At 40.6% G+C, this 72,089-nt stretch overlaps 1 protein-coding gene and 1 pseudogene across 2 annotated transcripts; one reads left to right on the plus strand and one right to left on the minus strand.

The window, feature by feature from the left end:
* Window positions 1–9,327: 9,327 nt before the first annotated feature.
* On the plus strand, window positions 9,328–9,968 carry LOC309628360 (large ribosomal subunit protein eL20 pseudogene; annotated as a pseudogene). Its single transcript has one exon. The product of its transcript is annotated as a large ribosomal subunit protein eL20 pseudogene (transcript).
* Window positions 9,969–9,981: 13 nt separating this feature from the next.
* ASIC5 (acid sensing ion channel subunit family member 5) lies at window positions 9,982–60,126 on the minus strand (the record flags this gene model as incomplete). Its single annotated transcript, XM_082389958.1, is given in 18 exon segments — window positions 9,982–10,430; window positions 10,433–10,465; window positions 11,819–11,910; window positions 17,768–17,910; window positions 17,914–17,936; window positions 20,274–20,330; window positions 22,581–22,728; window positions 23,982–24,131; window positions 25,892–26,011; window positions 26,637–26,723; window positions 26,725–26,875; window positions 45,332–45,415; window positions 45,417–45,474; window positions 45,477–45,530; window positions 45,533–45,586; window positions 45,589–45,623; window positions 59,537–59,630; window positions 59,973–60,126. Coding segments are annotated over 18 exon segments (1,692 nt in total). The 3' UTR covers window positions 9,982–10,275.
* Window positions 60,127–72,089: the final 11,963 nt, after the last annotated feature.

Genomic DNA, 72,089 nt, shown 5'->3' on the forward strand with positions numbered 1-72,089 from the left:
GATTTCTCTTCCTTGTCTTGTAGACATTATGACAATCTCTGACCGTGTAGAGAGTCGTATATCTGTGTAGCAGAAGTATTTTATGTGGAGTTTTTTGTCTCCGGAATGCCCAGATCAGAGAGACTGAATTCTTTTACAGTTACCTGCATCATGCTTATAAGATCAGGCATCCCTCAGTGCAGCAAAACTGTGTATCCTTTCCTTCCCTAAATCATGTTTAAAAATGAGTGCTGTAGACATCTTTAAAAGAATCATGCATGAGATGAGACTCATGCAGTTCCCATGTTGTAGGAGTAGGTACCTCCTTTCCTTTCCTTCCTTCCTTCCCTCCTTCCTTCCCCTCATTCTCTCTCTCTCTGTCTCTGACTCTCACTCTCACTCATTGTCTCTCTCTCTCTCTCCCCCTCTCTCACTCCTGCTCAAAACAAAAATAATATAGGGCTGTTTACTGTAAGAAAGCTCCTTTTTGGCCTCAAGAGGATACAGGAATAGCTCCAAGGTGATTTTGATTTGCTCTTAATAGAGATAGAAATTTGCCAGCACTTTAGAAAGATGTACTAATTTATTCAGAACATCCGAATGGTCACTGACAGAAGTCACATTTAATTGGTGATATACTGTGGTTTGTTAGCATATGAAAAATTGAATGTCATTTAAAGTTGATATTTGAGTCATCTGAGCTACTCCTTCCTCTTTCCACAGGTACTTACTTATTGCAGATGTTAAGAACATGGAATAATGGATTTGCATAAAAGCTGCCAGATATTATTGTGTGGGTAATAACTGACCATAATGTAGAAATTGTTGAGCAACTTTTGCAGTAATTCATCTTCTTTCTTATTTTCTCAAAACCCCTAAATTTGGAAAAATCTGTGTCAATTGATTCTAAATTGGATTTGTAGATCGAAATCCTTTTTCATGTGACTTGTATTCCTGCCAGTCCCCATTCTTTATTCTGATTTTGGATATAGGCATTCCAATGAGATCATTTTTATTCTGGCTAAGCCCTAGAAGAAAACTTTCTATCACCTTAAATCTAAAAGTAATTACTCACATGCCAACATTCATTTTGCCTTCAGATGAAGAGTGATGCTCCAATAGGCTTTCAGAATTTTAGTAATGAGATGATTTAACAAAATAAGTAACAGAGTCCCTACATTAGATATATTTTTTCCAAAGTCAACCATTCATTTCTTGCTGAATAAATGAATTTATTTGTTTTCTGAATGATTTAAAATAACTGTTCTTACCCACAAGGACCTACCGTGTAGCACAGGGAACTATACTCAATATCTTGTAATAACCTACAATGGAAGTGAATATTAAAAAAGAAAAAAATATATATGTATAACTGAATCATTTTGCCATACACCTGAAACTAACAACATGGTAAATCAACTATATTTCAATGAAAATTAAAAAAATAAATAAATAAAAGAAAAAATATTCACCATAAAAATGCTCATTAAAAAGTAAAACTAAAATGTATTATGGAGCTTAAAATAAATAAATAAAATAAAGTAACTGTTCCTCTTTCTAAACATTGTTTCTCGTTTTTTTCTTCATGACAAGGAAAATTGCAATAAATCTTGGGTGATGACTACTCGCAAAGGAATAGTCAGAACAGAATACATTGACCGGCAATTTTCGGGGGTAAATTCTCAGTCAGAAGAGTTTTTCTTCCAGTAACTACCACACTCACCCGGATCACTTGCCTTACATCACGCCAAAACAACCCGACAATTCGGCCGATGCCTATACTGATGTTAGCCTAAGAGCCGTGCAATACCTGCTCCCTCGTGTTAAAGGGGACAGAGATTACGCAGGACCCTCTGCCCGTCCCACTGACGCTCTGGGCATCACCGTCTCCCTAGCAGGTTACCATCCTCTGAATCCAATCGGAGCTACACAGATCGTGGCCATGGTTCTGCCGCAGCAGCTCCTTACTCTCCGGTAATTTCTTGTTCGCTAGAGAATCTCAACTTCCATCCTGCCTCTTAATGTCCACTGAATATTTACAGCAAAAATAAGATGCATACACATCAGAATGGACAAAAAGGACACTTAAAAGGCTCACATTATAATCTGATGGGAAACACAGTCTGTGTGAATTAAGACAGCAAAGTCAGAGACTGACGTGGCAGTAGACAGTCACGGGGGAGAAGCACATTCCAGAAAATCCCAGCAATTTTGCTTCCAATAACATAACCAAAAGGAAATGTGCAGTTTCATTGCAAGATCTTTGCTATAGTAAAATACTGAAATAATGTAAATATGAATTAGGGAAAAGTCAGTAAATAAATCATGGTATATTTATTGATGCAATTTTGTGCAACAAATAAACTAGATCTTCATGTGTTAACATGAATACACAGTAAACATGTAAAATAAAAAAGTAGGTTTTAGACTGACATATATAGCACTGACTCAATCCATGTAAAATCTGAGGGAGATAGGGCAAACTATAATATTAGTTAAATATGAATGGTAGGCATGTGACTGTTTATTTTATTACTTAAATTTTTCAATTTTTCATTATATTTAATAATCACAAAAGTGTCAATTGCATATATCTCATTTTCTATGTTAATTTCTATATAAAGTGTTCAATTATCTTATTTAACTACCGATTTATTATAACCTTTAAGTAATTTTAAAATGAGTGCTGATTAAATGTCATACTGTATTTAGACAAAAAGGAACTAAGTAGAGATTGAAGAATCTGGGAGAACGTAAACAGCGAAGTCAGAACCTTGAAGAGTGCGGAAGATTTCAGAACTTCCATGAAAAGGAAGGATATTGCTGAAAAACAGGAGCAGATGAGGAGAGTTACTGAGGAACAAATCATCCTGGTGACCTTGTGGGACAGAGAAAGAACTGCCCTGGGTTAGTGTGACCAGAAAGAAGTCAAAAACGATGCTGCCTACATAAGATGGACAGCCTGCAAGGGGCGATGGGAAATTGGAAACTGTAAAGTCATTTGGGATGAGAGAAGGCCACGATAAGAGAAATATAATACCTGAGACATGTTCTCATGTAGTATATTGTTGAGAGGGGATGTTGAATTCTGGGAGGCTATTTATCGTCCAGTTTCAGGAATGAAAGCCTGCGTTAGGATAGTGGCCACGGAGCATGAGAGAAAATGAGAAAGGAGAGAACGTGTCCCAGGAGAAAGGACAGGATTTTGTGATTAGACGTGGAACACACGCTCTGCAGGAGCCGAGCATTGTCAACAATCCGGAAACAGCAAAATTAAAACCACCAGCTCAATACACAGTACTTAGGAAGGGTTTAGTGGGCACAGAACAGCTGGAGAAGTGGGAGCTTTGCAGTGGCTTCAGTGGTTTTGCCTGCTCTGGGAATCCTCAAGCTTGGTTTCTGTTTTGTACTGAATTTTCTTTTTTTAACATCGTTATTGGAGTATAACTGCTTTACAATGGTGTGTTAGTTTCTGCTTTATAACAAAGTGAATTAGCTCTACATATACATATATCCCCATATCTCCTCATATATACACTACCAAATGTAAAATAGACAGCTAGTGGGAAGCAGCCGCATAGCACAGGGAGATCAGCTCAGTGCTTTGTGACCACCTAGAGGGGTGGGATAGGGAGGGGGGGAGGGAGGCTCAGTATGTATTGAATTTTAACCGAGTTCATGCTCACAGCATTGAAGAGGTCTCGTGACGGCAGGAAGAGCTTGCAGTGTGCCCCAGACACTGTGCTCTCGGGACGTGCACCGTCGTGCAAGACGGGCGCTGGGCCCTCAGCCCTGCGGCTCCTCCAGTTTCTACTCGTCACCGGTCGTGAGGGGGTTCTCGGGGTGTGTGGCAGCTCTTGGGTCCCGTGCAGCTCAATGAACAACCCCAAATGCAGGCGCAGCTGCTTCCCATGACCCTCAGTCCTTGGCCGAATGCTCAGTTATCGTGGATCTGAGCCAAGTTTACTTCCATAAACTCCTTGAGTTTCAAGGTAATTCCTCCTTGTGGCTGGAGGAGAGGCCACAGAAGCAAGTCCTCCTCCTCAGCCCCGTTTCTCCAGGCACCACCTCTAATTCTCACTGCAGCAGTTTCTACAATATTTGACCCATAGCGACAGACCCACTAAAACACCGACGACAATCAGGACTTGCAGCTTCCGGTGAAGTGTGGGAATTTCCTCTCCGAAACATGCTAACGATGACAAGTCTCACCAGTTTTCTGAGAGTCCTTAACTGCTTGGATGACTCAATACCCTCCTTACTCCATTATTTTTTGCACCTTTTAGTAGAGTTTGATAGAGGAATTCAACTCCATATGTTACTTTTCCAAACTTAGATTTACTTTTTCCTCTGGCCAATCAAGCTCATGAGTTATGACATCAACGGGGAGTTTTAGGTTAACTCCTGAAAACATACCTTTATCCTGAGATTATAGTTTACTCAAGTTTCATTTACATTTAGGTTTATAAGTAAAACTGTGAATCTTTCATTATGACATATAGCTGCTGTGGAGAGCATAAAAATATGCTTTACATAACACATCTCAGTTAATATTACCTCTCAAACTTTCCCCCAAAGATCTCTTTCTATGTGAAATGCACTGCCGGTTAGCACAGGACTCCCTGGAGGCCAGTGGTCACTCAACTTCAGGTCCATCTGGGCTGGTGGAACATCCCGTATCCTAACCTTTAAGAAACAAATTTGCAGCGACACAGGATTCCGGGGATTATTTTGAAGCACGGACATTCTACTTCCCGACCCATTCGCCGTCCTGTGGGGAAAGTTCTTTGTTAATTCGTGGCACTCTGGCCAGAAAAGAGCAATGATTCATAAGTGTTCTTATTTACCAGAAACAGATTGTCGCATTTTAGCCTGTATATAGTGTTCTTACAAATGTATCCCTCTATTCTGAGCCTTCCTCAGCCCTCACCACTGCCCTTTAAACAAAAAGAATTAATACACTTTATTTTTTCGAGCAGTTTTAGGTTGACAGAAAAACTGAGTGGAAACTACAGAATTCCCATGTACCCCTTACTCCACCACCCCCTAGATTCCCCTATTATTGATGTTTTGCGTTAATACGCACGTGTTACAATTGATGTTCCAATATTGATATATTATAATTAGCTAAAGTCCATAGTTTACATTAGGGCTCACTCTCTGTTTCATACACTCTACGGATTTTGACGAATGTCTAATAGCATGTGTCCACCACTACAGTGTCATGCAGAAAAATTTCACTGCTCCCCAAATCTCCTGCGTATTACCTACTTATCCTTCCCTTCCCTGAGTCCTGTAAACCGCTGATTTTTCTTCTTTCTGTTTCTGTAGTTTTGCCTTTTTCCAGAATCCCACATAGTTAGAATCATACAATATGCTGTCTTTTCAGACTGGCTTCTTTCCCTTAGCAGCATGCATTTAAGGTTCTGCCATGTCTTCTTCATGGCTTGATGGCTCCTTTCTTTGTATGCCATTGCACTGTTAACACAATAGATTTTATTACAATCAAGATATCAGTAAATCCGCCCTGATGGAAGATATAAACCCGTTTCCGGAATGGTTGGCAAGTGTGATGCCCCATCAGTCTGCAAATACAATAGTGCTTCGTGTCTACACGTTACCCTTCCGGGTAGCCTCCAACAATGCCAGGACCACTTGGTTCAACGCCCCAAGTCCCGTTTCCCAGGTACCGACTCTCTCAGGACATTGAGACCAATACTACTTAAGCCTAAGTGTGGTAGCCACTGTCTACTTGTTACATTTTATGCACGTTCATGAATAGTGTCCCCCAGAGATCATGAGTTCAAATATTCAGCTTCTGGGTGTGCCTCTTTCTGAAGGTTCTTTGGGTTCATCAGTAACATATGGGCATACGGAAGTATGAATATGATAAGCATAACCTGAGAAACAAAACCCAGTGATGATTTCAACCTGCTCTTCGTTCAGGCAGGTCATCAAGGGATGCTGATTGATACCTTTTCTGCAATGACGTCAAGGAGTTACTTGGGTTAACTTTATAGCTTGGCTTCAGGTCACTCTTCCATCTTAGAGGAAAAGCCAATCCAGGGGTCTTCTCAGCATGAATCCTGACCTGCAGCCACTCGTGAGAGAATTAAGGGGATTCATTGTCTCATGACGAAGCCCTCTCTCAGGAGAAGCACGACCGCATCCTCTCCCGATGGTATCTGCATTCATGTGCCGCTCCCCCCCCCCTTCCCCAGCCTCTCCCTGTCCACCGTTCACCTGTCTCCACTCAGACCTGGCCTTTCGGATTCAGCCATCCTACCCACTAACAGACAAGTAGCAGAAATCGCCTTCCTGGAATGGCCCCGATTGTCCATTCCCGAGAGGAAGCACCTTCCAGAGGCAAAGGCTCTGGGACCATCGTGGCCATGGGCAGGGGCCAGCTCTTCCGGTCAGTCCTAGGTGAGCCACGTAATGGGCGACCTCAGTCAGCCCGTCTGTTCCCCTAGGAACATTTACACTTCCAGACGAACTGATGTCGTGGTGTCCATCGCTCGCACGGTGAGTTTCCCCTCCTTCGGGACACACAGGTGCAACCCTCGACCTGGGAGAGCTAGATCCAGGAAAACAAGAAGCGTGGTTTGGGGAAGAGAAAGTCATTGTGTGATTGCAGCGCCCTCCGGCCTTCATTCTCATCCCCATCTCCTTTCTTCGGAAAGGACCCTTTTCAAAGACGTTCCTGCTCTACCATTCCTCATAGAGTCAGGTCAGCTCTTCATGACTCCATCACAGTCTCTCCATCTTTTAGGAAAAGCGTTCTGAGTCCAGCTCGAAGGTGGTAGGAGACATGCTAAGACCAGACAACATTAAACTGCGCACCATTTTGGTACATTGACAGCAGTGACCTGTCACCTGGGTCCATGAAATGTAGTTGGTAGAATCAAACAAACACAATCTGTTGCTTCAAGCCCTTAAAGGGACTGGATTCAGCCAAAGGGTAATAAAGCCCAGAGTAGAAATCATGCCTATTCCAGTCAGAACCACTTTGAAGCCACTGGGGTTCCTGGCAAGGGTTCTAACAACCTACCTGCCGACCCTTGTTCTTGAGCACCTTACCCAAAGCCTTTTAAGGCAGTCCCTTTTCTCTCAGCATTCACAACTGTGCCTGACCACATGGGAAAGCAATACGCCATCTTTGCACCCATCATGACGAGGCTTGGACACCTCTGTGCTCATTTACACTCATCTACCGACTAGCCAGCTCTGGGGCCAGAATCAGCGAGCCTCAGCCTTCACGTTCCAGGTTCCTTTTGAGTCAGCGGCAGGGTCTTCCAGGTGGGCATCTGATAACCCACTTTGATTCTCCTTCAGAATTCCAACACAGATTTCTAAAATCGCCTTCCCCATAGAGAGATATTCCTAATCGTTCAATTACTGGGGGCCCGTTTGTTTGGCCATACATTAGTCTGTAAATATCCAAGCATTATTCTGGGGGTGGGAATCCGAAGCCTCAGTTTCTCGATGAGCCTTCTGTTTTGCCTATTGTGTGGACTTACCCTTGCCCTTCAGCAACCAAAGTTTTACTATCTAAGGGGGAAGGGTGGCTGGTTTCCAAACTGACTTACACCTTCCAGTTAGGGATTTTCCATCAGTGCATCAGGCAGCTCGCTTTGCTAGAGCAGAGAGGGAATCATGACGTTTCGGCTATTTAGCAGTAGGAGCTGGCCATTGGGGGATTTTGTCGCTGGCTTTAAATGGACAGCTACAACCTGCCCTTGGGGACAGTGTTCTTCTCCTCCACCCCCTCCAGAGCTGCCATCAAATGTGCTCCCATGAGTACCATTTCCACTGCACCAGTGATTGCTGCTGAGTTGCTCTGTCTTTGCTGATAAGTCCCTCTGACCGTGCAGTTATTGAGGGGCTTAGAGTGATGTGATATCTCAGTTTCAGGATCTGTCTTCACCAGAGGCTGGTAACACAGAAACAACTGACTCCTGAAAGAATTCTAGTTAGTTGCTCCATCTGGTGATGGACGGTCCTAAATTTCCAGTATTTTATGCCAAGATGCAGTATGAGGTGTCTGCCAGAGACTCTAGTCTGCCTACATCCATTTGATGATACTTCCAAAACGATGTTCGCTTTAGTTAAATGAGAATAGTCACTGTGGGTGGAAACTGGGCAATTCTGGAGGTTCTCAAATGAAAGTGGAGTCAAAGGTGAAACCGACTTATTTAAGCTATCAGCCAATAATGGCACACCCTCTGTCTCGTATAATAAATGCATCACAAGATGTCTCTTTCCTTCTTGTTCCCTGATCCGCAGTTTCATTCTAGTGCGTCCACTGCAGTAGCCTTGCCCTTTCGGCTTTAGGATACCACCTGCCACAACTTCAGGTTCCTATGTGGCCTCATCCCTCCTGAAAAGGAGGTCTGTATTAGGGGCCCAAGCCTTCATCGGCAGACACCATCCCTCGCTTCCGCGTTGTATCACTCCAGGGTGACCCATCACTGGCTGCCATGTCGCAAACCTAGGCGTGCTTGTCCCTACAGTATATCAAAGGCTTCAGGAGGACTAGTCCATTTTTCTGCAGGTGACAGAGTTGCAAATTTTGACTTTCAAAGCACGGACTCTCTGTGTTCCTACCTTGGTCAATCCTAAAAGAAGTAACACTCATACATCTGAAATTCTGGGGAACAGTTTGAATGCTGAACATGGCAACCAACTGAAGGTGAACATTCATCCGGAGGAGTCTTCTCCATCCCGTGGTGTTTACCCTCCCATTATCTGTGCTTGATCTTTTACGCAAAGAAAAGAAGAAAGCCAAGATTCACAGGCAGGAGATGGTACTTTTCAGCCACGTGGTCCCTCCCTCCCCTGGCCTGCATGTTACCACGTGCTGCTTCGATGGCACATTTAGTAATAGAGTCACAAGAGAAGAAGGCTGAAAGTAGACTGATTGCCCGAGGGGTAATGAGAACTCTGCAAGTCTTGCATTTCCTCCTTAGATTAAAGAAGTATGTGGAGGTATTGGAGAAAATGGTAAACACTGTGTTCTCCCAACATACTACAACTTTAACTTTACTTTCAAACAGATTTATTTTAGGTCTCCATCTGTATAGGAAATAGATAGAGATCCTGTCCCTCCAAAAGTTAGTTATAAAATTGAACTCTCCAGATAAAAGAAAATAAATCATGTTGAATTTTCCTGAAAATGAAAAATTTCAGAATTTTATAAAGAACAAATTATATGTATTATTTCCTGAATAAACAAGTATCTTCTCTCCTCAAATATAGTTTATTTATCAGGTCTAATTTATACAGTTAGCCCTAAAGTATGTCTTTTTTCCATTACTCAAACTTTCATTCATTAAAAAATATTTCCGCCTTTTCGAGGGTGGCGGCGAGCGCGGATAGAGCGTTATGAAGGCCTCGGGCACGCTTCGAGAATACAAGGTGGTGGGGCGCTGCCTGCCGACCCCCAAGTGCCGCACGCCGCCCCTCTATCGCATGCGGATCTTTGCGCCTAACCATGTTGTTGCCAACTCCCGCTTCTGGTACTTTGTATCTCAGCTGAAGAAGATGAAGAAGTCTTCAGGGGAAATTGTCTACTGTGGACAGGTGTTCGAAAAATCTCCCCTGCGGGTGAAGAACTTCGGCATCTGGCTGCGCTATGACTCCCGCAGTGGCACCCACAACATGTACCGGGTGTACCGGGACCTGACCACAGCCGGCGCTGTCACCCAGCGCTACCGAGACATGGGCGCCCGGCACCGTGCCCCGGCCCACTCGATCCAGATCATGAAGGTGGAGGAGATCGCAGCCAGCAAGTGCCAGCGACCAGCAGTCAAGCAGTTCCACGACTCCAAGATCAAATTCCCACTGCCCCACCGGGTTCTCCGTCGCCAGCACAAGCCACGCTTCACCACCAAGAGGCCCAACACCTTCTTTTAGATGCAGGGCCTCCCTGTTCCCAGGTCTGCCCAAATAAAACTCGTTGGGAAAACCGCGCGTAAAAAAAAAATATATATATATATATTTCCGAAATGCTTTCTACGTAACCTCTACTGTTCTAGGTGCAGGGAATTCCATGGTGGAAAAAAAAACCCCAAAAAACAAGACAGTGCCTGTTTCTTTTTTTATATATAAATTAATATATATACTTAAATACAGACACAGACAGAGATGAAGATATGTATAAAGAGATAGATATCTACAATGGATTTTACTGAATCCCCAGAACTATAACATGAAGTTACAAAGCAGTGAGTTAGTCATGAGTAAATCTGAAGGTATCATGAAGAGGAAAGCAAAAGCTTTTGTCCTAAGTGGACATCAACATTCCTGTGTGCTGTTTTTATTCCCCAGATGAACCTGAGGTGCAGTAGCCCCCTGGCTCATTTCAGGGATTTTCAGCAAGAACAAAATGCATATCCAGTAGAAACCGGTGAATATATACTCAGTGATTTCTATAATTGTAATCACGCTGGCCCACAAAATAGGCTCAGCAGACCTCCAAGATCTGCTGGAATAAAACCAATAAAGAAAGTGAATAAATCATGTTTTTTCATGAAAAGCAAATTAAACATTACTGATTTTTAAATTATTTGAAGCTAATTAGTTAATAGTAACTGATGTTATATGAATATGAGTCAATGGTATCATATTGTTTGGTATAAATAATGCAACAGCAATTAATATGTCTTAATATTATCTCAGAAGGAAGAGAGAAAAGGCAAACATAAAATCCATTTCCAAAAATATAACTTAAAGACTTTGGAGGTTATTAAATCTCAGCAAATTCATAAAACCTCCTAGACAAGTACGAATTCATTTCTAAGTGCTGAATGGAGAACAGAAATTGGACATTAGGGCGGCATTACTGCATAATGATGTTTTCCAGAAACAAATTGCCAAGCCATTTGTGACCTCAAGTGTCCAAACGATTTCTTTTTGCAGTATTTCGTTACACGACAATATATTAACACAGTACTGCCTCCTTTTTAAGAAGTTTTCAACATCTATGTGTCTTTATTGTTTGTGCTTTTTTGTGGTAAATGGATATAACATAAAAGTTGCTATGTGGACCAATTTTAAGTGCACAGTTCTGCGGCATGAAGCGCGTACCCATTCACCATCGTCTCCAGGACCTTCTCATCTTCCCCAGCGGAAACTCCGTCCCCATGAAACACTAGCCCGTCGCCCCTCCCCCAGCCCCCTGTACCCACCACCTTCGGTTGTCCTTATGGATTTCACTGCTGTAGCACTGCCTCCTTAAGTAGACACGTTATTAATCTTTTGCTCCTCGCCTGGGCCGTGCCTAGGACGATGCTGTTTTGTGAGCGCGGAGGAACTTGTGTGTTTCCTCCCTGTTCAGGGGCTCAGCTGCCAGGGCCTGACTGCGCTCACTCTGCCTGACTCTGATGCGCTCTTCTGTCTCCCCCACGGCCTCCTCGCATAGGCGGTGAGGTCTAGGAGATCAGCAGTTACGTCTGCCGAGGACGGAAGGGGCGGGAGCGGTGCTCCGCGCTTATCAATAGATTCAGGCTGGCTCAGGCTCCTTGCAGCCGAGTCTGGGTGGAGTTCCGTGCAGAGGTCTGCGTCGCTTCGACCTGGACGTGGGGTTGGGGTACATCTGAGGGGAAGAAGGTGCTGAGTGTGTCTAGGACATGACGAGCCCCGGCCTTTACTTGTGAGCACCCCTGTGACTTTGCTGCAGGCGAGTCAAGGGACTGGAAAGGTGTCAGGTTTACGCGGCAGGCGAACGACAAGCGCTAGGGATTCCCTTCCTCCACTGATAGGCTAAACCTTAAATACGAAAGGAAAAAAACACTGACATAAGTTTTTCTAAATTGAGGAACAACGAAATAACACTTACCAAGTAACTCAGACACACTCACTGCTTTTTGTTGCTGGGTTACTTTATAGTTTAAGTCACTATGGTTTATTTCAATGTTCACAAGATTGTCCCTGGGAATACCAACAGAGTTAATTGAGCTCAAGAGTCTCAGGCCTACTTTTAATTCCTAGTTGACAAAGGTAATATGTATTTTTGGTTCAGATGTTGTTTAGTGTTGAGTTAGACACGTCACTGTATTCAGTACTAATCACAATAGCTTTGCTTGGAAGGCATTCACATCTTGTTGGTATTTAGGGAAAAGAATTTTTCCGCTGACCCAATACTTTTTCTATGCTTTATTCCTGAGAAACTGGAAAAAGACATTAAATGTAAACCTCTGCTGAGTATATTATTTACAAACATTGGAGTGTGTGTCTAATTTTACTTCAAGTCTTGGTCCTGTCCCGTGTGACTTACATGGTCCTGGAGAAAGCGCACGGTTTTCCCGAGTCTTGGCGCTCCGTCTGTGGCTGGGCTTTTAGACTGGCAAGAAGCAATTAAATAACGTATGGAAAGAACTGGCACAGAACCTGCATATACTGGGTGTTTAATAAATGGTAGTCATTTACCTGACATTCTTAATATATCAGGGCAGAGACTCTGCTTTCTTAATACATTCTGGAAGTCGTTATATGTGACCAGAGTAGCTAAACAATATTTTAAAATAACTTATGAACCCTCACCATCTCCAGCTCAGATTCCACCTTGAACTTCATTAGTACCTTGAATTACCTCTTGTTATTTCTACTTGGATGTTCAATAGGTATTTCAAATATTCCAAGCCAAACTCTTGATATTTCCCCATTTTAATGCAATAACACTGCACAGCCAATTCATCAGTAAATATTTGTTTTACCTTCAAATATGCCCAGATTCCAGCCTCTCACCCACTCACTGCTACCACCTGTGCCTAAGCTGTCATCATCTCTCACCGGGAGTTTTCCAGTCGCTTTCTGGTTGGTCCTTCTGCTTCCGACTTTAGCGTACTCCATCTCAATATAAACTCACTCTTTACTCTTCACACAAGAGCCAACATAATACTTGTGCAACTTGCAGATCCATCACTCTCCTGCTCAAAACTCCCCAGAGACTTCCCAGAATATGCCAAGGAAAACCCTCTGTGGCCCTGAGAGATTTCTGTCCACCAGTGACCCACACCCGGGCCATCCTTGGCCATCACCTACTCTGCCTGTTGACACATCTGGTTTCAAGCTATTCTACCCACACACGAGGCGTGCTGTTGGCCTAGGATCTTTCTCTGCATGTGGTTTTCCCTCCTGAAATGTCCTTTCCCCATTAATATCGAGGCCAACTCTTACATTGCCTCTAGGTCAGCAGTTTTCAAAGTGTGGTTGCAGACCGCTAGGGGTCCCCGTTATCTTTTAGGGAGGTTCACAAAGTCAAACTTATTTTCATAAAGTACTAACACGTTATTTGACATTTTCACTATGATTGTATTTCAAGAAAGCTGCAGCAGCCACTTTTGATGTGGAACATCATTTTCACTCGAAGGAACGACTGACGAACTACGGTTCTTCAGACTATGAAATTTGGGGGCCATTTTCACAGTAATGAACAAAATGAGCTGTTGCATCCAAAATATAACGGAGAAGACTTGCAGTCAATAATAAATTGTAAGCTTAACTTTTACGCTAAAGTGAGAATTTTGGAAAATTTATGTCTGCTATGATGAGCTTGACAACTCAATTTTTAAAGACATTTATGGCAGGATAAGTAATGGTATTAAACTGAAATGTGCATTATATAATACAGTGGATCAATATTTGGAAAATCTGCATAGCCCAGAGAATTTTTCTCATGTCCAAATCATGCATGAGCAAAAGATCCAAAGTGCAAGATCAATGAATATAAACACAACTGAGTATGAAAAATTCACTGATACGTTTTGACATTTCAGTGCTCACAGCTTTCAGATGCCACCCTGCCCTTTTCTCGTCCCCAAAGAGTTAAGCTGATGAGAAGGCCATGCGCTTCCTGCTTCGGCACCTGGGAAAGTTCAAGCGCGCAGACTCTGACCCTCATCTGGGATCGCTCGTCCACGTCCTACCTCAAAACCACAAGGACAGGTAAAGCCAGCTGCCTTTCCTTGTTCTCTCAAACCAGGAGAGGTTCTGCCTGGAAACCTGCACTACTCTTCCCAGAAAGTGTCATTACGTGAGCGATAAGTACATCTGTCACACCTCCTGATGCACGTGTGACAGCATAAACCCAGCAGCCTCATGGAATGTTGAGTGGAGAGTTGACCCCCGTCCTGTGGGGCAACCACAAGACATGTACCACAGTTAGCATGCGAGGAGCTACTCTTGTTGAGTTTTGATGTGTAATCAAGGAAAAATATCACCATTATCCACAAAGGCTATTAAATACGCCTCTCTTTTCGAACAGTGCTTGTGTTCGACGCAAGGTTTTCTTTGTGTTCTCCAACCAGACGACATAAACCAACAGACTAAATGCAAAAATGAGAGTCCAGCTCTCCTTTCTTAAGCCAGACACTAAAGAAACCTACAACATCCTAAAATAACACCACTCCTCTTCCTAAATTTTTTTTTTTTGTTTTGGAAAATAGTCACTGTTTATAAAAAAAAACTTTTCTTTACCTCACCGTATAGCACGTTCATTATTGTTGTTTCAAATGAATCAAAAAGTAAAAAAATTCACACCTTGCTTTTCTAATATGGCAAATATTGTTACTTAAAACTACATGAAGAAAAGCTCATTGGACCCCTCAGTGATTTATGAGAATGCAAAGGGACCTTGACACTGAAAAGTCTGAGACCCACTGGCTTCGGTCTGCCCAGTTGTCACCTTCACAGGAGGATCTTACTTGATGGCAATCCTCCAGGCTGAGGACAATCCTCCCCCCGACCCTACCCGGCTCCTGCAGCCCCTCCTCTGCCCCTTTCCTCTCCGGCACTCAGCACCACTGACATGCCCTCACGGATTTACTGTCCATTTTCACTCCGTGAGGAGTGAGTGCACCAAGGCAGGGTTTTGTCTTTTGTGTGCGGAGGTATCTCTAGTTTTTCTAGCACCCTGGAATCCTGACACACACTAGGTACTCATGACCTATTTGTGAAATGGACAAATAAGGGAACAAATCAAAACTGAAAGCAATGAATGAATAGGTAAGTACATATTAACCTGTTTTATAAGCTGAGGTGGAAACTAACCACCTGATGATTTTCAGACACAACAATAATTCCATTAAGAATATATCCTGTTGTGTAATAACCTAAATGGGAAAAGAATTTGAAAAAGAATAGATATATGTATATGTATAATTGAATCACTTTGCTGTACACATGGAACTAACACAGCGTTGTAAATCAACTATATAGTCCAATATAGAATAAAAAGTTAAAAATAAAAGAATAGATCCCATTAGCAACGTTTCCCGGAATCATGTGGTGTCTTTAATATATCTAAGAAGCATGGCTGTAAATCACTCTCCTTACGGTTTACTGTTTAGAAATCAGTATTCCCAAATATAATTAAGTCAAAATATATCATTAATATGTTTAATTAATTTCCATTAGTTTAACCCTGGGTAACAGGAGAATGTACTGTGTTTAAGTAGCTAATCAGGGGGCTATTGTAATATTTGCAAATAATAAACCAGTTGCCAAAGTGAAGGAAATAATAAAGTTGTTTTGGAAGTCCAGAAATTTTAGTAATATTGCAATCTTTCTGTGCTCCACTGTGCTCCTAATTTGCATGTAAACTGGTAATACTGTGTAATTTCCCAAGCACAAAACTCATAGCCTTTTCCCAGCATTATCCATTTGTGTTTTTGCGAGAAGATAAATTCATCCCCTACAAAAATATCCCGAGGTTTACTCAGCTCCTCTCCGGTGTGTGACTTGCCCAGTAATTCGGGTCTCATTGAATCTACACCTCATGGTGATGGCGAAATTTTTCAGGACTTAAGTCCAGGAATATTTGTTTATGTCAGGAGAGGCACAATTATGAAATAAAATCTGGATTTTAATGAGGCTAAGAAGATCAAAGAAAAAACAGAGTGTTTATTGCATTTACAAAACACTAAAAAAATGCTTTCACGTGCTTGAGTCTGAGTGCTGGATTAAGGGGAATAAATTTGTTTTGCATAAAGCAAACCACTTTGTACACATTTTACTTGACAATGTGTTCAATTAAAACAAAAAATATTGTTTTGCTAATGAAATTGGCCTAAATTCAGCCACAATTCACTTCCCCATCGCCTGCTTCAGTCAGGCTAAGCTTCTTATCACCTTCGTAATAGAGTCCAGCAATTAGCACGTGGGGCTCTGTACTGGTCAGAGTCTGGGGTTGGTTTGTGCCCCAAGAAAAAACATACAGGCTTCGTAATTAAATTAGGGGTGTTTTAAATCCTACTGATGCTAAGATTCTATACCTGCTTTCCTGACAAACTGCACGTGCGTTTTCTGATTTACTGCTCTGATTTCCGGTCCCTGTGCACAAACCAGTCTTTTAATTATATGTGTGATCCCTAACCCTGGCTCTGTCTAGGATCTGGGCGCCCCTGAGTCCAGCTGTACTTGTTCAGGCCCTTGCCTTAGCCTTCCTGGTACTGGCCTCTGCTGGTCACAAGCATGCAAGGTCCCTACGTGTCCGTTACGTGATAAGGTTGACTGCATAACTACTGACAATAATACAAGGTTTAGGAGAAAAAACCCAGCAATGTTCGCTAAGGTTGCCTTGTATAACAAGGGGTTTCTTTTCTGGTTCACCAATATGTCTCCAAAATGGTGCCTACATTCTCTGCAGGCCAAATAGGAAACCTGGAAGACCCCTTCCAGCCAAAATGTCACACAAAGTGCTCTTCTCGGGCACATTTAAGTATAATAGGAATAACACTATAAGTACATCAGTTTCCCATATTAAAATGAAATACAGAGACATCTATATTGGAGACAGAAGTGCTCACAGAGATATAGCTGCAAATTTTCCAGCTTTCCATCTTTTTATCTGCCAAGTGTTTGAAGTGATATCCTATCCACCCTGTCTTAAAGAAAAGACTTTTTCTTCCTGATTTGAAAGATCGCTTTATTGTCTAGGCATTTACACCAGGGAGCATGCTTTTTTGTTTGTTTCATTAAAATAAACACCAGCTTAAAACCGGAATCAAAACATTCTTTCAAAGTTAGATACTTGGCTGTCCAGAAGTAAGTCAGCTTTTATTTAGTTAATTTACTTTATTATAATAGATATAAGTACAAACACCAAATGTACTATATTGTTATTTCAGGCCCTCAGCTTAAAAGTATAAATAAGATACAAAGAGAAATGCTACATCTGCTCCCTGATTTTAAAAAAAGAGCTTTTTATGAAGTTTGATTTGTAATTTCTGATGGGTAGTGTGATGTACCAGAAAGACACCTAATACAATCTTCAGTTCATCAAAATTGTAGAGATATGTCTCTGTGGATAATATATGGAGACCAGAGTCATAGGTTTGGGGCATAAATTCTTTGTGTGCCACTAAGGACTTTCACAGGACAGTTACTTGAAATGCCGTGACTTCAGTTCCCTCATCTGTAAAATGAGACTAATTTGTATTCCCCCTAATACAGTTATTAGAAGACTCAAACTATATAATATACAGGTAAGGAACTTCACGTTTTCACACACTAAGTGATATTAGTCAGCATTATTCCCCAGTTGGGCCAAAAATGTAAGGTCATAAGCAAATTACTCGGACAGACCTCATTTTACTTCTCACTAAATTAAATTAAGGGATGGAAAGACACCATCTTTTCTATGTTTCAAATTCTAAGCTTTCATTGACACTTCATTGCTGTAAGCTGTTGCTTCCTGTGATTGATCAGAATTTCATTTCCTGAGTCTTTGAAAGTAAAGAAAATATGTATGTTAATTACAAACAATTTACAAGACTAAAACGATTACCTGATACATTGCTGGCTTTGATTCAACTTCCTGGAAAGATGTTTCAAAGCTTTTTGACTCGGAAAAGTAGAATAAGAAATGGCAGCAGGGTATTCTGTTTCTTCACGAGGAACAGGGCAGCTGGAATTATGTGTTCCCATTGTTCATAATCCCTTAACTTCAGTGTGGTCTGAAATGAAAATTAGGACAGGATATTCAGACAAGAGGATTACTTCACAGTGGGGAGGACAGAGCTTTTTAAAATTTTATCATTTCACTTTCAATGTTTAAAACAGTGGTTAACAAGTTCAATCACTGCCCCCTTAACAAGTGGTATTTATATTTCATTTACATTTTAGTATAAATACATCAGAGGAGACGATATAAAACAAAGGCGTTCCCCTTGAATTCATGGAGTCACTGGATCCAGATCTTTGTTAGAAATAAGAAATTCTTTCCAGAAAGTCTCTGGGCTTATTTTCATAAGATATCAGACATTTGGATAAAAGATGGCAAGTTTGTGTGACCTTGTGTCACCTTGAGAGGAACTTACAAACGTCATCCTGAAAGCCAGTGACTCAGGTGTAAACCAAACCTGTCCTGGGCTTTTCTCAGTAATACTGGTGTGAAATGTGCTGGAGGCGTCAGTGGCCCTCAGGTCTGGGGAGCAGTGACCTTCTCACTCAGCTGAGGTTCCCTGTCCTCTGTCCTCTCCTGGCCTGGACAGCATCTGGGCCACACATGCAGGTGTGTCCAGGCAGGGGAGTGGCGGTCGGCCGCAGCTTCCCTCTGGACAAGCACCCGGGCCCGTCTCACTGCTCTTCGCTTTCGGTAGATGTTCCGGTTCTTGTTTTCCTTGTGGGTTGGTTACTGAAACACTTTCCTGCGAACTCTTTGTTCACCAACACCGTCTGATTAATGACCAAATCTGGGCTTCTTTTCTAGATTCTATTAGTGATACTCCTTTGGGGAATGACTTTTGCAGGCATCCTCTGGTTCTGGAAGATGACTGGGAACAACCCCCTCACTTTTCCAACACACACACACATACACGCACACACATGCAGGCACACACATGCACACGCACACACACGCACACACACATACACACACAACCCCCACACACAAACACGCACGCATGCACAGGCATGCACACGCACAATGCACAAACACACACGCACGTGCAGATACGCACACACAATGCAACACACACGCACACACGAACAAACACATGCATACGCACAAACACGCACACGCACACACAACACACATGCACACACATGCACAGACACACACATGCACACAAACACGTGCACACGCACATGCACACACACACGCACACACACGCACAAACCATGCACTCGCACAGACACACACGCATAAACACACACGCACAAACACACATGCATATGTGCGCACACACACGCTTAAACACACACAAACACAAACACACACGCACACGCGTGTACACACACACACACACACGCACACACTCTTCTGACCCCATTATCCCATCAAACGCCCATCAAAATCCCTGCATGCATGATTTGTTTTCCCCAAATTCTCCCTTCCTCCCCCTTCAGGGATAGGAAGTTACAAGACATTTGACAGTATAACTTTAACTCCTCGGTCAGTAATACAACTTCTTCATTTTCAGCTTATAAGCCATTAAAAAATATCAGATGTTTTCTACCTATGCCCATTCCATGAAATATTTTACACCCATTAAAAAGAGACTGTTAAAGCTATTCCTGTTGACCTGGAGATATTTCCACAGTGGGTTAGGTAAGCAAGTTTCATAGAAAGGTATATAATATGATTCCCTTTTAATAAAAGAACCAATGACTTAAAGTCATAAATATGAAGCTATATTTGCAGAGAAAGTGACGGTAGAATATACTGGAGTGTTAACGTTGGTTGAGGGTTAAGATAAAAGATATATAAGCAAAAATTGCTGTTTAAGAGGACGTTTTCCCCAGTGAAGGTGGCATGGGAGATTGTGATTTCATTTATGTAAAAATTATCTATGTGCATTTATATATAAGGTACATATAATGAAATGAATGAATGAAAGGATGGTCACCTAAATTTTGACAGTAATTTTCAAAGTCATGCTACTTCTATTGATTTCCACGTGATTCTTTTCTATTCTGTAATGTTTGAACTTTTCTATTCTGTAATAAAGCATGCTTTATTTATGTAATAAGAAAAATTAACAAAGCTATTTTAATTATAAAAATGTTTACAATTTAAAAAAATTTTAGAAATAAAAACCAGAACTCTCTTGCTGTCACTTTGTCACTTCATATCTTTGATTCAGATGAATCTTGAAATCAGAAGGGCTTTTCGTTTTGTTTTACTGCCTATCTAAGCTATTGTTATTAAATTTAAGAACGTTGAAAAACTACCTCTTATAGTCTCTCTTGTTTCGTTTCTGAACTTTGTATAGTATGATTTAAAGTCTTGTATGATTCTGAGCAACTTTCATGTAAATCCTAAAAATAAAGAAATAAATTAAGCCACTTACCGAGTATAGGAGACACACAGATGTAAAACTTTTGTAGGTCACACTCTATACCATTTCCTTAAAAATAATAAGTGTAAATATAGAGACTTTACATTTTATGTAAATACCTTTCTTCCATCCATCCATCCATCCATCCATCCATCCATCTGTCCATCTTTCCATCCATTTATTCTTTTTCAAAAAATAGAATGAAAACATAATACCCAATGAAAATGCACATTGAGAGGAAGAAAATAATGTTTTTGTTTACTTCCATGTTTCTTTCCATTTGTCCATATCATTCTAAAATCTTTTAAGCAGGAATATTAATTTTAAACTGTTCATATCTTTGAAATTTACACTTGCTTTCACACTTATCATCTCATTTTTTTCTATTGTAATCCTATGATGTGGAAATCATTTTACAAATGAAGAAACCAAGGTTCGGAAAGTGACTCTTGCCCAAGCACGTGGGGTCCAAGGCTCATTCTCTTCACCTTCTGTTCCGCTCTCTCTAGCCATTGATTTAAATATATGTGCGCTCACACACCTGGTGGGCTGCCTATCTAGCGATGGGCTGGGGCAGGTAAGTACCACTATCCGTTAAGCATCTGCTGCGGACCTTGAGACAACATCAATATGTATCAGAGCCAGGTTTCATCCCAGGCTGATTTGAACCTTAATACAGCATTTGTCTCTTGCCATACCCATGTATCTCTGGAGTGAGGCTCAATGTTTAGTCAACGGCCCTGAAAACAACCAGAAGAGATTGTCACTTAGAATCTGTGGAGAAGTTCAACCGACTAGCAGGCAGTGTGCTGTGTGAAGAAGTGAAAAGCTTCTCTTACTTAAGGATTCTCTTACTTCTTGAATGGTATTTCTTCCATTACGAAGAACAAAGAAATTTTGGAAATGACCCTTATCTGAAAGGCTGATTTTGAGGTTTGCCTCTACAGTTTGTTAGTGGGGATACTTTAGCAAGTTCATTTAATGTGCGTAAATCTCAGCTTCCTCATCTGTAAGTAGACTTAGAGGGATAACTAAGCATCAGACCAAATAAGATATCTTTCTGTAAGCATTTGATACACCCTAAAGTTTGGGCAAATGTCGTGCTTTGTGTTTTACATTTCATTTTGCCAAGTTTCTGATTCCTATTATTCAGTTTTTGTTTTGTCAGAAATGATACACTTTAAAATTAGAACATTATTTATCATCTATCAATTCAGACTTTTCCCTGTAACTTTGGAAAGATAATTAGGAAGGAGAAATCAGAGCCAGAGCTAGCAGTTTTACAGAATGGCAGTTTTGAAGGAGCCAGAGACCAATAAAAAGTATTCTAGAAAGAAGGAAGTGGTGAGTCTTGAGATTCCTAAGCAGCAGTTTGTCAAGTCAAGACTCTGGTGAAAGGGGCAGAAGCAGCCTTAGTATATCCGAGTGTGTGTGTGTGTGTGTGTGTGTGTGTGGTGTCAGAGGGATCATCACGTGGGCAACTGGCAAACTTGCAGGACCAGACTGGTTTTGCCCCTTAATTCACTCTACACTTCTTTATAAATACGCAGGAGAAGCGGGGGTGAAGGAAATCTGAATAAAACTATCCAGCTCTTACATAGTCTGTTCTGTGTCAGGCAGTTTTGAGACCACTTGCATACTCGCTTCATCCCTGCTAGGACCTGTAAGATCGCTCAGGTTGGGCCCCGTGCTCCTTATTCTACAGGAGCTGCAGAGGTTACGTGCAAGGCCGTGTAGATGAGAAACTGTGGAGCTGAGCTGAGGGGCCTGGGTTGGAGCCCAGGTCCTTCCACCCTGCTTGTCCCTGGCTTGCCTTGGACACCCATGGCCCTGAAAGCATTTCAACTGGATGCAAAGGGAGACCAGAGATTCTTTTCTGACAGCAGCAACGACGGTTTCTCAACAGGGAAGCATTCAGCGTCGGTAACATTTATATAGAGGATCTCAGTTTTCTTCCAAATTGAGAAGCAGCTTTAGATGAACAGCTTTAGATGCTTGATGAACAGCTTTAGATGCTTGAGAACACCCAATTTAAGATGTTGAAATAAGATTTGGGGACCGGCTCAGACAACACAGGGTTATTTTCGTTTCCAGAAATCTCCGCTATGAGCCCACGATTTACAATCTGTTGGTTGAGGTTTATTTGTCAGGTGGATGATTTTCCATCATAGAATTTTGTAAGAATGGAAAACAGCTTTAGGATATGTTTATCCTAATGTTTCAGAAATTCAGATTCAGAAATAAACATATATGTTTATTTCCATGTTTCAGATTAGGTAAATGTAATTAAAGAGAGGGACAGGGCCATTCCCTATTTACCAGGAAGCAGAAAAGACAGACATCCACACTGCTTCTCTATGTGCCAAGCTTTGCGTTCCTGCAAACAGCCAGAGGTGCTGTAGGTCCTGAGATTCTGCAGCTTCATGTGAGCGTTGCATTCTCCCCAAGGGTATTCTTGATGGGCTGTCTTAAGACAAAATAAACGCCTAGGTCAGGAGATCTGTCTGAGTCAATTCACTCCTTTCCTCCCCAAGAAGAGAGGCTGATACACATTTTTCCTTTTCTCTCAGAGGTCTCTGAAATTTTTTTAGTTGACAACATTTGCTTATTTTGCCTACTCTGTTAACCTGAAAATCCCTGAAGGTAAGTCTAATGTTTGTCCTTTAATATCTATCCCAAATACTCTGTACCTGTAGTGAATCAATAAAATCAGACAGAGTGCTCTAAAAATTAACTCATACAAGGAAAAATAGTATCATTCCTGGAAATGATATGTTAGCATATTAATCAACCCACTCACAAAACAGTCACCAAAATCACGCACAAAAAAAGATCCTTTAAAGCAGACTCACAGACATGAGAACAGACTTGCGGTTGCCAAGGGGGAGGGTGGGGGAGGGATGGAGTGGGAGTTTGCGATTAGCAGATATAAACAAATATACATAGGTTGGATAAACGGCAAGGTCCTAGCGTATAGCACGGGGAACTATATCCAATCTCCTGGGATAAAGCATAATGGAAAGGAACATAAAAAAGAATATATATATATATATATATATATATATATATATGTATAACTGAATCGCTTTGCTGTACAGCAGAAATTAACACAACTTTCTAAATCAACTAAATTTCAATTAAAAAAAGAAAGATCCTTTATTGAGTACCTATTATGTGCCAGGCAACCCGGTAAGTGCTTTCTTTATGTTATTTCACTTAAACTTCATTATAACTGTGAAAGGACACATTACCCCGGCCCCCAGTGTGCAGAGAGGAGATGGAAGTTCAGGAAGTTAAACTAGGAAATTACAGAGCAAGGGGCTGGCAATGGAAACCTGCCAGACTCGTCGGATTCCAAGAGTACTGCTCTGCCCGCTGACCTCCTTCTCAGAACGTCCCGTTGAGAAAACGCACAGTTCAGCCACGTGGGCATTGCTCTTACTGTCTGTTTCCAGATCGACTGAAATTCAAAGTTAACTTGGGTTTGATGGGCTTCCCAGCATTCACTTACACTGTATATGTGAATTCGCTGTTTTTCCTAAATATGAGCCTCCCAGTAAAGGAAAAGTAAGTATCTGACCTGAAACTCAGGAATTTCTGGTGGTGTTTGAACCCCAGATGCAGGAGAAAGGAATTTCTGGCGAAAGGTGTTATTTACGTACTTATGGGTTCGCTACCCCCTGAGTTCCATCAGACTCTGTGTTTTGTGATTGTATTTACCTGCACCTGGCAGAGGGTCACCGGAGCATGCATTCCCACAGGTGATGGCAAGCTTAACCCATCAAACTGCGGCACCTTCCTCCGTGAGTGGATAACAAAGATGATCCCAGTGTCGACAAAGCCGAGGGTTGCGTCATCAGTAAACTCCTCCTGAAACAAACATGTGCTTCTTCCCAAATTGCAGATTGACCGCAATTCTGTACAAGTTTAAGACTGGGTTTTATCATCTCATGACAGCATCTGAATTACTTAAAATCAAATATTTCATAGCAGTACGCAATCTCTTTTGACATAAAAGCTGTGAAAATTAAACACCTAAGACCTACTCTTCATGGCTGAATCACACTTGAAGGCCTGGACAGTTTTCCCTGGATCACCTCTTGCCTGAGGTGATATCACGTCCGTATCATGACTGTCAACCACCTGAGTCCCCTGGCCCTCTCTTCACCCTGCTTGCCTTTAGTTGTTTCCTCCTTGGCTGTTCTCTTTGCTTATTTGCTTTAGAAAATCCTTTGGCCCTTTGCTTCTCTTTGCAATTAAAATATCTGGCCTGAATTAAAATTCAAATTCATTTTCCCCTGAAAGTGAAGACTTACACGACTTCGTTAGCACTAGTGCTTTTCTTCCAGAAATCTTATGTCAGATGAAGAAATTGAAGACTAAACTTCTGGTGACTTTGTTATTAGTTGTAATTTCAGGCTATAAGGAGAGGGAATAGGCCTTGATGAGGGAATAGGATGATTTTTCTTGTGAATGGGTCAAATACACATGCAATGGCATTTAATGCATATGCTCAGCCTTCCATCTGAAACTCAGGACCCTATTTCTCCTGGTCCTGTTATGACTCTAAGGAACACTTAACCAGCTGGTCTGGAGGAATATCTCAACTCCATTTACTTATGGAACTTTGCGTTGAATTTGCAGAGTTTAATTGCATTCTAAAAATATGTGGGCAATTCTAGCTTGTAAAAGTCATTATATAATATTCGAAGTGAACGTACGGCTAATATTTAAAGGACTTGAAAATTTTGATGAACTAGAGGTGCGAGCTCGGCTGCATGTGCTTCAGTGTGCAGCACTGGATTAGGAGAAATGCTTTGCAAGTAACCAGTGGCTTCGTTCACTTGGTTTGGGCGGTGGGTGGTTTGATGGGATTCAGGGAGGCTAGTTTTATTTCTCATCTCTGCCATTAATTGTGTGACTTTGGATACCTGATTCAACAGCATTTCAGAATCTTCATTTACAAAACCATAATACTGGAGTAGAACACCTCTAAGTGTGTAACACCAGAAATGATTGTGCAAGACAGAAGGTGAGGGTCAGCCTTGGGTGAGAGCTCTACCAGCTACTCTCGAAGGTAATACCACTGCATTTCTTAGGTGTCTGGACACCTCCTAGGCCTAAGCACTTAGAACTTCTTAGATCAATTACAAATTTACAGAAGTAGGCTTAGGCAAAGTCCATCTGTATGATATTTTTGCAGAGCAATTATTTTTTCATCACCTCTTCAGACTAGAGTTTCTATGGTTTGTCAAAGGTCTGTGTAGGGCTTCTTTCTAAAACATATTGCCTATTTTCATAAAAATCTAAAAGTTGTTTTAAAAGTGCATTGGGTCGTTTTAAATTAACTGTATACCTTGCGATTTAGAAATCTCTAGTTTCCTTATTTGGTGGCATGAACGTTTCCAGAGTCATAACAATGATAGTAACTGATATAGCTAAAAATATCCAGGTTATGCCTCTAAATTGGGTCTTTTTAATCTCTAAGTCAGTAGTTTCATCCATGGAAGTCTTGGCTAAATTAATAAAAAATGAATTTGTGGGAACAATTTGACAAGGCACAGTGTTCTGAGACTCTGGTGCATTCTTGTTTGTCTTGAACCCTGGTGAAGTTTAAGGAAATTCAATACCCAATTGACATTGAAGAGCAAGCTTAAGCAAGCTTCTTCCAGAAACACCTTTTCCTTTGCTTGGATATTTTCACCATGATTCAAACAATTTCCATATTCAGTGAATACATGTGCAAAATCCTCCAGTATGAAAATAAACCAAAGAAAACACAATCAGTTGGGTATTTTGGTCACTTCTGAGGTTTAAATTGCTATAACTTTCTTTTCTTGATAACAGTGCCTAAGTGAGAATGCAGATATAGCAGGGAGAATAGGCAATCTGGTGATTTTTGTCTGTATTCAACAACAGTTTTCCTTTTTTGTAATATGCATTTGTCAATTTGTATATGATTATATAATTGAGACATTTTCATACACAGTTAACTCTTGAACAACAGGGGTTCAAACTGCATGGACCCATTTTTTTCAATAAATATGTGCTACAGTACTACAAGGTCTGTGGTTGGTTGAATCCTCGGCTGGGATTTGGAATCACGGATAGGGTTTTCCTTTTAAAAGGACTGTCCTGCAAGAAAGATCACCAAAGACTTCCGTACTCTATCTTTTCTTATCTAACTATATGAAAAAGGAAGCATGTCTCATGTGTATTCACACCCCCTGATGTCATAAGGCTGAGCTAATGACATTTGATCTTTGAGCAAATTTAGATTGATTCCCCACAGGAGTAAACTTTACCTCAATGCAAAATGATACAATGAAGTAGCTTATTATATTGATAAAATTTGAAGAAATATTGAATCATTACCTCTGGGCCCCATGGCTTTCCAAAAAAGTCACATTCTAACAAAGTGCTACTGTTCAGATAAAAACCATTTGTCTTGACAAACTGCGTTAATGCTGAAGTTTTGCTTGCTTGCAAGAAAATCAATAGCCTCTTTAGAGCCAGTGGAATTGGTACTGATTTCCTGAGGATGAAGGACTTTGGATACGATATTCCGTAAGAAAAAAATAACGCCAAATGTGGCTGCAGCTTCTGTTTGGAACCTATTAGCAGGAATAAAGGCAATATTTAGAATAATAAACACTTATTATCTAGAAGACAATATCTGAACCCTAGCACCTTCTCCATCTTATCTCCTACATTTCCCCTCATTCATGCTACATTCAAGCAAAACTGGATTCCTAAGACGTCTTTGTCACCTCCTGCAATCTACCTTGTGTTTCTGCATATAGTTTCGTTTACCTAGACTACCTCCCAGACTTTGCTCTGGATACATCCAAACGGTCTCCACACCCCAGCATCAAGAGAGAGGTGGGTGGGTAATTGTTAGCAACATAGTTTAGGATTCAGATTTCCTGGATTCACATCCAAGCTCCACCATTCTCTGGGCCGAGTCCGTGTGACGACCCTGCAACTCTCATTTCTAAACCTTTCCCTCTTGTCTGCATCTGGTTAGAACCTGCCGTTCATTGCAGGGCAGGAGCTTTGGCTGCTCACGGACACTGTGTGTGTGGATCTGCGACCCCAGCTGGTTTGCGGGGGACAGCAGCCAGCCTGCACTCCCCCAGCCCTGTCCGACCCCCGCCTACAGCTTCTTCAGATCCTGCGTCAAGCCAGGGCGCAACCTGGAGCAGGTGCCCACTTACCTTGCAGGTCACCGGTACCACCAGGATCGGAGGTGAAACACACATTCCCAGCTCGTGTTTGTTTCCCTCACTTCAAATCTGTCTTCCTTTCTAATTGTTGATTAGAAGCAGCAGTTAGAAAGGAGAGGCAGCAGACCTGCAAAGTCTGCTTGCCCTGTGACTTAGCGGGCTGAATCCCTAGAATAAACCCCTTATTCTCTGTCAGTCATAGAGGTTCTGCTCCTCTGGGTGAGCCCTGATTGTCACAGCAACTTCATGGTATGACTTAGCACATTTTCTCATCTGACTGTGATTCCGTTTCCCCACTTATACAACTGGTGTATGTTAATAAGTGATATGGGTTAATATATAGATATATTTTGATACAACCCACCTCAAGCTGTCATTTGTATGATTACGTTATTTTTCCTAAAACATTTAGAAGAGTGCCTGGAATTCAGTGAGTGTAAGGTATATATTTATTGAATGAATGTCTCATTATCGTCAAAGTGATTTTCTGTCAATCATAGCAGAAGTAATCTGTTTGCCCTAATAAGTACCTTGTAATTCTTTTATTTTGTTAAGCAATTTTTGCTTTGCATTATGTATGGTTCTTATATATTCATACCCTAACTTCTTTGAAAATGTGATTGGTATTTTCATATTTTGGATAGTATATTATACAATATTCTATTATTATACATCTTGAAACTGAACAAACTTCCTCTCTTCAAATTGGTTGCCCGGCAACATAGAATAAAACGCGTGCCCGCTCTTGGTGAGCGTACAGGACGTGCGGTGCAGGGTTTGTGCGTGATTTTGCTCTTGGTCTCCCTTTATGTCCCAGATTCTATATTTTGTTTTCACTTTCCTTTTGTCTTTAATGTAATTTTTCTCTCTCATGACAGCCACATTGAACCCTTTTTCAGTCAAGGTGGGGCACACACAAAACCAAAAATAGGAAAAAAAAATCCCAAACCAATATCATATAATTTTAGAGATGAGAAACTGCTTTTTTGACCAGCTCTTAATAGAATACCTTAAGTAACCAGCTCTGAGCCTGCTAAGGCCTGTCTTAAAACCACCAGCCCAGGTCCCAGAACCCTATAAATATTCTCTTTGACTCCCCCTTTCTTTAGAGATCCTGTTCAGCCCCCCATCATCGTGGTTTTCTACCTAACTACAGTACATCTAACAACCTTGATTTTCTGGGGCAAAAGTGTTTTTTAGTGATCTTTTGGGGAGTTAAAAACCTACATTAGCAACAGATTCCAGGGGGGAGAACAGTGTTAGCTCTAAACTGGGGGATGGAGCTTTAGCCTACTTCAGGTTTCTAACTCTCTGACCGACAGGCACCAAGGATCTGCTCCAGAGCCCCGTGACTTTGGATCTTGCACAGGCTCAGCTAATACTGCCCCATATAATGTTCACTGGGTTCTTTTCAAAATGGTTATGCAGAGAAATGAAGAAACTCTCACAGGTGTAGGAGGTATGAATACAATAAGTTAAAAGATTAAAGAGGAGAGCTTTTTAGAACATTGCTTTAGAAGCTTTTTTATTATACTAATAATAGTTGAGACCGTGAGGGTAATGTAGGTGGGTGAATTAAACTTAATAAAGTCTAACAATATTTGGAACAAAGGAATTGATAAATTTTGTGAGATATATTGTTCAGCATAAAATCAAAGTGTTTTGCTCCGAGTTTATTTTCACCTTTAATGCAAACCCCAAAACCCTTCCAAATATATTCCTTCAGAAACCTTGCTTAGTTATAATCTGTGTTACTCCTTCATTTAACAGATGTTGATAAAAGGCTAGTAAAAGAAAGCAATGAAAATACATCGATTTGTTAAAACAATTTAACAACTGATCACCAATTCCCAAGCCTGTCCTTCTTAGCTGTATTAATACCTCTAACTACACTTGCCCAGATTATGACCCAAACAAGTAAGTTTCATCTCAAGTCCACGTCGATGCCTGACTCAGCTCTGCACTGAGTCCCACCGAAACAGACCCAAGTGCACTGGAAATTGGAATCAATTTCCAGACCTCCACTCTAACTCAGAGGTTAGGAAGAGGCTGCATTCACAGTGGATCTTCTCCAATTTAGGAAAGAGTTCTTCCCTGTCAGTCATCACAAATCTCAGCATTTAATGCGCCCTGGTGTGTAACAATTTCAGGGCCCCTGACAAAGGCAAACATCAGTGGAAGACCCCTCTAAGAATTAAGCAGAGCTCCTTAAACTTTGTCTTGGCCTGATATGCACATGCTTCTGGTTAGGGCAAAGCATGGCATTAAACATAGGGTATCTGAGCCCTTACTGGGATCCTCTGAATTGACAAAAGCTGAAATAATATGGTGAAATTTGTTATTTTAAATGTAACTGGATTATTATTTGCTACTTGCAGATTATTGTGATAGTCAAAGTCCACAGATTAAAAATTTCTGTATTTATATCAATAAAGTAATTAAAACTTTATGAAATCATATGAAATATTTATTCCTATTACAGTCAATCCTTATCGTATTTTATCTCATAACATTTATTTTTGATCTTCTAAAACTAAGAAGTAAAGTTATTTCAAGCTATGGTTAAAATTTTAGATGCCAATTTAAAATATGCAAGTGAAATACATAGTTTTTTTAAAGTTCCTTTATATGGCACATGAGCTAAAATATTTGAAGACAATAGGCTTTGAGAACCAGACAATAGACAACTTAAGTTCTTTTCCTGATCTGTCAATCATTTGCTAAACAATGTTGGTGAGATGCTGGTGAACTGATATTCAAAGTGTCTATTCGTAAAATTAGACTTTGGGCGTTGAAAAAGTCTCTAACCACCACTGTACTGATGAAGTCTTAGTTATCTGTCACCTATAAGTAATTCTCTTATAATTAAGAATTTTCCTCTTCTACAATTTTAGTTTCTAGACGACTGAATCTCACTTTTCGTCTGGGCGTTAACTATGTCTAACTGAAGGATACACTATCAGTTTTCTTAAAATGCCACCATCTAACACCAGAGTCTAAATCATTGATTTGAGATTTGAGCTATGCAAAATAAATTAAATTTTATACAAGTTAAGATTTCATTAGAAACATGGAAGTGCTAAAATCCTAGAGTATTAAATATTTTCTTTGAGATCTTTCTTCATTTTGAATCCAGGTGTTGACAGCCATGCATTTCCCCGTCCGCAAGGCTTCATCTCAGAGTGCTGTCTAATGCCATGCGATTTTTTTCTTTCACTTTCACTGGTTATTTAGGTGTGTGCTGTTTAATATCCATATGTTTGTGAATATCTCAAATTTCTTCCTTCTAATTGCACTCTCCTGTATTGATAGTTGCTGAACATTCTCTGAATGATTTCAAATCTTCTAAAAGTACTGAAGCTTGTTCCACGGTCTTGCTACAACCTACCCGAGAGAGCATTCCACGTGCGCGCAAGAAGAGCGTGCGTTCTGCAGTTGCTGGGTAGTGATCTATAGATGTCTCTTGCGTCTTGTCAGCTTAGATGGATTTTCAAGTCTTCAAAGTCTTCTATTTCCTTGTAGATTCTCTCCCTAGCTGTTCTACTAAGACTGCAGTACTGAAGTATCCAAATATATTCGGTGAATTATATCTTCCTGATAGAGTGCCCCTTTATCATTACAAAATGACCCTCTTTATCTCTAGTAACACATTGTTTTAAATTTTGTCTGACAGTAAGATAGCCACTCCTTATGATAGTTGCTCTTTGCACATGTCTTTTTCCATCTTTTCCTTTATTCTATCTGCATCTTTGAATATACAGTATGTCTTGTTTCTTTAATACAGTCTGACAACTTCTGACTTTTGATTGTATTGCTTAACCCACTCAAATTTAACTTTCTTATTGATATATTAGATTTACATCTGCCACTCTGTTTGTTTTATATGTCTCATATCTTTTGTTCCTATAATCTGTCTCTACTGATTATTTTTTGCATTAAATTTTCATTTTTTTACTTTAAAATTTAAATCCTTTTATTAATTTTAAAACATGTTATTTATTTATTTATTATTAAATAATAATACTTATTCCAATATAGTTTATTTTCTCTTCCCACTTTTTTTGGTATTAATGTTGTACATATTATATCGATATTTTTATATAATTTTATGTATTTTAAAGAAGATGAAAGAAGAAAATAAATCAAGTAAATATCTATAGATCATGGCATATTAACCTTTTTACTTACCATTTCTGGTTCTCTTCATTTGTTTCTGTGGATTTAAGTTACCGTCTGGTGTCATTTCTTTACTCCAATACTGCCTTGCTTCCACCTTTTATGCTGTTATTGTAAAAAAATATGTTATAGCCTACGTATTATACACTTGCATTTTAAATCAAGTAAGAGGGATGCCCGGCTAGCTCAGTTGGTAGAGCATGAGACTCAAATCAAGTAAGAGAAGAAAGGAGAAGAAATACACATTTCTAATGTCTTTTAAAATTGCAAAAATACATTTCCTGGTATTTTTGTGTTTTTTTTCATATGGATTTGAATTACTCTCTGAGTTCACTTGCTGTCAGCCTGAACAACTTCCTTTTAGTATTTCTTGTATGATGGGTCTGCTAGCAATGAATTCTCTCAGCTTTTGTTTCTCTCTGAAGGTCTTTATTTTGCCTTCATTTTTAAAATATATTTTTGCTAGATATAAGATATTTGGTTGGCACATTTTTCCTTCAGTACTTTGAAAATCTCATCCCACAACTCCCTGGCCTCTATTGTTTATAATGAGAAGTTAGGTGTCAGCCTTATTGGATCCCCTTTTACGTAATGAGTTGGTTTCTTTTGGCTACTTTCAAGATTTTTTTTTTTCTTTTTCTTTGGCTGTCATTGTTTCCATTATGATGTGTCTGGCTGTTAATCTCTTTGCATTTATCCTTCTTAAAGTTTGTTGAACTTTTTGGATATGTAGACTATTGCTTTTGTGCAAATTTGGGGAGTTTTGACACATATTTTAAAAGTATTTTTCTGCTCCATTCTCTCTTCTTCTGGTACTCCCGTTTTGCATATATTTTTATGCTTTTTTGGTATCCCCCATTTCTCTGAGGCTCTATTCATTTTCCTGTGTTAGTTTTTTTCTGTATGTTCCTCAGATCACATACTTTGTCAATTTATCTTCAAGTTCACTGATTATTTCTTCAGCCAGTTCAAATTTATTGCTGAGAACCTCATGGATCTAGTGAATTTTTCATATCAATTATTGTACTTTTCAACACCACAATGTCCATTTGGCCCTTTGTATAATTTCTATGTCCTTATTGATATTCTTTATTTGATGAGACATTGCCATTATAGCTTCCTTTATGTCTTTAATCACGGTTTCTTCAGTCCTTTAAATATATTTATAATAGCTGCTTTGATGCCTTCATCTGCTAAGTCTGATATCTAAGCCGGGCAGTTTCTGCTGACTTTCATTTTTCTGTGTATGGGTTCATAATTTCCTTTTACTTTGCTTTTTTTTTTTGATGTTGAAAACTTAACATTTCAGATAATATACAGTAGCAAATCTTGATACCAATCTTATTAGTTTACTAGGGCTACCATAACAAGTTATCACAAACTTGGCACCTTAAAAAAAACAGAAGTTCATTCTCTCATTGTTCAGCAGGTCAGAATTCTGGAATCGACGTGTCAGTGGGGCTATGCTCCCTGCAAAGGCTCTGGGGAACCCTTCCTTGCTTTATCCAGGTTATAACAGCCTCACATATTTCTTGGCTCCTGGAAGCATGATGCCAGTTTCTGCTTTTTCCCTCAATATCTCTGTGTCTTTTTCTGTCCTTTTAACGACAGCAGTCGTTGGATCTGGGGATCACCCTAACGCAGTATAATCTCATCTTAGCCAATTACACCTGCAATGACCCTATTTTCATATGAATATATGAAAATATTTAATATTTTCTGAGGTTCTGGGTAGATATGAATTTTTGGGGAGGCACTACTTCACCACTGTAATAATCCTTCCTCCCCCAGGAATTGCTGTTGTTTGCCTTTTTTAAAAATTATTTTTTGCTTAGTGATGGATGGGCTATTCTGATGTCACTCCTAGAGGGCACAGCCTTAGGCAGTGGTAGAGTCATCTTTTGATGGCAGTTGCTTTAACTGGCTCATCTGATCATCTCTTCCCCTAACTTCCCTGTTAAGCCATCTGCCTCTACTGGTATCACATCCAGGAGCTAGGCTCCACTAATTGCTGGCTCAATTTTTTTTTCGTAGACTTCATTTTTAAAAGAAGTTTCAGGTTCACAGCAATTTTTAAAAAAAATTTATTTATACTTATTTTTGGCTGTGTTGGGTCTTTGTTTCTGTGTGAGGGCTTCCTCTAGTTGCGGCGAGCGGGGCCACTCTTCATCGTGGTGCGCCAGCCTCTCACTATCGCGGCCTCTCTTGTTGCGGAGCACAGGCTCCAGACGCGCAGGCTCAGTAGTTGTGGCTCACGGGCCTAGTTGCTCCGCGGCATGTGGGATCTTCCCAGACCAGGGCTCGAACCCGTGTCCTCTGCATTGGGAGGCAGACTCTCAACCACTGCGCCACCAGGGAAGCCCAGGTTCACAGCAATTTGAGAAGAAGGTACAGAGAGCTCCCCATATACTGCTTGCTCCCAGCTACCACAGCCTCCCCCCATTATCAACATCCCCACCAGATGGCACGTTTGTCACAGTTGATGGACCTACATGGGCACATCATCATCATCCAAAGACAGAGTTTATACCAGGATTCACTCTTGGTGTTGTACATTCTGTGGGTTTGGCCAGTACACAATGTCATGTCTCCACTATTATTGCATCACACAGAGTATGAAAACTGCCCTAAAAGTCCTCCGTGCTTTGCCTACTCATCCCTCCCTCTCCTTTGATCCCTGGAAACCACTGATCTTTTTACTGTCTCCACAGCTTTGCCTTTTCCAGAGCGTCATATGGTTGGAATTATACAGTAAGTATCCTTTTAGATTCAAAATTTTTTTTAAACTTAGGAATATGCATTTAAGTGTCCTCATCTTTTCATGGCTTAATAGCTCATATTTTTTTTAACCACTAAATAATGTTCCATTGTCTGGATGTACCACAGTTTATTTATCCATTCACCTACTTAAGAACATCTTGGTTGCTTCCAAATTTTTGAATTACGAATAAAGCTGTTGTGAACATTCATGTTCAGGTTTATGTGTGGTCAGAATTTTCCCACTTTTTTGGCTAAATATCAAGGACCAAAATTGCTGGATCATATGGTAAGAGTATGTTTAGTTTTGTAAAAAAGCATGTCAAACTGCCTTCCAAAGTGGCTGTACCATTTTGCATTCCTCCCAGGGATGAATGAGTATTCCTTTTGCTCCACATCTCCACCAAGATTTGATGTTGTCAGTGTTCTGGATTTTGGCCATTCTAATAGGTGTGCCATTCTAATAGGTATCTCATTGTTGTATTAATTTGCATTTTCCTGATGATATGATGTAGAGCATCTTTTTATATGCTAATTGCCATCTGCATGTTTTCTTTGATGAGGTATCTGTTAAGGTTTTTCGCTCATATTTAAATCAAGTTGTTTTCTTATTTTTTTAAGTTTGAATGGTTCTTTGTATATTTTGGATAAGAGTCCTTCATCAGATATGTCTTTTGCAAAAATTTCTATCATTCTGTGGCTTGTGTTTTAATTCTCTTATGCTGTATTGTTTTTAACAATAACCTGGGTCATAAATTTCTCCAGAGTCTAATCAGATTAAATTTGGGCCCTTTTACAGAAGAGTTTGAGGCCAGTGTTTGAGAGTTCTTCTGACCCCAGGAGGACTCTTCTTGTGTGCCTCTTTCCTGGATTCTCATTGGAAAACCACTGGCCTGTGGTTTAGCTTGTTTTTATAGACCCACTAGCCTCCTCTTAACTGCTTTACCACCAGAATATATGGTGTTTTTGCGAGCACCCTTAGGCTTGAACTTCACCACACTCTGTTCAAAACAGAGCTCCTCTGGGGAGAGCTTCAAAATTCATTTTTCTTATGGCCTTCCTTTTCCACCCAGCAAAATATTTACAAGGAGGATTCTGGGCAGGGAAGAGGTATCTGGTTTTCTGACTTTGTCACTCTCAAGGTGGAGCCTCCATCCTTGGGCAGGCTGGATGAGGGTGATTATCTCAACCTACCAGGCCTTAGACAGAGCTTCGACCCTGTAAGTGGGGGTCACATAAAGAAGGGAGCCCTCAGCCTCTTAACTGTGGTCGTCTGGAATTTAGCCTTTGTGACTTGAGCCGGGTTGGATGATGAATGTTGACCACCTGTGTTTCCCAGGGCACAGTGTAGCCCTTGACTAGAAGCTGGGAGGAGAAAAGCCCTGACTTCTTGGTCAAACCCAGCTGGAGCGGACCTCCTGTCATGCTGGGACAGAAAGGGGGAAGGGGGGAGTGTTTGTGGCTCAGGTTCTGTGGACTCTCCCTGTTCTGGTTGAGATTTAGTGGATTTTCTTGAATAAGTATGTCTTCATTTGTTATATTCCCTGAGGACAACTTCCAGATACTTTAAATGGCTGTTTTTATATATAAATATTTAGGTGCATTTTATTATATCCTAATTATTGTAGTAGATTCAATGATTTTCTCTTTTTTTTGCAAAATTTTAAAACATGCTATTTTATGTGATAGGAATACTTCCCATGAGATCTGCCCTTCTAACAAATGAAAGTGTGGGATGCAGGATGGTTGACTCTAGGTGCAAGTCTGTACAGCAAGTCTCTGGAGTTCATTTATCCTAACTACCTGAAACTTTATGCCTGTTGACTAGTAGCTCCCTATTTCTATACCCAGCCCCCTGCCAGACCCTGGCAACTACCATTGCAACCTTTGATTCTATGAATTTGACTATTTCAGACAACTCACATAAGTGGAATCATGAGTATTTGCCTTTCTGTGACTTATTTAACTTAGCATAACATCCTGAAGGTTTAGCCACATTCTCTCCTATTGCAGAATTTCCTTCTTTTTCACAGATGAATAATATTCTGTTATATGCATATACTACATTTTCTTTGTCCATTTGTCAGTCAATGTGCATTTAGTTTATTTCTAGATCTTAGGCAATGCATATGGGTGTGGTAATATCTCTTTGAGACCCTGATTTAAATTATTTTGTATAAAAATTTAAGACTGAGATTGCTAGATCATGTGGTATCTCTATTTTTAGTTTTCTGAGGAACCTCCATGTTGTTTTCCATAGCAGATGCACCATTTTGCATTCCCACCAACTGTGTACAAGGGTTCCAAATTCTTCACATCCTTACCAACATTTCTTGTCTTTTGTTTTTTGTAATGGCCATCCTGACAGGTCTGAGGTGATATCTAATTGTTGTATTGATTTGCATTTCTCTGATGCTTAGTGATATTGAGCATTTTTTCATATTCTGTTGGCCATTTGTATGCCTTCTTGGAAGCAATGTCTATTCAAGTTCTCAGTACATTTTAAATTGGGTTCTTAGGGTTTTTTGTTTTTGTTTTTTGCTGCTGAGTTGTAGGAGTTTGTTAAATTCTAAATGGTTAATTTTTTAAATACAGTTTACCAGTTATGGTTGTTTCTCTGGGGAAAAGATCTGTGAGGGTCCTCACACTGCTGTTCTCAAGATGATAAACACATTTTCTTTTAATAAAGGATATCTTCAACCAATCTTTGCTTTCGTTAGATCACATACCATTTAAAATAGTACAGAGCAAAAGTATTGAAAATATTTGGGGGCATTTGATTTACTTCTACTTTTTGGGACCTTGATACATATATTGATATATATCTAAAAATCACAGGAACATGCTATAATACCTACTGTATATTGAGCACCTGTCCAAACAACACCCCAGGGATGAGACAAAATGGTGTATATATTACCTGATCTAATGACACAGCAAGCATGTGAGGTAGATGATATTACATCATTTTGTACGCACACATATTGAAGCCTAAAAAGGTGAAGTGACTTGTCCATGGTAAAAGAGCTGATCAGTGGTGGATCTGAAGGAAGCCACCTCCACCTCCCCCAGGTGAAAATCTTATGTGCAGCCGTTCTTGCTTGACCACAGACAGTGACAAGGCTTTTCATGGACGGCCTCGTGGGGAAGCTGCCCTCCCCATGGGAGACCTGGGGCACAGCCAGGGACATACAGTTCTTTGCAGGGAGCTGTGGTCAAGGGCTCAACAACAGCAGAGCAGTAAACCAAGGGTGAGCACAGGTCACACGCCCATGGAGCTGGGTGCGTTTCTATTACAATAAACGTCTCACCCTAAACACGTTGAAGCATTTCACATCTCCATACTTTAGCACAGTGCTTCTCTGTATCTTCAAGTTATTCGTCATCTCCCCCTACAAACTGCCTGGACATCCTTTGACACTCACACTCCGTGACACCCAGAAGGGACTGTCACATGTCATCTGTGCTCTCAGAGCCCCTGCACACACGTTTAATGTAATCTATAATCGCCACACATACTGCATTGTGATTGCTAATGTTTCTCTCTCTTTTGTAAATTAACAAATTTTTTCAATGCAAGGATAAATACTTGTACATCTATTTAACCACAGGGCTTGTTGCTTAGCCCAACATATAACTGTGGAGGGAAAGAAGGAATAAAAGAAGGAAAATGGAGAAGAAATCAATAAGCTTCTTAGCCCCTTACATTTCAGTATTTCAGTACAATTTAAGACCTTCAGTGGTTTTGTGTATACTAAATAGCAAACAATAAACTATTTCAGTCATCCAAGAAAGGTTATACTAGCAAAGTTATAGAGACTTGTTATTATTATTTTTTTCATCTTTATTGTAGTATAATTGCTTTACAATGTTGTGTTAGTTTCTGCTGTATAACAAAGTGAATCAGCTATACGTATACTTATATCACCATATCCCCTCCCTGTTGCTTCTCCCTCCCACCCTCCCTATCCCACCCCTCTAGGTGGTCACAAAGCACCGAGCTGATCTCCCTGTGCTATGCGGCTGCTTCCCACTAGCTATCTATTTTACATTTGGTAGTGTATATATGTCCATGACACTCTCTCACTTTGTCCCAGCTTACCATTCCCCCCACCCTGTGTCCTCAAGTACATTCTCTATGTCTGCATCTTTATTTCTGTCCTGCCACTAGGTTCATCAGTACCGTTTTTTTAGATTCCATATATATGCATTAGCATACAGTATTTGTTTTTCTCTTTCTGACTTACTTCACTCTGTATGACAGACTCTGGGTCCATCTACTTCACTACAAATAACTCAATTTCATTTCTTTTTATGGCTGAGTAATATTCCATTGTATATATGTGCCACATCTTCTTTATCCATTCATCTGTTGATGGACACTTAAGTTGCTTCTATGTCTTGGATATTGTAAATAGAGCTGCAATGAACATTGTGGTGCATGACTCTATTTGAATTATGGTTTTCTCAGGGTATATGCCCAGTAGCGGGATTGCTGGTTGTATGGTAGTTCTATTTTTAGTTTTTTAAGGAACCTCCATACTGTTCTCCATAGTGGCTGTATCAATTTACATTCCCACCAACAGTGCAAGAGTGTTCCCTTTTCTCCACACCCTCTCCAGCATTTATTGTTTCTAGATTTTTTGATGATGGCCATTCTGACTGGTGTGAGGTGATACCTCATTGTAGTTTTGATTTGCATTTCTCTGATGATTAATGATGTTGAGAATCCTTTCATGTGTTTGTTGGCAATCTGTATATCTACTTTAGAGGAATGTCTATTTAGGTCTTCTGCTCGTTTTTGGATTGGGTTGTTTGTTTTTTTGCTATTGAGCTTCATGTGTTGCTTGTATATTCTGGAGATTAATCTTTTGTCAGTTGCTTCATTTGCAAATATATTCTCCCATTCTGAGGGTTGCCTTTTTGTCTTGTTTATGGTTTCTTTGGCTTTGCAAAAGTTTTAAGTTTCATTAGGTCCCATTTGTTTATTTTTCTTTTTATTTCCATTTCTCTAGGAGGTGGGTCAAAAAGGATCTTGCTGTAATTTATGTCATAGAGTGTTCTGCCTATGTTTTCCTCTAAGAGTTTTATAGTGTTTGGCCTTACATTTAGGTCTGTAATCCATTTTGAGTTTATTTTTGAGTATGTTTTTAGGGAGTGTTCTAATTTCATTCTTTTACATGTAGCTGTCCAGTTTTCCCAACACCACTTATTGAAGAGGCTGTCTTTTCTCCATTGTATATTCTTGCCTCCTTTATCAAAAATAAGGTGACCATATGTGCGTGGGTTTATCTCTGGGCTTTCTATCTGGTTCCATTGATCTCTATTTCTGTTTTTGTGCCAGTACCATATTGTCTTGATTACTGTAGCTTTGTAGTATAGTCTGAAGTCAGGAAGCCTGATTCCTCCAGCTCCGTTTTTCTTTCTCAAGATTGCTTTGGCTATTTGGGGTCTTTTCTGTTTCCATCCAAATTGTGAAATTTTTTGTTCTAGTTCTGTAAAAAAATGCCATTGGTAGTTTGACAGGGATTGCATTCAATCTGTAGATCACTTTGGGTAGTATAGTCATTTTCACAATGTTGGTTCTTCCAATCCAAGAACATGGTATATCTCTCCATCTGTTTGTATCATCTTTAATTTCTTTCATCAGTGTCTTATAGTTTCCGGGAGATAGGTCTTTTGTCTCCTTAGGTAGGTTTATTCCTAGGTATTTTATTCTTTTTGTTGCAATGGTAAATGGGAATGTTTCCTTAATTTCTCTTTCAGATTTTTCATCATAAGTGTATAGGAATGCAAGAGATTTCTGTGCATTAATTTTGTGTCCTGCTACTTTACCAAATTTATTGATTAGCTCTAGTAGTTTTCTGGTAGCATCTTCAGGATTCTCTATGTATAGTATCGTGTCATCTACAAACAGTGACAGTTTTACTTCTTTTCTGATTTGGATTCCTTCTACTTCTTTTTCTTCTCTGATTGTTGTGGCTAAAACTTCCAAAAGTATGTTGAATAATAGTGGTGAGAGTGGGCAACCTTGTCTTCTTCCTGATCTTAGTGGAAATAGTTTCAGTTTTTCACCATTGAGAACGATATTGGCTGTGGCTTTGTCATATATGGCTTTTATTATGTTGAGGTACATTCCCTCTATGCCTACATTCTGGAGGGATTTTATCATAATTGGGTGTTGAATTTTTTTGAAAGCTTTTTCTGCATCTATTGAGATGATCATATGGTTTTTCTCCATCAATTTGTTAATATGGTTTATCACATTAATTGATTTGCATATATTGAAGAATCCTTGCATTCCTGGGATAAACCCAACTTGATCATGGTGTATGATTCTTTTAATGCGCTGTTGGATTCTGTTTGTTAGTATTTCGTTGAGGATTTTTGCATCTGTGTTCATCAGGGATATTAGCCTGTAGTTTTCTTTCTTTGTGACAGCTTTGTCTGGTTTTGCTATCAGGGTGGTGGTGGCCTTGTAGAATGAGTTTGGGAGTGTTCTTCCCTCTGATATATTTTGGAAGAGTTTGAGGAGGATAGGTGTTAGCTCTTCTCTAAATGTTTGATAGAATTTGCCTGTGAAGCCACCTCGTCCTGGGCTTTTGTTTGTTGGAAGATTTTTAATCACAGTTTCAATTTCATTGCTTGTGATTCATCTGTTTATATTTTCTATTTCTTCCTGGTTCAGTTTTGGAAGGTTGTGCTTTTCTAAGAATTTGTCCATTTCTTCCAGGTTGTCCATTTTAGTGGCATAGAGTTGCTTGTAGTAATCTCTCATGATCTTTTGTATTTCTTCAGTGTCATTTGTTACTTCTCCTTTTTCATTTCTAATTCTGTTCATTTGAGTCTTCTTTTTTTTTTTTTTTTAATGAGTCTGGCTAATGGTTTATCAACTTGTTTATCTTCTCAACGAATCAACTTTTAGTTTTATTGATCTTTGCTATTTTTCCTTCATTTCTTTTTCATTTATTTCTGATCTGATCTTTATGATTTCTTTCCTTCTGCTAACTTAGGGTTTTTTTTGTTCTTCTTTGTCTGATTGCTTTAGGTGTAAGGTTAGGTTGTTTATTTGAGATGTTTCTTGTTTCTTGACGTAGGACTGTATTGCTATAAACTTCCGTCTTGGAACTGCTTTTGTTGCATCCCACAGGTTTTGGGTCTTCGTGTTTTCATTGTCATTTGTTTCTAGGTATTTTTTGATTTTCTCTTTGATTTCTTCAGTGATCTCTTGGTTATTTAGTAGTGTATTGTTTGGCCTCCATGAGTTTGTATTTTTTACAGTTTTTTTCCCTGTAATTGATATATAGTCTCATAGCATTGTGGTTGGAAAAGATACTTGATATGATTTCAATTTTCTTAAATTTACCATGGCTTGATTTGTGGCCCAACATATGATCTATCCTGGAGAATGTTCCATGAGCACTTGAGAAGAAAGTGTATTCTGTTGTTTTTGGATGGAATGTCCTACAAGTATCAATTAAGTGCCTGTTGTTTAATGTATAATTTAAAGCTTGTGTTTCCTTAATTATTTTCATTTTGGATGATCTGTCCATTGGTGAAAGTGGGGTGTTAAAGTTTTCCCCTTTTATGGCTGTTAGCATTTGCCTTATGTATTGAGGTGCTCCTATGTTGGGTGCATAAATATTTACAATTGTTCTATCTTCTTCTTGGATTGATCCCTTGATCATTATGTAGTGTCCTTCTTTGTCTCTTGTAACTGTCTTTATTTTAAAGTCTATTTTGTCTGATAGGAGAATTGCTACTCCAGTTTTCTTTTGATTTCCATTTGCATGGAATATCTTTTTCCATCCCCTCACTTTCAGTCTCTATGTGCCCCTAGGTCTGAAGTGGGTCTCTTGTAGACAGCATATATATGGGTCTTGTTTTTGTATCCATTCAGCCAGTCTATATCTTTTGGTTGGAGCATTTAATTCATTTACATTTAAGGTAATTATCGATATGTATGTTCCTATTACCATTTTCTTAATTGTTTTGGGTTTGTTATTGTAGGTGTTTTCCTTCTCTTGTGCTTCCTGCCTAGAGAAATTCCTTTAGCATTTGTTGTAAAGCTGGTTTGGTGGTGCTGAATTCTCTTAGCTTTTGCTTGTCTGTAAAGGTTTTAATTTCTCCATTGAATCTGAATGAGATCCTTGCTGGGTAGAGTAATTTTGGCTGTAGGTTTTTCCCTTTCATCACTTTAAATATGTCCTGCCACTCCTTTTGGCTTGCAGAGTTTCGGCTGAACGATTAACTGTTAACCTTATGGGGATTCCCTTGTATGTTTTTTGTTGCTTTTCCTTAATGCTTTTAATATTTTTTCTTTGTACTTAATATTTGATAGTTTGATTAATATTTGTCTTGGCATGTTTCTCCTTGGATTTATCCTGTATGGGACTCTCTGTGCTTCCTGGACTTTATTAAGTATTTCCTTTCGCATATTAGGGAAGTTTTCAGCTGTAATCTCTTCAAATATTTTCTCAGTCCCTTTCTTTTTCTCTTCTTCTTCTGGGACCCCTATAATTCGAATATTGGTCCTATTAATGTTGTCCCAGAAGTCTCTGAGACAGTCCTGAATTTTTTTCATTCTTTTTTCTTTATTCTGCTCTGTGGTAGTTATTTCCACTATTTTATCTTCCAGGTCACATCTCCATTGTTCTGCTTCAGTTATTCTTCTATTGTTTCCTTGTAGAGAATTTTAAATTTCATTTATTGTGTTGTTCATCATTGTTTGTTTGCTCTTTAGTTCTCCTAGGTCCTTGTTAAACGTTTCTTGTATTTTCTCCATTCTGTTTCCAAGATTTTGGATCATCTTTACTATCATTACTCTGAATTCTTTTTCAGGTAGACTGCCTATTTCCTTTCATTTGTTTGGTGTGGTGCGTTTTTACCTTGCTCCTTCATCTGCTGTGTATTTCTCTGTCTTCTCATTTTGCTTAACTTACCGTGTTTGGGGTCTCCTTTTCACAGGCTGCAGGTTCGTAGTTCCTGTTGTTTTTGGTGTCTGCCCCCTGTGGGTGAGGTTGGTTCAGTGGGTTGTGTAGCTTCCTGGTGGAGGGGACTAGTGCCTGTGTTTTGGTGGATGAGGCTGGATCTTGTCTTTCTGGTGGGCACGTCCACGTCTGGTGGTGTGTTTTGGGGTGTCTGTGGCCTTATTATGATTTTAGGCAGCCTCTCTGCTAATGGGTGGGGCTGTGTTCCTGTCTTGCTAGTCGTTTGGCATGGGGTGCCCAGCACTGTAGCTTGCTGGTCGTTGAGTGGAGTTGGGTCTTAGCGTTGAGATGGAGATCTCTGGGAGAGCTCTTGCTGTTTGATACTTCGTGGGGCCTGGAGGTCTCTGGTGGTCCAATGTCCTGAACTTGGCTCCCCCACCTCAGAGGCTCAGGCCTGATGCCTGGCTGGAGCACCAAGACCCTGTCAGCTACATGGCTCAGAAGAAAATGGAGGAAAAAAAGAGAGAAAGAATAAAATAAAATAAAGTTATTAAAATAAAAAATATATAAATATTATTTAAAATAATTTAAAAATTTAGAAAGTAAAAGAAAGGAAGAGAGCAAGCAAATCAATAAACAAATCTATCAGTGATAATAAAGTCTAAATACTAAACTAAGATAAACATAAAACCAGAGACAAATTAGATGCAGACAGCAAACCCCAAGTCTACAGTTGCTCCCAAAGCCCACCACCTCGATTTTGGGATGATTCGTTGTCTATTCAGGTATTCCACAGATGCAGGCACATCCAGTTGTTTGTGGAGCTTTAATCCGCTGCTCCCGAGGCTGCTGGGAGAGGTTTCCCTTTCTCTTCTTTGTTCGCACAGCTCCCGGGGTTCAGCTTTGGATCTGGACCCGCCTCTGCGTGTAGGTCGCCTGAGGGCGTCTGTTCCCGCCCAGACAGGACGGGGTTAAAGGAGCAGCTGCTTCGGGGGCTCTGGCTCACTCAGGCGGGGGGAGGGAGCGGTACGGAGGAGGCGGGGCGAGCCTGCGGCGTCAGAGGCGTCGTGACGTTGCAGCAGCGTGAGGCGCGCCGTGCGTTCTCCCGGGGAAGTTGTACCCGGATCACAGGAGCCTGGCCGTGGCGGCTGCACCGGCTCCCGGGAGGGGCGGTGTGGAGAGTGACCTGGGCTCGCACACAGGCTTCTTGGTGGCGGCAGCAGCAGCCTTAGCGTCTCACGCCCGTCTCTGGGGTCCGCGCTGATGGCCGCGGCTCGTGCCCGTCTCTGGAGCTCGTTTAGGCGGCGCTCTGAATCCCCTCTCCTCGCGCACCAGGAAACAAAGAGGTAAGAAAAAGTCTCTTGCCTCTTCCGCAGCTGCAGACTTTTCCCGGACTCCCTCCCGGCTCGCCGTGGCGCACTAGCCCCTCAGGCTGTGTTCACGCCGCCAACCCCAGTCCTCTCCCTGCGATCCGACCGCAGCCCGAGCCTCAGCTCCCAGCCCCGCCCGCCCCGGCGGGGGAGCAGACAAGCCTCTCGGGCTGGTGAGCGCTGCTCGGCCCCGAGCCTCCGTGCGGGACTCTCTCCGCTTTGCCCTCCACACCCCTGTGGCTGCGCTCTCCTCCGCGGCTCCGAAGCTCCCCCCTCCGCCACCCGCAGTCTCCGCCCGCGAAGGGGCTCCTAGTGTGTGGACACCTTTCCTCCTTCACGGCTCCCTCCCGCTGGTGCGGGTCCCATCCCTATTCTTTTGTCTCTGTTGTTTCTTTTTTCTTTTGCCCTCCCCAGGTACGTGGGGAGTTTCTTGCCTTTTGGGAGGTCTGAGGTCTTCTGCCAGCGTTCAGTGGGTGTTCTGTAGGGGTTGTTCCTCATGTAGATGTGTTTCTGATGTATTTGTGGGGAGGAAGGTGATCTCTGTGTCTTACTCCTCTGCTGTCTCGAAGGTCCTTTTGAGATTTGTTATTATTAAAAAAAGTAATTTTTACCTGTTTAAATTACAGAAGGTCACGGCTGGGAACTCTGTCTTCTCCACACATTGCACCTCTGTAGATGTCATGGGGGGGGGGTCACCTGAAGTAGTTGGCCAGACGGCTATAGATGTGCCAGACCATGAGCCCCATGGAGCTGGGACCACCTTGCGAATTCTACTGTGGTTCCGGACAATGTCGTGGACCCCATGGAAGGAGTGGAAATGGCAAAGTCATGGTCAAACTCCTTGCAGTCAGTGCGAGGTGGTAGATTTTCTTTGAAAGGCAGAGCTTTATCTTTTCTAAGAGTCTTTAAGTTTAATCAAATAATTCAACAGACAAACAAAACAAGGAATTAGTTAGGGAACCTTAATGCTGTATGTGAAAAATACAACCCACTTAGGTTTAAACATGTTCCCCTTTTATGGGTACACATGAGGACTCAAAATTCATCTTGACCACAGGCAATGACAAGGCTGTTCATGGACGGCCCCATGGGGCACGGATCGTTTAGGAGTCAGGAAGTGTGGACCACCGAGGTCTGATGAGAACGTGGGGCTGTTCCGCGGGTGTCTCTTGCTCATGCAACCCTATTCGTGCCGCCCCATTAATGTTGCATTTTCAATAGCAGCCCACCCTGAAAGGGTTGTGTACAATAGCTCATGATCTTTAAAAAATTGCCTCTGGTCCAGGCTTTGTTCTGGGAAACTGTGGTACTTTAGCCAATGTCTTAATCTTTCTAATACTTTGCATCTCTCCTGGCAAACGGGCGCGACAATCTCTGCCTCATGAGTCTGTTTTAGTAAATAAAAGAACACCTGGCGATGGCTCGGTACCTTACCTGGACCGTGGTAAGTGCTCACTTCACATTAGCTCCTTTTGTTATTCTGCTAATTCAGTGGCGATGTGGTAACTGGCAAAGGCTCCTGTCTAAGATTCTCATTTAAGACATGAGTCCTTAATAGTCTCACAGATGCTCATAATTAGGTGAATTAACCTTTATATCCTTTGCTTCAATTCAGGAAGCATTCTTTATGTCAACGAATCAGCATTAATTTGCTTCCATAAGGTCTCATTAAATCATTAGTTAATATTTCATAGGTTTCTAATCAATCAGCTAAGTAAGCTTAAGTCACGGGATATATAATGATATATAAGAGACTCCTATGAACATTTTCTAAGGGACTCCATTTCATCTGCAAAGTGTTAGGACACAATTCCAAATTATATTATGATTATTTTACAGAGACTGTAAACTAAGCAAGAAATTGTGTATTAGTCTGATTAGCTTGACTTTGGACCAACATTTTATAATAGCTCCACAAACCACAAACTGTTTTTTTAAAAAATATTGAATTAGGATATATGTGTGTATATATTATATGTACACACACACACACACACACACACACACACACACATATGTATTTAAAGTAACTGCACAGTCCCATAGCAAAAGCAGAAATGTCTGAAAAGCTATTATTACTGTTCATGAGCAAAATAAATTTAATAATGCTCTTTTACATATTATTTAGCCATTAGCAACAAACACATGTGGAGGATTTCCTCTGACAGAAGGACAACTCAGTCTCAAGGAATCTGGCACCCTTCCCACCACAGGGGAAGAGTGACCTAGTAATCAGTAACTGGCCAACCAAAGTATTGCTGGTTGCAAGCGTTACCTTGAAAAATATGTTTCAAGTTGATCTGTCAAAAATCAGCTCATTTAGGGACTTCCCTGGCGGTCCAGTGGTTAAGACTTCGCCTTCCAATGCAGAGGGTGCAGGTTCGATCCCTGGTCGGGGAGCTAAGATCTCACATGCCTCACGGCCAGAAAAAACAACATAAAACAGAAGGAATATTGTAACAAATTCAATAAAGTCTTTAAAAATGGTCCACATCAAAAAAAAAAAAAAAGAAATCTTTAAAAAACAAACAAAAAAACACAAAAATCAGCTCGTTTAATATAAATCTACCCTTTGACAACTGCTTGCGCTTTCCTGGAGTGTTCTCTATCTCTTGCTAGGGTTTCAAAAGAGTTCTCAAAAATATTGTTTTAGATGAATGGTGAAGAAACAAGGGGATGTATTACTGTGAGGAAGGTTAGAATTGGTTTAATAAAGAGCCTACCAGCCTACTGGAAACTTCTTACTTTCCCAATAATACTTCTTATGTAATTACTACAAGTGGCCCTTGCATTGAATACTGATCTTTACAGAAGCATTTTGAGGAACATTGAACAAGTCTTGCTGTATTTTGAAATAAAAATTGTAGGCACATGATAAATAAGAATCAGACCAAACCAAACCAAACCAAACAAAAAACAGGTTCTAGCATGTAGGAATATTTTAAAACTACATATATTCGACTTCCTCATATAAATGACTTTTTCCTAAGTAACAGAAGCTGTATGACTTATATCCAAGGAATATTGGAAGTCAAATTTCCCCAATGAAAAATATAACCCCCTTTTCCTTTGCTAATTTCTCGCTTCTAGAGATGAAAATTGTAACTGTTCTGAGGATTTTACACCTTTCTTAGCCTGGGCTTTTATTTTCCCAATCTGCTCCATCCCCAATTTCAGTAAGCAGGAGTTCTTGAGGTCTAACCAATTTTCATCAATAACCACACTCATTGTGTGGCCTTTGTATAAAATACAGCAGTCGAGGCTGTGAAACGTGGGGCAGTTTCAATGTTTGTGTTGCTATGTTTTGCCCCATAAAGCACATAATCTGCAAACCAAAAATGCTGGCAGAACCAGCTATGGGCATTTATGGACTCAGGAGAAGCTATTGTAGAGTGAAACCAAAAAACATAATTAAGGCAACCATTTTCTCAGAATTAGAGGGACAACCTCGACGAATACTTGTGGTTTTAGAATCACCTCTAATGGACCAGGCTAATTGAATCTCAGGAGACTCACCGGAGATCGTCTCCTTAGTTTTCAATTCTACCTCTCTTTACATCACTTTGAATCAAAATGCAGCTGGAGTGAAATCTGTGGGGACAAAGATGTCTTTTCCTTGTTGAAGTTTCTTTCTAAATCACAGATGAAACTCTTTTAAACAGAAATAGTAATCAAATGAAAATGATAAAATAAAGCACCAGAGAATATTTCCTCGAGAAGAAATGATTGCTGAAAGCATTCAAATTCAATAAAGCACAAAGGCTAATTATTGGTTCATATGAACACTTTTGAGAAATTATTAGAACTTTTATATTAAATAATAAACTGGAGAATATGCATTATTGCGTATAAATGGCTCCATCTCCTGACAGAACTGAGGAATTGCGTGTATCTCAGAGCCTTTTAGAAGCGCCATGGTAACATTTTACAAGTATATAACCTCTAACCATCAACATGGTTAGATATGAGTCACAAGTATTTTCTTGGAAACTCAGGACGCGAAGTTGAAACTAGTCTTATATGGAAACAAACTAAGAAATTTCAAGAGATGTAAATGAAAGTCCCAGGGAGACTTCCCCAAGCATCCAATTAAAGACTTCAGGAAGAGGGTCAATCTTACGACGACTATGCGTTTCTCCCTCCGAGAGCTCTCCTTGGGGTTAATCGCAGCTTCAGTTACAGTCTGTCAAAATCCAGGTGCTCCTGACATACCTGATGACCCTTCCTTCCCTTGCCGGCCGCCCTTCCTTTCTTCTCCTGGGCGTCTTTCCGCAGCATCCTGGAGGTTACATGTCAGTGTCCTGTCAGTTACTCACTGGTTGGACTTCTAGGGGCAGAGTCTTTGGCTGATTTCAGTTTGGGAACAGACTGCCTGCGGGGGCCAATAATGCACCTGGGCAGCGGGACATGGGTGCCCTGGGGGGGAGAGCGCTGGAAGGAAACTCAAGAGAGAGAAAGAGGGCCTACAAAGCCGTATTTTACCTGCACCGTGATTTAACCAAGGCTCAGGCATAACCAGAAATTTTCTTGACGTTCCTTTCAGTTTCACTTCCTCTTCTCCCTTGCTCACAACCTTTAGTTGCTTCCGCATAGGGCCTCAGCGCAGAGGGAAAAAAGAGAGTGAAACACAGAAAGGAAAGAAGGCCAGCAAGATCTCTCCCGTCGTGCCTACCCTTTACTTGATAAAGAATACAATTTTAAAAAGCCTCATTTTTATTTGCTCACGTGTTCCTCTCTTCTGTGACATTTAAAAATGGTGATTTCCCACAACACTGTAAACCAACTATACTTTAATAGAATGGTTTTGAAAAGTAAAAATAAAAATAAGATAGATAATTTTGGTTGCTCTCGCTTGCAGGGCTCTGATACCGCCTCATGGATGCCTCGTCTACTTTAGGATGAACATTGTTGCATTTTCTTCCTCTCCGCTCGTTTAAAAAGTATTTCACCATCACCTCCCTCTACTCTGGCGACGTGTAGTAAATTTGCACTCCATCTTTGCCTGGCGAGGAAATGCCGCCCCCCACCCCAGCGTTTGCCTTCACCGCCCCTGTTCGAAATCAAAGCCCAGCATCCTTCTCCCTCAACGACCTCTGCTTGCTTCTTTGTTATTAACTCTCTAAGTAGCTCAATAAAAACACAGACCCTTCCGCTTTCCTTCCTTCTGCTTCCCCTGCTCACGCCCTTGGTTTGCAGAGCAGATGCCTTTGGCCAAAGATCGATCCTCAGCTTTCTCGCATCACCACCCCTCAACACGCTCACAAACAAAAGAATGGGGAATTCAATGACAAAGCCAAATCCAGGGGGAATCTAGAGGGTTCTGAATTAGTGCTATCTACCACCCTTGCTCAAGTAGCATCAGCAGCAGCAAACCGCTCATTACCACGGAAGACCGCAAAGGATGAAATAACGAGAGTGGATAGGGGAGAAAGAAACCATTTTCTCTGACCTTGCATTTGAATCCAGAGCATAAACAACATTCAGAGTTTTATGCAGTGTCTAGAGAAGTATGCTCTGGCCCACCACCAGTTATACAGACACACTTTTATGGTGTTCTTCAAAAAATCTTATGTGTTTTTAATAAAATTTTTGATCCGATTGAATAGGCATACATCTAAAGGTATAAAAAAGTTATCTTTAGCTACTACTTTTAAATTTAGCTTTGAATTAAAACTTGTATTTTACTATCTCTTTGGGGCAATGCATAACCATTAATAGTGATGCAATTTCTTTTTTAGATTTAGACAGATCTGATACGACTACAGGGTCTGCAAAGGAAAACAGTGTAAAGAATACCTTTTCTTTTATTGGAAGTAGATATTTTTCTTAATAATCTTGGAAGGGAAAAACAAAGCAAACTCACAGCTTAGCATGTTCTTAATAAATACTTTAATGCTGCCTTGCTTTGGGTTTGTATTAAGACAAAAACCAGAACTGCTATTTTCTTTATGCCCTGTATGTAAGCATTGTGGGTTAGTGTTTTTGTATTCATTACAATATTTTTTATAAAATACTAAACGGAAGAAATTGGCTACTCTATCATACCTATTCAAAGCAAATAAATTCACAGACCTAAAACAATAGCATTTCGTGCAGAAAGGGACCTTATGTTGCCACCAAGGCCAACCCTCTATGCCACACTCCCACCCTCACTCATTCAACAGCGGAGAAAGCTCAGACCTGAAGAGGAAGAATGTAAATTCCACGAGGGCCGGGCTCTTTGGCTGTTTCGTTGTATTTGCTGTGGATCTACCCATCTGGTAGGTAGGAAGCAGTCGACAAATATGTTGAATGAATAAAAAGTTTGCCCTAGCCTTGCACTTTCATTACACACATGCCATCATGATATAAGAAAACGACTGTAATTTTTCCAACCTTTTATTTTGAAAAATGCAAACTTATAGCAAAGTTGCAAAAACTGCGCAGTGAATACCTATGTACTCTTTACTGTAATTCATTAATTTTAAACATTTTCCCACATTTGCTTTATCTTCCTCGTTAAGTGAAACTTCCTCTTCTTGCTTAAGAAAAGGGACATCTTCCTGTGTAAATAAGATATAAAAATCACATTCAGGAAACTTAACTTTGATACAGCACTCTTATTTAGTATACATCCCATACTGAACATTTCTAAATTCTTCCCCAATCAAACTTTATAATGTTTTATTTCCCAATTCAACATCCCATCAAGGATTATGGATTTTATTTCCTTGTCATTTCTGTTTATTCACTTTTCATCCGGAACAGTTCCCTACCCATTAATTTATTTTTTGCTTTTTGGGTTTTTTTTCTGTCTTCTCATTACATTGCTAATTTTGAAGAATCCACGTCAGATGTTTTGCCGAATGCCTCTCAGTTTGGGGTTGTACAGTTTCTTCTTCGTCATCAGGCTCAGGTCTAGTATTTAGGGTCATTGGAACCACACGGGGATGAGTGTCCTTCACAAAGCATCACATCAAGGAGCACATGACCTCAGACTCTCCTCCTATTGGTGACAATAAGCTCGATCTCTCGGTTAAGGTGTGTCAGTCAGATTTCTCCTTTGTAAACATACCTTTTCCCTTTGTAATTAATAAGTAATCTGTGGGAGATTAGCCTATCTCGTCCCCAACATTTCACTCAGTGATTTTAGTATAAATCAGTGAGTCTCATCTTAATTAATTATTGCTATGGTGTTTACAAAATGATGATATTCTCTTTCTGTCTTTCTTGCTATATTTTGTTGGCATTCTTCTCTAAAGTAGAGCTTTAACTTCTGATCTCCCCTATTTTTTAAAAAATAAAGAATTTCTTTATTATTCTGTACATTAAAACCTATTTCCATAGTTGCTATTTTAAAAAAATTGTTTAAAATGGCACCTTTTCTGGAAGAACTAATCGAAATAAATTACTGTATTTACTACTGTCTATTTTCAATAATTATCTATTAAAATTAGTAACTCAAAAATATATTTTAGAAGAAAAACATTGTTAATTTGAGAATACAAACTTGTGATGTTTTGTACTCAGATCAATCAATTTAAAGCACCAAAATACTTAGCTGTAGAAAGGAGATAGGGTTCATGATATTTTGGCTCTCAATTACTTGGGTGGTTATAAAAAGAGTGGTAAGGCAACATATAGACATGCTAACTTTTGGGTGTTCCTTGTAAATAACTCAGTTTCCTCTGCTATATGTATTTTATCCTTTTCTAGCAGATATACTAGAAACAGAACTTCTTGGGTCAACACAAAATCGAGTCACAGATTCTCTGTTTCTTTATTCTATTTTTTGATATTTAATAAGATGTTGAACTTGTTATCCAAACAGAATTCTTCTGATTTGCATTTTTGTGCACTGATTAAATGAAATGCCCATCCTTCGATTTTTAAATATAGGAAGCAACTGTTTTGTAATGCACATAGGAGTAATACACACAGGAAAATGTTACAGATCTGTAACACCATCATTAACAATCATATATTAAATGCACCTCGGATATATCCTAATTATTTCTATGTTCAAAAAGCCCATCCCCGGCTGGTGTGTTCAGCCTTCTGGAAATGAAAGGCTGCGGGGACTGCTGGTGAGTTTCTCACTTCAGCTCTGCCATACCTGCCATTGGTCCAGTCTGTGGGAGGTTTGTTTGTCACTCAGCTGCTGCCACGCCACCGGGGAAACAGCCTCTGTATAAGCACCTCTGGGGCTTTCTTCCAGAGTTGCAACTGTTCCGGAAATTGGTCAAGGTAGGGAAGGACTCTACTAACGCTGAACCTGCAGGCCCAGGAGGTTGCAAAATCATGTGTCACCGGGGTCAAGGTTACCCGGATAGCGTCAAATTATCCAAATATTGTACTGGCAATTGTATGTTCCTGTCTCTTTTCTCAACTCTGACCTCTTATCTCTTTGCACAGTAGAACATTTGGGAGAAATTTACCTACCATCCAACGACTTAGAACAAAAATATTGATTTCCCATAATTTTCATACCTTTGGGAACTATTCTAAAGAAGGGTTATAAGTTGTGCGCTTAGTGCATCTTCCAAAAAGAAAGCAAAACAAAAGAACTCAAAGATGGCAATTTTTTTTTAAAATAAATTTATTTATTTATTTATTTTTGGCTGCGTTGGGTCTTCGTTGCGGTGCGTGGGCTTCTCATTGCGGTGGCCTCTCCCCGTTGTGGAGCACGGGCTCTAGGTGTGCGGGCTTCAGCAGTTGTGGCACACGGGCCCAGCCGCTCCATGGCATGTGGGATCTTCCCAGACCAGGGCTCGAACCCGTGTCCCCTGCATTGGCAGGCGGACTCTCAACCACTGCGCCACCAGGGAAGTCCTAAAGATGGCAAATTTTAAAAACTGAACATTCATGAGGTGTAGATCATCGGGCATGATATAATAGAAAGGATTTAATTTTTTCTCATGTGAATTTCACACACTACAGTGGGGTTAAAAAAAAATTCACGTCCACCCGGAACCTCAATGTGACCTTATTTGGAGATAGAGTCTTTGTATGGATAGATGTGATCTGTTAAGACTCTCAAGATGAAATCATCTGGGTTTTGGACGCAGGGACACACAGGGCGGAGGCTGTGTGAGGACAGAGGCAGCGATTGGAATGATGCTGCCATCAGCCAAGGGTCTCCGGGGGCCCCAGAAGCTGGACGAGGCAGGAAGAGTTCCTCCCTGGAGCCTTGGTGGGGGCCTGGCCCGGGCCGCGCCTTGACTTAGAATGTTGGGAGAACTGTGAGAGAATAAGTTTCTGTTGTTTTAAGCCACCACATCTGTGGTAGATTGTTTCAGCAGTGCTAGAAAACCCGTACACACACTAGAGAAATCAGATGGATTTTTACTGAGGATTTGTGGAAAAGTTGTGAGGTTCCTTGGCAACTAAGCCTGACGATAAAGCCTGGTTTTCAAAAGTGAGCAGTGAGTTTATACACGAGATGAAACTCTTCTGCAGCTCTGTAGCAAAACAAACGTGACAATCCAGGTGAATGCCAGGAAAGATGTGGAAGATGGAGAGAAATACCTCATGACATCTATGTCACAGCAAAAGGCCAAAATCTCTGTAATGCTTTCAGTCCGTCAAGAACAATGAGACGTAGTTTTACACTGTGCTTGGGTTTTGCATTAAATTCCCACGGATAGTTGTCTTCATTCAACAAAGACAGGACACCTGATGTGGCCCAGGCGCTGCTCCCAGCTTGGCAGGATGCATCCATGAGCAAAACAGAGATGACTAATCTTGTGGAGCTGCTGGTTTAGCAGCAAGTGACAGTAAACCTAATCAGTGAGTAGGTTACCTAACGCGTTGGAGAAGGAAATGTGCTAGGGGAATAAAAGAAGTAAAACCTGGCAGGGGAAATCAAGGGTCCTCAGTCTGAGGAGACAGTGTGATGAAGGTGACAAATGCGGAAGTCAGCGTGTAACAGGGAAGAACAACTCTGACTCCATACTGGATCCACTCCTTCTGCTTTAACCTTCGTGTTCTAGGGGTAGGGGAGAGAGGAGAAGATGAAAATAATGTGAAGAGCCCACCTGAGGTTCATGCTTATGATTCTAAGGTGAACCCAGGAGCATGGCACTAGGACAAGACACATTTGTAATTTCAAATTTTCCTGTAGACATAAAAAAGGAGAAACAGGTGAAATTAATTTTAATCATGGCTCTTTTGTAACAAAATAATTAAAAAATATTATTTGGACTTGTAATCAGCATAAGAATTATTAAGGAGACATTTCCCCATTCTTCTTTTAGCCCTTGGTCTTCAAAATCTGGTGTATATTTTACACTCACATCTCTATTTGGACCAAGCACATTCCAAGTGTCCATAGCCACGTGTGTTTAATGGCTACAGTGTTGGCGGTGCAGATGCCGGTGGTGACGGCGGAAGTGACTGGCTGAGAAAAAGTGAAGTTCAAGATCCTCAGAGGAGGAGAGGGAACTGAAAGTCCAGGCTGCTCATAGGACCGTCTAGACGTGTATTGAAAGTTCCAAGAATAAACAAAGGAGAACCTTTGAAGAGAAAGCCAATAAGCAGGTAGGTAGAACCACTTGGACACATGAGAGGACAGTGCAGGATTCTGCCCATCATCGCAACAGTGAGGAGTGATGCAGTTTTTAGAGAGAAAGAAAGAAAAAAGAATAGTCTGAAAACAAGAATAAGAAGTGAGTAGACAGCCATAAAAAAGAATGAACTTCTGCCATTTGCAGCAACATAGATGGACCTAGAGATTGTCATACTAAGCGAAGTAAGTCAGACAGAGGAAGACAAATATCATCTGATATCACTTAAATGTAGAATCTAAAAAAAAATGATACAAATGAACTTATTTACAAAAGAGAAACAGATTCACAGACATAGAAAACAAACCTGTGGTTACCAAAGGAGAAAGGTTGAGGGGGATACACTGGGAGATTGGAATGGACGTATGCACACTTTTATATTTAAAATAGATAACCAACATGGACCTGCTGTAGAGCACAGGGAACTCTATTTAATACTCTGTAATGACCTATATGGGAAAAGAACCTAAAAAAGAGTGGATATATGTATATGTATAACGGAATCACTTTGCTGTACACCTGACACTAACACAACATTGTAAATCAACTATATTCCAATATAAAATAAAAATTAAATTAAAAAAAAGGGAGTAGAGTTTCTATCGCTCCCCATGGTACGAGGCCTGGGGGGTTGTGGAGAGAAGAAGCAGCCATGTTGGAGAGGGCTTCTTTGGGGATGAATATCTTTAGGGGATGTTTTTCTCAGGAAAGTGAAATCAACCTGTTAATCAACAGACACTGGTTTGCTTACAGCTCTTAGGAGGTGAGAGGGTCTTTGCTGGGGTTGAAAACTTGTGTAACACACACATATTTACATTTTTCAACATAAGTAAAGAGAGATTTGACTAAGTTTATAATATTTAAAATAATTGTTTTTCTAGACATGGGAAAATTCGGGGAGTATTTGACTCTAGTTAATGATTAGTCATTTCTGGGAGGTGGAACCTGGTGACTTTCATTTTTGACTTGGTGCTCTTTTTGTATCAATATTGTCTTACAATGTGTACATTTTTGTCTGAATAAAGAAAAATTCAAATACCTATTCTTTCCTGGAGGTCCTTTAATATGATATAACCTCTCTCCTGAAGAAAATACGGGATTTTCAAAAGAATTGTTAAGTGACTGAGATTGTTGTGTGTGTGTGTGTGTGTGTGTGTGTAATACCAAGTTAGATAACAGATACAAAGGACAACCAAAGTGACCAGTAATGAAGGAAATGCCAGAATATATCACCTCAAATATGCTTCTTTGACGTAAAAGTTATATGGAGGTGAAGGCAATTAAGAAGCAGTAAATGCAGGAAAAGTTCCCCACTTTCTGCCTAAAGGCAGGAAATAAATCCTCCTTTTACTCTTATCAGCCCAGAGAAGTCACCGGAGAAATCTGCAAACAAAACCTACTCCTCTCGCCCTTATATCTCAAGTTATTTCTTCACTATTTACTACCTCAAACCCCTTTGTCCTGTCAATTCTTCACAAACTTATTGTTTCTTGGTCTACAAAATAGAAAAGCTTCCTGCTCTGGTCCTTTCCGGGCTTCGTTCCCTGATGAAGGCTCCTGTGTGCATGCTCAAGGTCAACAGCATTCGTAAACTTTCCTCCTGTTGATACAGCAGTTTGACTTTCAGACACAGCCAGGGACCCTCGAAGGGTCGAGGAGCACTCTTTGCTCCCCTTCTGTAACAATTCTGAGCATTCACTGTACACAAGCGAAAACCAGCCTTCACCGGGACAAGTGTGTTTCTCAGACGACATACCAAAGCAGGTGGCTAAAGACAGCTGGGGGGACTTCCCCGGTGGTGCAGTGGATGGGACTCCACGCTCCCAACGCAGGGGTTTGATCCCTGGTCAGGGAACTAGATCCCACATGCATGCCGCAACTCAGAGTTTGCATGCCACAACTAAAGAGCTGGTGAGCTGCAACTAAGGAGCCCACGTGCTGCAACGAAGACCCGGTGCAACCAAATAAATAAATAAATATTAAAAAAAAATAAAGACAGCTGGAGTCTGTGGGTGCAAGTGTGTTTGCAGAGTCGCTGTTGATGTGCTGAATTGATCTGTCAGTTGAGGAGATAGCCATGGTTCTTTCCCTTCTGTGACATGAGGTCTGTCTTTGGCTGGTGCCAGCAGCTATGGTTTGCAGGCCCATGGCTCTTTTATAATGGCCTTTTTAGCTTGAGGTGACTGAAAACTTTTGCTTAAAATAAACCACAACTCCCTCAAGTCTGAATGATAATTTGAGTTTAAAAAAAGTTTAAAGTTGCCATTATTTTTCTTTTTTATCAAGATAAATAATATATTTTTTTCTTTTCCATGACGGTTGATTACAGGATATTGAATATAGTTCCCTGTGCTCTACAGTAGGAACTTGTTATTTATCCATCCTATATACAATAGTCTGTATCTGTTAATCCCAAACTCCCAATCCATCCCTCCCTCACCCCCTCCCCCCTGGCAACCACAAGTCTGTTCTCTATGTCTGTGAGTCTGTTTCTGTTTCGTACATAAGTTCATTTGTGTCATATTTTAGATTCCACATGTAAGCGGTATCCTGTGGTATTTGTCTTTCTTTTTCTGACTGACTTCGCTTAGTATGATAATCTCTAGGTCCATCCATGTTGCTGCAAATGGCATTATTTCATCCTTTTTTATGGCTGAGTAATATTCCATTGTATACATGTACGACATCATTATCCATGTCTCTGTCGCTGGACATTTAGGTTGTTTCCATGTCTTGGCTATTGTGAACAGTGCTGCTATGAACATAGGATGTGCATGTATCTTTTTTGAATTATAGCTTTGTCCAGGTATATGCCCAGGAGTGGATCATATGCAAAGTTGCCATTATTTTTCTGTTTGTTTTTTATAGAATTTCTTTCTCTTACATTTTGTGGTTCTCCTACTTGCAGTTATTATAGTTCATCAAGTGGGTTATACTTTGTCAATCAATTTGAGCAAATATCAAGACAATAATCTCTTTTAGGAGACAAAGTTAGTTTATTAAGAGAAGGCAGCTTAGCAGAGTAGAAAACGCATAGTGTTTGCAATGGCCTGACTCTGCCATTGACTGGCTGTGTAGCCAGGAAAGGTCACTCAGATTCTCCTTAGGATCAAGTACAATGGCTTCTCATAAAGTTGTCCATGAATTAAATGAGGTAATGTGTCTGCTCCATGGTGAGCTCAATACTTGTTAGCAATGACTGTTATAGATTAGCCCACATTGTCAAGTAGATATGACTTGTACAAGTTTTTTTTTGTTGGAAGAATCACAACAATTATAATTACAAGCAGATGTTTCCAATGTTTAGATAGAAAGATATTACAGCTATTTCAATCTTCAAAGTCATGTGCAGCCTATAGTCTTTTTTTTTTAACATCTTTATTGGAGTATAATTGCTTTATGTTGTTGTGTTAGTTTCTGCTGTATAACAAAGTGAATCAGCTATACGTATACATATATCCCCATATCCCCTCCCTCTTGCATCTCCCTCCCACCCTCCTTATCCCACCCATCAGGTGGTCATAAAGCACTGAGCTGACCTCCCTGTGCTATGCGGCTGCTTCCCACTAGCTATCTATTTTACATTTGGTAGTGTATATATGTCCATGCCACTCTCTCACTTCATCCCAGCTTACCCTTGCCCCTCCCCGTGTCCTCAAGTCCATTCTCTATGTCTGTGTCTTTATTCCTGTCCTGCCCCTAGGTTCATCAGAACTATTATTTTTAGATTCCATATATATGTGTTAGCATACGGTTATTTGTTTTTCTCTTTCTGACTTACTTCACTCTGTAGGACAGACTCTAGGTCCATCCACCTCACTACAAATAACTCAATTTCATTTTTTTATGGCTGAGTAATATTCCATTGTATATATGTGCCACATCTTCTTTATCCATTCATCTGTTGATGGACACTTATGTTGCTTCCATGTCCTGGCTATTGGAAATAGAGCTGCAATGAACATTTTGGTACATGACTCTTTTTTGAATTATGGTTTTCTCAGGGTATATGCCCAGTAGTGGGATTGCTGGATCATATGGGAGTTCTATTTTTAGTTTTTTAAGGAACCTCCATACTGTTCTCCATAGTGGCTGTATCAATTTACATTCCCACCAACAGGGAAACTGCAATAGTTTTGCATTACAGTAAGTCCCCTACATATGAACGATTTCCATTCTGAGAGCGCGTTCGTAAGTCCAATTTGTTCGTAAATCCAACAAAGTTAGCCTAGGTACCCAACAACACAATTGGCTCTATACCACTGCTTTTACCTTTGCTTCCAGACACCCTGGGCTTGAAATGAAGATCCTGTATTACTGTGCTCTGTACAGTCCTGTACAGTAAAGTACACGAAAGCACAGCCCCCTGTGGAGGGTGCACACAGGTAACAACGTACGCCAGACACGTGAACTAACTTACGTGACTGGACGTGCGAACGCACGTTTGCGTCTTTGAAAGTTCACAGCTCGAAGGTTCGTATGCAGGGGACTTGCTGTACTTAGTTTCAGAATGTCAGCTGACGGCAGCGCACATGCTCGTGGCAGGAATGTTCCACTGCAACAGGTGGGGCTCGTGAGGAGTCTTCCCGCCCCCCCAGCCTTGAGGTGCTTTCTGTGCAGGCAGACGAAGGCTCTGGTTCCATGCCACCTGTGATGCGGGCATGTGTGCGCTAGTGTTCACATTCATGTCGTCACCCACAGCCCGTACGTCTGTCCTGGGCAGAGGAGACAAGAATTCGGGTGAGCTGGATAGGGGTCTGTCTGTTCACACCCGCCACAGCCTCGACGTCACCGCTCTGCTCTGCTGGGAAGGGTTTTCGCAGTCGTGGGGACAGACAGCAGTGCTGGCAGGATGGAGGCATCGCTCGGCCCCGTCACTGTCAGCAAACAGCACTCGGAAAGGCCTGCCTTGAAACAAGTGTAAGCAGTCACGCCGGGGCCAAGCACGCACTTTCAGCAGACAGTAAGTTACACCTGTGACTTGAAATTTGCTGCATGTACAATTTTATTGGTAAGTTTTGTTTTTTTTTAAAGGAATTTCTTTATTTTTATTTATTTATTTATTTATTTTTGGCCGTGTTGGGTCTTCGTTTCTGTGCGAGGGCTTTCTCTAGTTGCGGCGAGCGGGGGCCACTCTTCATCGCGGTGCGCGGGCCTCTCACTGTCACGGCCTCTCTTGTTGCGGAGCACAGGCTCCAGACGCGCAGGCTCAGTAGTTGTGGCTCACGGGCCCAGTTGCTCCGCGGCATGTGGGATCTTCCCAGACCAGGGCTTGAACCCGCGTCCCCTGCACTGGCAGGCAGATTCTCAACCACTGCGCCACCAGGGAAGCCCCTTATTGGTAAGTTTTTATACATTTGCTTTGGAGTTTAAATCCTTTACAGGAGTCAAGCTTCTGATATCATGTCTACCCAGATCTGGGCCTGGCTGATTCCTTCCTACCGTTTGGGCTCGCTGGTGGCACCTCTCGGAGGGCCCGTTCCTTGTCAATCAAGCTTCCCAAGCCCTGCTACTCCCTGTCTCATGACCCTGTTTTATTTTATTCATTGTGATCTAAAATGATCGTCTTTTTTTCTTAATTCATCTTAATTTTTATTGTCATTTTTCTCTTACTAAGAGTATTATCTTTATGGAAGAATGGATATTTTCTGTGCTGCTTGTCATTTGAACCCTTGAGCCTAGAACACTGCTTATACCTTAGCCATCGTGCTCAATATTCTGACTGAATGAATGTTTTTAGGGCAAATTTAAGTAACCTTATAATAACATAGTTTAACACTTAAGATTATTTATATTTTGGTACAGTGTTTTAAAAGATTCTCCGTTGTTGGAGAGATGATGAACTAAGCAATTTTAACTTCTAAAACCCAGGCTGTATTTTAAATACCTAGGAGCTTATGAAATACAAATGCTATGTAGAAAATACTAAGCACTTTGTTTTTTACACCAGAGATATGAGCCTTTGGGTGTCCTATTGATATTTTATCCTATTAAGTTTGGATGCATCTCTTTTAATTTGGCTGTTTAAACAGATCCAAGCCTTGAAGCAAATTTGGAACTAGTGAGACTTATCCTTTCACAAATGCCTTACTTCCTGGAGAACTAATAAACCGGATTTACAGGTCAGATTCTGGTTATTGCAATTCTGTCACTTAAGCAAATAAAAGTTAAAATCAAAGTCAAATCAGCAAATCATTATCATAAAAATTGATTTCTTTGTTGTATAAGACAATTAAAGATATTCCTAGGTTTACAGAAATGCAAAACGTGGGACTTGATCCTTGATAAAGAGGAGAGTGAGTAAAGGGCTGTAAAAAGAAAAAAAGCTTCTTACCTGTTGTGGCTCCTTTACTCTCACACGGAGCAGTTTACTTCTGGTCACCAGATGTGTGGAGGTTTTTCCCCCCATCAAGCGATTGTTTTTTCTTTTCCTTCGGAATTACTGATGACTGTTGTTACGCCAACGCAGACTTAGAAATCCCACTTGGACGTGGGGCGAGAGTGGGGAGATGGTGGGCAGCAGATTAGCCAGTGGGGGGCATGGGGAACCAGGGCCCGGGCTCGTTGCCCCCAGACGAGGGCTGCTGGGGGTACGGCCCTCACAGGCGGGGTCTCTGCCCCGGAGCACAGGTGCTCTCGGTGCAGAGGCCACCAAGAGCTCCCCACAAAAGTCACGAGAGGGGGCAAGGACAAAACACATCCAAAAGGAGGAAGGAGGAAGGCGGGACACCAGCAGGTGTCTGTCCTACGATTTCACTGGCTTCTAATGGTTTCTACCTGGAGATGGCGTCAGATCCCCCAGGTTAGGGGTCAGCCCCACAGGACCGCCTCTGACTGCCACTCAGATGTCAACTGCAGCAGTAGTTCCTCGGGTCACCCACAGCCTCCGTCCGATTTGGCTACAAACTGGAGGCTCCCCTGACCCCCTCCTCAGGTCCGATTACTTGCTAGGACGGCTTTCAGCGCTCAGAGAAACACTTCCTCGTGTTTACCAGTTTATTAAAGGGTGCAGATGAACAGCCAGATGAAGAGGGCTGCAAGGCACGGTGTGCGGAGGGGTGCAGAGCCCCGCTGCCCGCTGAGTGCCGCCCTCCCACACCTTCCCCTGTGCACGCAGCGGGCCCTGGGGAGGCCAGGCTCTTGGGATAGCGTGGAGGGTTCATCACACAGGCGTGACGGATCTGTAACCCCATTCTCCGCCCTTCTCCCTTCACAAGAGAAAGGGGCTGGGCCTGAAAATCCCGAGCTTCTGACGGTGGCTTAGCGTTTCCAGTGACCCGCCCTCGTCCAGGACCCCACCCAGAGGCACCTCCTTAGAACAAAAGACACTCCTGTCCTCCAGCAAATGACAAGGGTTTCAGGAGCTGTGTCAGGAGTCGGGGTCAAAGGCCAAATATTAGAACAAAAGATGCTCCCACCACTCTTATCACTTGAGTAATTACAATGTTTCAAGAATTCTGTGCCAGGAACTGTAATCTCCCAGAGAGCTACTGAAGTCTACCAGCTGGGAATTACAAGGCAGCACGTCGGAATGAGGGTCTGGTTTACATTCGGCTCTCTTATCTCCCAACATTGGCAGCCTCGGTTCTCAGAGGACCGAAAATGCATGAATCTGTGAAACAACCCTAATGCGGTGTCTGGCACGTAATAGGCATTACAAAAGTTACATACTTATTTTCTCTTTCTCTTTATTGAATTTTCTCCATCCATTTGTGCAAATCATTTCACACATATTGGTCAATTATTTGGGAGTGATCAATTTAATCTTGGACTCATGAGAATTCAAAATGCACAGAAGATAGTGAACTGCACCGGAACGACTTTTATTGACAGGTACTCAGCACGTTGTTGACTTCCCCACCTGCCTGTGTGCAAATATTTGCTATAAATATACAATCCACAGTGCCTGAGATTCATAATTTTAAAGCAAAGCTCACTGACTTTCTTCAAAGGTTATCCATGTTTATCCCCATGTTTCTAAGTACTATCGATAGGCTCCTTCTCTGTTGAGTAGCTGAGCGTTTAGATTGGTCCTTGACTCTGCTGAACAAGGGGTGATGGGAAGAGGAGATTCACCTTGGCAGAACGTTCGCTGCCTCCTTGTTTACCTGGGTGGATACTGCGTGCCGAAGATGCGAGGGAGAGAACACACCGAGCTCACCTGGAGGAAACACAGCCCAGTGAGCAAATCAGGCGGAAAACCCCAGGTTAGCAATCAAACATAGTGAGTCTAAGAATTTAAGTACAGAGTCTTGTTGAACACTGGGGAGGCGAATACAGTGCTCCGCTGGGGTTATCACGGAAAGCGTGGAAACAAAGCGCAGGAAGTGCCATGTTAAAGAACCAGGAAGAGTTCAGTGGGAGAGTCGCAGCGAGCGCGCTAAGGATGGAGGACTTAGGAAACTGCAGATCTTAGTCACTGGGCTCCAGATTTATTGAGATGTTTGGGTTGGAAGCGATGGGAAATAATATCTGAAAATTGCACAATCAGGGTGAAATCTTGGGTTCTCTGCTAATAAGTTATTATGCAGATTTTGTTGACTATTTAAAGATATGTTTAGCCTGGCAGCATCAGAATTGGCTTCCCTCTTCCTTTTCAAAGAATTGACTTGTCTATCTGAGCATTTCACAAATTTTCCTGACTCAAAACCCCCTTTAATAATATTTTTATGTTTAGTACTAAGTATTACTTGAATAGTAATAACATGAACCATATGAAGTTGCTGATATTCAACTATTCTGACTTACAAAAGCAATAATTTCATTTGATTCAAACAATATATTATGGCTACATACCTAAACTTTTTCATTATTTTATCCATTTTATACAATTGATTATAAAATGTGTTCTTAGTACTCTTAAAAATTATATGATATATGAAGATTATATCATAAAATTTGTTTTTGTACAACTCATACTATATAGACAATTTTGAATGATTTCTCATTGTATAAATAGTACAGTTATCTAAAAAATTATATTAATTTATATAATGAAAAGCATAATCTGGGAACATATATTAAATGGCAAAATATCACGTTTGACCTAGGGAAAGAATGAATATTAAAATGTTGGTGGGAGTTTCATGACAAATCACACCAGCAATAGTGGACAAAAGCCATTTCTACCCAGTGGGCTAGAGCAGCCTTGCACAAACGCATGTCCCACGAGTGTTTCTTTTTTTTCCTTTTCCCTTGGAAACGAGTGTAGAAGGAAAATCATCATTGTGTCTGTACTGCTAAGAGAGCTCCTACGTGGAGCCCGGAGGCCACTGGGGAAATGTGACTTCAGGGCGTCTCAGCCCGGATGGAATCTGACCTTCGACCACTTATCACTTATCGCCCTAGTGAAGGCGTCCAGAACATCGGCCAGAAACTCGAGACACTTTCCAGACCCTCACCCTAAAATAACTCGCCACAACCCATGTGCTTTTTGGACCCCTACCCGAAAACGACGCATGATTCCTCAGGGACAAGCATTTCCTGACCCACATCAAGAGTCCATCATCGTTCTCGCCAGGTAACTTTAACAACCTCGTGGCTTTTTGTCTTTACAAGCCCCTGACTCTTTCTCTTCCTTAGGACACTCTTGGTTTTACCCGAATCTGTGTCTTGCAAACGACAGTTCTTCAGACCACAAATAAATTCTTTTCTTAACTGCAGCCTCTGCATTGTTTGGGGGTCGACCTTTCACGGCAACCGATGAATAGGCTACACCCCCAGCTCTGGCGCAACCTCGGATGCGAGTGAAGCCGCTGCGGGAGTGCACGGCGCTCCAGCATCTCCTCCGCGGCCCTGGACTTGCTGGTGAGAGCTCTACTCAAGGCTCTCACCTTGGGAGAGGTTCTGATTTATTTGTCTGTCCTCTGTTGTTGACTTCTGTTTTCAAGATGTCGTTTTCTATTTGGTCCGGGGAGTAATTACTGTCGAATACGGAAAGTTCCCTCTCTAAGGGTCAGTCTGCAGAGCAATCCCTCTGGAACTCCTGCTGGGTTTTCATATGAGAACTGCGGACCCCGGCCCTGCAAGTATTTGTTTTGCTGACTGTGATTACCTGGGATGATTAACAATTAAATTGACCTACTTGGGGCTCCTTTGAAATCCCTGAACTGGTTTACCTAATTTATTTATTCATTTATCTAATTTATTTGTTAGTCTATGTGCCCAGTCAGTTAGAAAAAAGGATGTAAGACAAAATAGGGAAGTACATTTCAACTGGTATTTTGAGGGCTCCAAACACACTAATGAATCCACTAATGCTTCCCTCAGAGACACTAACTCACGATTACTTCAAAGGATTTCCAAATTGGAAAAACATCCTCTGAGGCTTCTGAAGGTCTCCCTCCGCCCCCCACCCCACCCCTGCCTCTTCCTGTTCCTCTGAATGTCCGCTGCAGTGTTCTCCCTGCTGCCCATCTCTCTCTGAACTTATTTCTTATAACACTAAGATTGATCTCCCATAGAAGGCAGCAATGCATCCAATGGCCTGGTGACATTGTCTATGATTATTATAATCATTGCGAAAAAACTGTTTTTTCAAAATTCTGACCTTAAAGGGAACAAAAGTCTTCCTAGGAGCAGCTTGCATTTCTCTCCCTGTGGCTTTGAAATGTAAATGTTCTACCAGTTCTTCAAGAACCCTTTTTTAGATCATCACCAATCCTAAGACTGAAGATTTATTTAAAAGACTGAGGAAAGGGGTCTTTTTAAACACAAACTACTAACAGGACTCTCTTGTCCAAACCACCTTCTTAAAATTGCTTGTCAAGGACAAACACAAATCTTAAAAGTCTTCCCCACAAATTATAAAAGCCATCTAAGCAAGTTGATTTACTTTATTCCAACTGTAATTTATAAACTAGTGACTTTTGTGTTATAATTGATTTATGGCTAAAGTTTGCTTGTTTTTGGTGGCGCCACTTGGCCTGTGGGAATCTTAGTTCCCTGACCAGGGATTGAACCCGGATCCCGGTAGTGAAAGCACTGAGTCCTAACCACTGGACCACCAGGGAATTCCCTGGCTAAAGTTTTGAAAAGAAAGCTATGAGATCTCTGTCTGAGTCTAACACTTTGTATGTCTAGATATGTACATTTTAGATATGGTATTTTTTTTTACCTCTAGATGGTATAACCAAAATTAATTTGTAAAGAGTTCTATTTAATTGACTTAAAGAAAATTAAGTACTTATATAAATTCTCAGAAATATAATAGAAACTAGCCCAAATGAATTTCAGGTTCATGTGGTCTGGGAAATATTTGGTATTAAATTAACATTTGGTGTAAAACTTGTTTAAGTTTGCTGGTTTAATTAATACAGACATGTTGTTAGAGCTATCAGCATTAAGTATAATACTTTTATTGTACCTAGGTTTGCTAAAAGTCAAGTAATTTCACGTTATCTTTTACAAAATTTGTCAGCAAGAAAAATAATTTGGTGTGATATTTTCAAAAGTAAGTAAATATAAATGGGAAAAGAGTTTTTAGATGAACTCTTTTAGAATAATTATGTTTTATGATATGTCTACATAACAATAGTTTCCCCAAAACATTTTGGTAATTTAAAACTTCAGAGTTTTGCTAAGTTTAGTTAAATGCTAGAATGTCTAGATCATTTCCAAATAAGATAAAATACTGAAACCTTTATTGCTAAACAAGTCTAAGTTTACCTACTTTTCACCTCTTTTTCAGATAGACTAAAACTATTGGGTCTATAAGTAAATGTGTATATCTTGTGCCTTATTAAAAGATTGTGCTATAAAGTAGCATATCCTTTTAAAATTATAAAATGTGTTTATAAGTATGCCAAGCCATGCAACATTAATACAATTCACAACTGTTTAGTTCTTTACTTTTACTAAAAAAAATTTAGGGTTTCAAAGTATTAAGAATTCTACTTAATATATGTAATTAAAACTCCTAAAATTATAAGGAAAGCATCTTTGAATGAAAGGAAACTTTTTAAAAAAAGTATAAAGAATGGAAAAGCATTTGTTAAGGGAAAAAAAGTGATTTTGTCCTAAAGCTGGTTATTTGTAAATGGGAAAGAAAACAAGGGGCAAATAAAATGGAATTAGAAGGTTGTAAAAGGTTTTTAAAAAGGAATCTATATATTATTTCTACATTTATTTATTTATTTTTGGCTACGTTGGGTCTTTGTTGCTGCGTGCAGGCTTTCTCTAGCTGCGTGCAGGCTTTCTCTAGTTGCAGTGAGCGGGGGCTACTGTTCATTGCGGTGCACAGGCTTCTCATTTCGGTGGCTTCTCTTGTTGTGGAGCATGGGCTCTAGGTGCACGGGCTTCAGTAGTTGTGGCACGTGGGCTCAGTAGTTCTGGCTGTCGGGCTCTAGAGCGCAGGCTCAGTAGTTGTGGCGCACAGGCTTAGTTGCTCCGTGGCATGTGGGATCTTCCTGGACCAGGGCTCGAACCCGTGTCCCCTGCATTGGCAAGTGGATTCTTAACCACCGTGCTACCAGGGAAACCCAAAAAAGGAACCTTTAGAAAGGAATTTTATGAGTGGCCAATCTGGATAAAATCGGAATAACTTTAATTTAGTAAATGAGTTTTAATAACAAAAGTAAGCTGGTGCAAAGTTAAAATTTGGTTTTTCTCTCTGTTAAAAGACAAAGTTTTCTTAGATTATTGGTCTGGTCTCAATGATAAATTGTAAACAAAGGTTTTCTTTACTTTTAATGCAATCTGTCTGGAAAAACAAAGATTTTTACAACTATATAACCATCTATATTTGCCTGTGACATCTTCAATTGTTATCTTGGTTAAATGGATAACTAAGCATTGTTTCACAGTGACCCCTGATCCAATTTGACCAAGTGTTTTAAAATTTTTTGATATTTTTGACAAACTTCCCCAAATCAAATGCTGTTCTTTTTACTTAGAACTAACTTTGAGATATGTTTCAGAGGGCCCCTGAAATATCTCAAAGATTTGTTCTCTCTCCTTATAAAAAAGGGTCGTTAATTAAGTTTATTTGATATGTTAAAGTACATGGGCAAGAAAGACTAAGACTTCTTTATAGGCATATAAGTGTTTCAGAAACTGTGAAGTTTCTAGAAATCTGATATTTCTGGTGAACGTTATCAGTCAATTCTATTTATTGTCTTAAAATGTTGTATACCACAAAGGAAATAACCTAATTTCCTTTGTCAATTGCACTGTAATCAGCTCTTTAACCATGTCATTTTAAGTTTTTTTTGTCATTTCTAGACAGTTATTGTTTTACATTGATGCTTTTACAAACATGTTTCATATTCAGAGAGATACAAGTAAAGGACTCTGACACACTCTAGAGTACAGTTTTCTAATGAACTTTCAGATCATACCATTGAACTGGGAAAGAATTCATGAAACTCTAATGAAGAAACTGATGGCTTCATATAACTGCTAACAAAAGATAAAGACCAAGAATGTATTCCATGGGACTGAATGAACTGATGGGGATGATTACAATATTTTTGACTTTTTTCTTTTTTAAACCTTGCTGGTTCATTTATGTTTTGCTCTTCCAGGTTTAAAGAAGCCTCCTCTCTCAAGCTGTCTATGACTTGCAGCAATTTGATAAAGTAGACCTTTGTAAACAAAGATGAAACATTTATCTTATTCTCCCTACCCGATCCCTCTAGAATTCGGAAACTCTTAGTATTTTTATTTTTATTTCAACATAGTTATTTGCATAAGTTCAATAAGAATCTGTTCTCCTTATTACAGGACACTATTGGAAGTGTTATATTGCCAAGGCTTTGACTGGAGTGTCATAGTTGAGAGAAACAGACTCAGATGTGACCAGACAGCTTTAAGGGACTAAGATTGACTTTATAGAGCCAATAAGATTCTTGGAAATATGCACTTGGTACCTTGGTTACATGGTTCCCAGCAGCGTAACCAGCTTAGTAAGGAAGGTAACTTCCTGGAAGGTGCAGAAAACTCAAGACATTTTGGGGACCTCAAGAAGAGAAGAATTCACCCAAATCTGTAGGTACTGCAGGCAAAGTCTGATAGCCATCCTTTGCTTGTCTTTCCTTGCCTTGAGAGGTCTTTAAAAGTTCAATCTGGGATTCCCTGGTGGTGCAGTGGTTAGGACTTGGTGTTTTCACTGCTGTGGCCTGGGTTCCATCCCTGGTCAGGGAACTAAGATCCTGCAAGCCATGAGGCATGGTCAAAAAAAAAAAATTCAATCTGAGATTCCTTATGAAAAGTTCCAGCAAATCCTGTTTTAAAAAGCCTGTATAGTCAATTGTTATTGTTGTTACATGTATATAAATAATCAGATCAAGTTTTTTGAAACCAGACATTTTGCAAACAAGTTAGTCTTAATTAGACTATCTTTGGTAGAAATGAGGGTGTTTTGAGAGATAAAAATGATGTTTCAGTAATATACCTTTGTGGATATTAGGTTCCAGTACTCAGTTGTCTGTGAGGTTTTGCTATTTATCTGTAAACTGGACTAGATCCTGAATTCTTCTGGTTTCCTCCAATATCTGGCTGTAATTCTCCAAACTAACATTTTCAGTTCTTCTCCCATTTTTTAAAAACTTGGAATCATTGAGAACTAAAACTGCTCTTTTTCCAAAGTCATGGGAAATAAAACTGGACAACTTGATATAAACCTCAGAGAAATCACCATAACACCATGTCTGTATAGACAATCTTTGTACCTTTTGTATCTGAGCCACTCAGAAAGTTTACCTAAACACCCAATGACAGCATCAGAGACATTGCAAAACATGCTTTGAACCTGACATCTAGAAATCAGCTGCCTCCACTCTGGACTCGGTGCCTTCTTGCGATCCGGATTACAACTAGTGATTCTAATTATGCTTCTGATTTGTTCTCTCTTTGCTGTTTTAAACAGTTTATGCTTTGTATCTTTTGCTGTTGTGCTATGATACCTTCCACAGGAATAATGGTAGCTTGAGGTCTTGAGATGATTAACCACTCCTATAGGACCCCTCCCGATGAAGATGCATGCCTATTTTGAAGGCTCACTTCCTGGATGGCTTCGTGCTGCTCTTATGGGGCCATAAACTCTCAAAGGGCATACCTCTCACACAGCCGCCTCTTTACCCCTCAGTGGGACATGCTTTCTGAGAACGAGCCTTCCCAGAAACAAGGGAGTTGATACTGATGCCAAATAACCAAATGGTTGACCATCAGTGCTTTCTAATGGAAGATCTCAGTCAAAAGAAGGAAAATAAAAATGGAGTTGGTATTGTTAACAGAGCTCTCCAAAACGGAGCCAGGAGGCCAGTAAGGAAGTGTGACCTGTGCACATTAGCCTGGATGGAATCTGACCTTTTGACCACTTATTGTCCAAAGAAGGCATCCAGAACATCTGCCAGAAACTCAAGATACTTATCAGACTGTTACCCTAAAATAACCCATGACAGCCTGTCTTCTTATCAGATCCCTACCCTAAAACAACTCATGCTCCTTAAAGACAAACATTTCCTGGCTCAAGCTGGAGTCCGTCACAGTTCTCACCCGGCAACTTTAACAACCTTCTGGCTTTTTGTCTTTATAAGGCCCTGAGTCTTTCTCTTCCCCAGAACACTTTTTTGGTTTTACCCGAATCTATGTCTCCCAAATTGTGATTCTTAAGGCCCCAAAAATCTCTTTTCTTAATTACTGCCTTCTGCATTGTTTTTTGGATGACTCTAGTCATCCTAAATCCACACAGAGGAAAGGAATAGTCCCTTAATTGAGCCATAATTCGCAACATGAGTACCCCTTCCCTTGAAATTCGTGTGCTAAGAGTTTCTTTTCTGTTTCTTATGGGTCTGCCATAATAGTTACAACTGAGCAAATATTACTTGTTGATGGCTGTTCCAGAGTTTTACCAAAAGACTTTGCAAAGCTCCTACTTGTATAACTAAGTTTAAATTCCAGGTAAAGTTTGTTTTTTTTTTTTAATTTTAAAATTTTTAATTTTTTGGCCACACTGCACGGCATGTAGGATCTTAGCTCCCCGACCGGGGATTAAACCCACACCCCCTGCACTGGAAGTGCAGAGTCTTAACCACTAGACCGCCAGGGAAGCCCCCAGGTAAGGGGTTTTAATTCTCTTGAGACACCCATCTATGGGAATAAAACAAAACATCAACAACTACAAAGCAACAAAGTAAGGCTACTTCATACAACAAATGGCAATTCACCAAAGCAAATAAATGAATGAAAATGGATTGCTGAATGGCTGCTATGTTTACAGAACTTTATTTGCTTGGAAAGGAAAAAGATTTTGAAAAACAAAGGTAACTATTTCGTTCCTAAATGATGAATAAGAGATCTGCATATTGCTTTGGTTTTCTCCAAAGCAGAGCCTGAGGCAAGGGCTTGAGCATAGGGAATTTCTTTGGGAACTGGTCCCAGGAGGAGGTGAGGTGATGAGATGGGCAGGGAGGGAGGAAAAGCCAAAATCAGGGTTCCTTATGGAGGTCAAGGCTGCAGACAAGTGGGGATCCCGTTCGGATGGTTCCAGAAGGGTGTGGGGTGTTTTCAGAATCATCTTCTGAAAAACAGGATGCTGGGGCATTTATCCATGAGAACTCCCCTCCCGGCTTTGTGCTTCCATGTCTGCCACCATCTTTAACTGTTGAGTAAGAAAAATGGGAACAGTTGGGTTGGGGCGTAGGGTGGGGATTGCGGCAGTTCTAAGATTTGAGGGTTATGCGAAAGAAGGAAAGGGACCGCCCCTCAGCAGATTACAGGTGGCCTTTTGCTTGAAACCAATGCTGTGTGGCTGAAGGAATAAAGTAAATTCCCCTCACTTTCTAAATTACGCCCAACACCAGCTCTTGCTAATTCTTCCCTTTGC

Source organism: Balaenoptera borealis (genome assembly GCF_965194805.1).
Source record: "Balaenoptera borealis genome assembly, chromosome: 4".
Classification (NCBI taxonomy): domain Eukaryota; kingdom Metazoa; phylum Chordata; class Mammalia; order Artiodactyla; family Balaenopteridae; genus Balaenoptera; species Balaenoptera borealis.